This window comes from Pinus tabuliformis, chromosome X (assembly GCF_031772625.1).
Source record: "Pinus tabuliformis cultivar Carrire ecotype Pingquan chromosome X, CPIR1, whole genome shotgun sequence".
Classification (NCBI taxonomy): Eukaryota; Viridiplantae; Streptophyta; class Pinopsida; order Pinales; family Pinaceae; genus Pinus; species Pinus tabuliformis.
The window spans coordinates 869,728,464-869,800,552 of NC_142308.1; the positions used below are offsets into that span (position 1 = coordinate 869,728,464).

Below are 72,089 nucleotides of genomic sequence, written 5' to 3' on the forward strand. Positions count from 1 at the left end.
AGCCAGGCAAAAAACCCAAGATGGGGAAAAAGCTTGATCGAATCTTCTTATTTTTAAAATCAAATGTTCAGCAAAGAGAGAGAAAGTACAATGATTTAGAGTCATAATGACTTGCGAATATTAAGATCCGATAACATTTCTCTTGGACCTAATCAATCCTGAGGTTAGGGCAACTGCAAATCACTAAAGAAAGTGGATCTAATTAGGGCAACAACTGATCATAGTAATCAAGGTTCAAAATTAACTATATCTTTTGGGGCCTTCCTTATTCTTCATGATGATGTCCTTCGTTGGCTCTAGTAGCTGGTCTATGAACATATTAAAGCAATTGATTACTTTATCATGATGAATTTTGGATAGGACTTCAGAGGCATGTTGCTTTAACCCTGCATTAGTACAATAAGGCCTTCAAACAATGTGTCTTGCATTCTGCTTAGTTGTTGTTGTTCTGGCCTGCTTTAAGGTATCCAAATCACCTCCAACAATCACTAGATTACTAGAAGATTATCACTGTGGTTTGCTACAGTAGCTCGGTCATCTAAACAGGTGATTCTAGGCCTGCGGCCCAAGTCTAGGAGAGTCTCCTAGCTGTGGCCTTCTTGATGAGAGAGAAACCCACACAAAATGTGCCATAACCCTTCACAAGCATGCCCTAAACCATACGTAGTTCTGCACCTTAACTCAGACTTGTTGAGGCCAAAACCCAAACAAAAATAGTCCCATTCATACTCAAATCCGTCCTCCTTAATCCTTGTTGCCTCAAAGATATCCTTAGCCAAGGTGCACATAAGATAAATGATGGAGGACCTCTATATATATACAAAATGGCGAGGGCAAGATACATGACATTTGGGTTTTATGAGCCTACATTAAAATGAGGCTAACCTTGACAATTTACATTTAAAAGGTCATAAATTCAAAAACACATTTTTCCTTAACCAAATTTGATGATCTTTAGGTCGATTTTAGTCCTCTTCAAAAGAGGAATTCAATGCCACAATTATCTTTCTCAAAGGAGTTGTTGAAAGTGGAATTTGGCCCTAGTTTCCAATTTTAACAATCCTTCTCAACTAGGGAGAATTCCACCTGCCAATCATCATTAATCATCATAACATCCTATCACCATGAACCATCTCTGAGTCTCACCTCATTTCTTCTCTATTGAGCAATGATATGAGTAATGAAGAAGAATCAATCGAGAGTGAGTCACAAGACCTTACCACTTTTAGTCCAAAGGTAAAACCTCAATCATACTTGATCCCAAATCAAGTTGTTGAACAACATGCATCCTAGACATAGGGAGTACGACAGTACACAATGCATCCATCGGTAGTGCTATGGTCCCTATCCACTTTTCCCAAACTCATTGGCTAGATGAGAGGTACTTTCCATGTGTCTCGGACTACATTGGTGGGATGATGCAAGAACATCATCAGGGAAAGAATACATCACACCATGCTCACAACCACTCGTAGGGAAAGGAGAAACCACATCCTACAAACACATGTCATAATCACCCGTAGGGAAAGGATGAACGAAATCCTACAAATACATGCCATAATCACACGCAGGGAAAGGATGAACGACATCCTACAAACACATGTCACAATCACGCGGCGTAGGAAAGGGATGAACCACATCGTATGCACATACAAAACATCCAGAGTAGGGGAAGGATGAACCACGTCCTACATGCATGCAAACCAACAATTGTAGGAAGGATCCTACACATGGGGAAAGGACGAACCACATCCCACTGACATGTCTGCCACATATTGTAGCAAATGAGCATCCTACATGTGGGTAAAGGATGAACCACATCCCACGGACATTTTCGTAGATGCCTATATGCATCTCTCACTGGGGTATCCACAGGAGAAGGTGTATTGGAAAATCAAAAAGGCAGTAAAGATTTTCTTGATCTTGATAATTACTTGTGATGTTTCTTATTATTAAGATTCTTTATATCTTTCTCTCTTTGTTGCTTTCCGTTTCGCTTTACCAAGATGTTATGTCAACTATGCTTCATGTTACAAGATTACTTCCAAGTAGATCATTGTAAGACTACAACCTAAGTTTAATCTCAGGTCACAATTTACTAGGTCACTACCTTTATCAACAATGTCACTTGCATTGTTAGGAAGGTCTGACTATAGAGCACATAAGGTATGCAGGCGCATTGTCTCACTAACCATAAGCATCACTGGAATATTGTTCAGATATATTATTATTATCCTTCTTCAAAAACCGTTGACATGAATACAGTCCAGTTACATGATTTCAACCATCTTTGATCGTGATTACAGTGTAGATCACCACTTGCAACAACAGAATTGAAAAACAAGGTTTGTCATGGTTACAACAATTCAACAGAAGGTTCAGCAGGGTCATTGTCATACAAATGATAACCATGCCTTCAGGGCACTTTCATGATCTACAAGGTCAAACTCAATACACAAGTATATAAATGCTTCATGCTTCGCATTAGTTGAAAGGGATGAGGTGGATAAGTGGATGAACATTCTCTCATGGAATAATGCTAAGAAGTTAAATGCCCTTCAAACATTGCCACGGCCAAAACAATCATATATAAATCAAACTCAGTTTACTTGACCTGAGCTAAAGTGAGAACCCAACAACACCCTACATAAATATTTAGAAAACAGGAGGGATTGTCTAATAGCATCCAGATTTAGGTTTTACCATTTTCAAAGCCACGCTCTATTTCTGCATTTCAGCCTCCATAAAGGAGTATTTTACAACAAGGCAACTTCTAAAAGAGTCCATCTCCAGATGTCTTACAGCTACTAGAGTGTGAAGGAAGAAGTCACCCCAAAGATTAAATTCAAGTGGTATTAGTGCCTTTAAGCAACAAACCTACCTCTCAAAGTTGTATAGAGAGGCTTTTCAGATCAGGTTCTTTTGATTGAGACTGAAAGTTCAGATTTAAGTTTCTGAAGCAAATTTTAGGCCCATTATTAACAACAAGTGGCACTTGATTTCTAATGTCATACATTCATAAATCTCGATTTCCGAACATTGAATATATTCCAGCCATTTGTATTTATCTTGCGTCATCCAGATTTAAATTGATAAACCACTATTTTCCCTCAGCTGAATAGCTGAGCTACCTCTCAATTCAACTCGGTCGAAGACCAAATTGGGCTAGGTAAAAATTTGCAGTACATAAGTGAGAAGTATTCACTGCGTATGATTATGAAAACATGTTGAGAGTTGCGAGTATTTATCCTCGAAAATAACAATGAGAAAACATACTCAGATTGTTTATGCACTACTTTAGTGATGGCCGCCTCCATCTGAGTATCCTTGCTAGCCATGTCTTTTTCTTTGCTCTTTGTTGATTTCAATGCCCACTCCAACTATGTTATGTCTTCCAGCCTCTTTCGATCGTTCAAAAGTATAGAAGTGCACACTGAAAATGGATGCCCATAACAGTTCTTATATAGACAGAATATGCCATGAATCAAGAAAGATAACTTGACTGGTCTTTTACCCCTTTGTTGATTTGAAACAGTTGCCCAACTAAACCAAAAAAAACTTTTGTATCTTGCCATAAATTGTGCCGCAAAGGATTGGTATTCAATGTCACAGAGATGGGGATTTAAGCCTTGATCTAGATGTGGTCATGCTTCAGAAGAATATCAAGCTTGCTGGATTTATCCCAAACAAATCCATACAATGTACCTACAATCCCTTGCTCATCAACGAATAACGCAATCTAAAAATCACAAAGTTTATTCACTTTAAAATACTTATGTCTTATCAAATATTAACTGATCCTCAGAATTAGAGCCGAAACTTGAGATGGAGGAAGACAAGCTGCTTGGAGATTGTGTTCTTTCTGACTTGGGCTTGTCCTCACCTAGCTCTAATACCATGTTGATTTTCAGTTAACATGTTCTTAACTTAGGTCAGTTACTTCAGTGAGACATATTAGCCCAATTCACCATTTTATTGCAATCATATAAACCATTATTATGTTGACAGTAATTGAGGAAAGAAGATAAAACATAATCACAGAGGACAAGCCAAGACAAGAGAACACAAATTTGGCTCAAGCCAAGGAAAAACCCCAAGATGGGGAAACCCTTGATCGAATCTTCTTATTATTAAAATCAAATGTTCAATAGAGAGAGAGAGAGTACAATGACTTAGTCAGAATGACTTGCGAATATCAAGATCCGATAACACTACTCTTGGACCCAATCAATCCTAAGGTTAGGGCAACTGCAGATCACTAAAGAAAGTGGACCTGATTATGGAAACAGTTGATCACACTAATCAAGGTTCAAAATTCATTCTATCTTCTGCGACCTTCCTTATTCTTCATGATGTTTTCCTTTGCTAGCTCTAGTAGATGGTCTATGATCATATTAAAGAAATTGGTTGCTTTATCATGGTGAATTTTGGATAGGGCTTCAGAGGCATGCTGCTGCAACCTTGCTTTAGTTCAAGAAGGCCTTCAAAAAATGCGGATTGCATTCCTCTTCTTTGATGTTGTTTTGGCCTCATTTAAGGTATCCAAATCACCTCCAACAGTCAGTCACCAGATTACTAGAAGATTATGGCTGCAGTTTGCTACAACAACTCGATCATCTGAACAGGTGATTCTAGGCCTGCATCCCAACTCTAGGAGTCTCCTAGCTGCGGCCTTCTTTCTGAGAGAGAAACCCACACAAAACGAGCCATAACCCTTCACAAACATGCCCTAAACCATAGCGCAGTTTTGCACCTGAATTCGGACCTGTTGAGACCAGAACCCAAACCAAAACAATCCCATAAGATATCCTTAAGCCTCGTTGCCTCAGAGATATCCTTTGCCAAGGTGCACATAAGATAAATGGAGGACACCTCTATATATATACAAAAACGTGAAGGCAAGAGACACAATGTTTGGGTGTTATGAGCCTACATTAAAATGAGGTCAACCTTGACAATTTACATATAAAAGGTCATAAATTCAAAAACACATTTTTACTTAACCAAATTTGATGATCTGTAGGTCGATTTGACTTAACTCAAATTCATCCTCCTTAAGCCCCGTTGCCTCAGAGATATCCTTTGCCAAGGTGCACATAATATAAATGATGGAGGACACCTCTATATATATACAAAAACGTGAGGGAAAGAGACACAATGTTTGGGTTTTATGAGCCTACATTAAAATGAGGTCGACCTTGACAATTTACATATAAAAGGTCATAAATTCAAAAACACATTTTTACTTAACCAAACTTGATGATCTTTAGGTCGATTTTACTTAACTCAAATTCGTCCTCCTTAAGCCTCGTTGCCTCAAAGATATCCTTTGCCAAGGTGCACATAAGATAAATGATGGAGGACACCTCTATATATATACAAAAACGTGAGGGCAAGAGACACAATGTTTGGGTTTTATGAGCCTACATTAAAATGAGGTCGACCTTGACAATTTACATATAAAAGGTCATAAATTCAAAAACACATTTTTTGCTCTTATACCAAATTATCCATAAATTGTCATGGATATTCCACTGGACACTTCGTCACAACATATCTGATAATAATTTATTTAAATACTGAATTTTTTACACTATTGAAGGTTTATTAAACTTTTGGATCTGTAAATTTAATTATAATTAGTGCATGCATGTGAATGGAAATTATGCAAAAAATTAGAGAACAATAAAATAAGCTCACACACACACACATAAGACACAAGATATGCTCTAGGAAACCCTTTCAGGAGAAAACCCAGCTGGAAGATGAGGCCGCTTCGCTATATTTCTCTGTCTGGAAAATATACAAAGAAGTAATATTTGTGACCCGTGGGCTGCTAGAGTGCACAGACCTTCTCTGTGTGCTCTACCTTCTATCTCCCCTGGCTATCTTTGCTCATCTATGGAGCAAAATTCTCTCGAAAAAATGGAATGCCTCTTCCTCCTAGTGGTCTAGTTATAACACAACCTGATAGCCTACTATTGATTAAGTTTGACTACATCAACTCTTAACTAGAGTTACAATATAGACTCTTCTAGAGTCTTTTACATCAAAAACACATGGCTAGGCCTTTTTCCATGAATAATGTGGGTTGACGCGACATTCTCCCGAATTATAGGTGTGAAAACAAAAAGATCAACTTCTGAGTGGCATAACTTTTTCATATAGACTCTGATTGACTTGCTTCTTGCTTCGTTGGAAAGATCTTTGTGTGTAGAACATCATGAAAAGGTGTCGTGTTAAAGCAACAATTTTTTACCCCAAAAAAACATCATTTGATGCCTCAAAATGCTTCTAGAAGGTTTCAGACCTCGTTTCACAAAATTGGGTCTCACCGGTAAAAATGGTCCCATGAGCTGATTCCTCCACTTTTTCCACTCTGAATGCATCAAGATGGATGAAAAAAAAATATAATGATCCAATCCGGATCATTCATGTATCTTCAACATGTCATCAAGTAGTTCATGAAACATCTTAAGGAGCCAAACTTCTTCACAGTTGATTGCACAAGCCTTCACATCTTCTTCCTTTGTAACAGAATTCTTCTTTCACGCTATTCCAAGAAATTATATCAACTTCCAATCATCTATCAATATCAGTACTATCAACTAATGTGTTCTTGGATAGAATCGATCAGTTTTCGGTACAACGATATACTTTATGTCAAAGGATCTTATCATTGATCTGTAATCTTCTCTTTTGATCATAAACTTCTTCGGATTTTCTACCAACCTTAAATTAGCATTGCATCCATTTCGGGATCTAACATATTGATCTTTCTAGATGAGATAGGTAAACTTCTTCAAGCTTCTTTCTAATTGTCTACATGTTTTCCTATGTTCTTCCAAATCTTCCTTTTGTTAGTCAAGCATAGATAGATCTTGTCTTGACCTACAACCTTTGTTAAAAGATTATGAAAGAAGAAAAGGAAAAGTGCATAACAATAGTAGTAATTAAAGAGAGTAGGTATATAATACTTATCCTTTTGAAGAGATTTAGCTCTCCCTTAATCCTGGATCTTTTCATCAACCTTGTCCTCACATCAGCATGATGTCATTCTTATCAATCTCAAGAACTAGGTTTTTCTTTTTATATTGGAAATAATTAGTTAGGGTTTCTATTCTAGGGTTTTCTAGCTTCACACTTTTGCTAGGGGTTTACAAACCATAATTCTGCCATTTTTGGAAATGCAAATATTACAAGCATGTTAAAACCTAGAGACGTTATTCACATGCTTTCTATACAAAATATTGCATTCCTTATCATAAAATCTAGTCTACACATGTAAGGATGGAATCTAAATGTTATCATGCCAATTAATGCATCTATGTAGAGCTAGTCACTATTTTATTAAAGGAAAATTAGCTTACTCTGACCCATTGTTTTAAAAAACGATCGAGTCGACTCCAATTCGGCTGAGTCAGACCGAGCCAACGCCTAGCCAGGTCGACTCGGTGGCTGAAACGGAATGGTTGGCCGAGTTATTATCGAGCCAGTCATTAACTCAGTCGACTTAGTAACAACTCGGTCGACTCGGTAATGACTCGGCCGGCTCGGTAACAACTCGGCCGACGAGGCTCTTTAACAAAAATCTTGAAGCACATTTGTCAAAAGTTGTTCCACCTCCTATATATCAATGGTTGGGTTGTTGTTTATTGCATATTTATAGCCCTAAAGTAATCTATCACTATGAGAAAGTTTTGAAAATTACATGGCCAAAGTATGGTTATCCTAGTGGCATGAATTAGAAAACTGAAACAATGCATTGAGCCATACAATGTTTTTAAAAAGGAAAATGTTTTGGCAATGGACTAATAAATACATATTTACCTCTGATTGTTCTGGAGCTTGACCAGAATTAAATCAAGGGTTTTGAGACTTCATTAGGGGTAAAGAATTGGTATTATTGTTGTTGTAGTCTAGTGATTGTCCTTAGGCTGAGGCAGAAAAGAATCCTGGCATTGGTGGCTAAGTATGAACTTTGTATTGGACAATGCACTGGGTGCCATTTTGATATAATGGATATATTCATGAGCCTACTTTGATCATATGTTGTCTTCTCTCTATATTCTAAAGCTTTGTGTTTGGAAACGTGAATGAAAATCTTTAAAATTCTGTTTTTATAAAAAAATATATATTTAATGTATTTTTTACAATGACCGAGTCATTGAAATCAAACCGGTCGAGTCGATACCGAGTCGGAGTCAACCCTCGGCCGTTTCCGAGTCGAAGTCAGAGTTTTAAAACACTGCTTTGACCTAGAAACCTTGGTGTTATGTCCAATATCCTTGACATAGATTCTTAGATGCAAATGAACAAAATTTATGTGTACCTCTTTGATTTTCCCTATCCCTCTTTGCAGAGATCTTATCTTATTCCTCTAGTTGACATGTATTGACTTCGTTCGAAAGAGACTGCTTCTCATATTCGTGTCGCAAAGATGAACTTCATCAACCTTCAGATATAGTTTTTCCACAGTTGACAAAGTCTTCACCTTTAGACAATTTACATAGTTTTCTTTCTCTTTCATAAGAACTTTGTTTTAATCCTTTAAATTATTTCTTTCAGACTTCAGGTCGGCTTCATTGATGTCACTCATTATTTTATTATGTATAGGAAGGAGATCTGGGTAGTGTGATTGCTTCATGTACAGGTGTCACAGAGATAAACTTTAAATCACAATTCATCCATAGAGCTCCAACGTTTCGGTCTTCAAACTAGGATATGAACCAAGGAGATGAATTTTGTAAGGTTTCGTTCTTAAAGAGAGTTGTCTTATGTATTTTTATAGATACAAGTTGTCAAACTTCTTTCCTCTAGATATCTCATCCACTATGGTAGCAATGGTGTCATAACAAACTCATACATGTTGCCATGAATGTCACACAAAGATGTTGCTTTGTATGTCTTCATCATTTGTACATTTACATGCCTTAGAGATGATCCATATAGTTTTGGTCCCTTTAACTAGAACACATTTTTGTCCTTCATGAAGATTTGTAACGAGGTCAACTTCATCATCAATTGTGAGTCTTAGAATCCTGATGACAAACTTTTGTTCTTGTACCGAATCTCCAGATCAAACCTTAGGACTTCACACTAATGAAATTATTTCGGATCACATAATGATAAACTTATATTGTCCCTTGTATAGAGTGCCTTCTAATTCACATTCTGTACAAAAGAGAGTTGTTGTAGAGTTGTGAAAGAGCTCAGATGTTATGTATAGTAAATTGTGTAGTTTGATATTATCATGAATACTTGTTCCTTTAAAATGTATAACGAAATGCCTTAGAGATTTGCATCTTTATCTCAGAGGTAGGTGCTTTAATCTGCTTGTATTCCATACTGAAATGTGCCTTAACTTGTTTGCATATTGCTTCAGACATTTGTTATCGAATCATAGTCACAATGTTTTGTCTCGTTCTTTTCTTCTTGGATGTCATGGCATAAATTGTCATAGGTGACTCTTATGAGAATTAGCATGCTCCTATAAAAAAATTGGATGCTAAACTTCAAAGAACTTGGATTGCATTGGATGTCTTAGATGAGAGCCATATAATTTTTTATATTGAGCAAAACCTGTATATGTTGTTAATTGGATTTGTCAAAGAGTTTGGATGTCTCATATATGGCTTAGATATATCTTTTTCACCACATTCTCGACCTTCCTTTGTTCACTATAGATCATTTCGATTGTATTGTTCCTCACAAAAATCATCACATAATTCAAATTATTCACAGGTGGATCTATTGTCTAGGGTTACCGCAGATTCTCCTCATGTCATAATGTTGTAGGGACTTCGCATATGACAAAATTTTGAATACTTTGCATACCATAGGAACAGATATGGCCATGCTTGAGCGAGTGCATATAAACTTACTATTGAGACTTGGTCTTGAATTACATATCATTGCACAGAGTAAAGACCTTTAAGCAATAGAGTTCTCATGCTGCTTCATTTTAGGATGCCATAATAATAAACTTCATGTACCTTTAATAAGCTCTAATCTTTTGGATGGATGCCATCTGATGAGGATGTCTTCAAGCTTCGAGGAATGTTCTTGAGCTTCTTCAAGAATGATGATCTTTTGTTGCTTCAAAATCTTCTCCTTCTACCTTGCAACAACTGCAATGATGTCTTCAAGGAGTCTTCAACTAAGCCAACAGGGTGTGATCTTCAATATGCCTTTCCCTTACCTTTGCTCTGATACCATGTTGAGAAATCATAACGCATGTAGATTAGGGTAGATTTCTCTTTCTTGATAATTACTTGTGAATGTTTGTTGGATGCATATTAAATTTTGTGTTCTTCTTCATCAAGCAATTACCAAAATATAAAACATGAAAATCACAAGAAACAGAGAACACAAGAAATTAGGCTCCAAGCCAGGGAAAAACTCCACACGAGGGAAACCCCAAGAAAATTCTCTTATAGAATCAGATTAAAGTGAGAAATCCAAGACCCAAGACCAAGGCCAAGGCAACCACAAAGAACCCAATTCAACCCTCCTCCAAGTCTCTTCCACCAAATCAAAGTCATCAAAGTCAACATTGGTCAAATTTATGAATTTTGGTCATACCCTAAAAATTTGGCCCCTGAAATTTCGGGCCCTGAAATTTCGTCCTTGTAACAACTCTGAAAAACCGCAGAGAATACTCACATGTGTGAACAAATTAGAGCAGAAAGCAAGACTTTCTTTCTCCTTAGACTTCGCTCTCTTTCTCCTTTTAACTTCATTGATTTTCTTCTTCTTACTTGCACAAAAATCGAATCGGTTGCCAAAATGTGGAGCACAGTTGTCAATATATAGTTGTTCGGCCATATGAAGAGTTACAAGTTATGGGTTGGCCGACTTGTCCATCTGGAGGGTCGGCTTGGTCTTGTGGTGACAAAAATGACTCTTTTAACTCAGAATTATAAAAAAAATAAAAAAATCTTACAAATAGTCCAAATGGGACTTTGACTCATGACAGATTTTCTTATTGACTCAATAAACCCTAGAAGCATGAAGAGCATGCTTTGACTTGAAAATAATACTAATAATAATAAATCATTTTTTTTTTTTTTTTTTTTTTTTTACATGAAATGATACAAGTACAATGAATATTATGAAGAACGAACCTAGTTACATATCTCAACACTTAATGCCTTAAATAGCACAAGCATTATAGAAAATGACAATGCACCCTTTAAGATGGAAGGAGGTGAAGGAATACAAAATAAGTTATGGACTCATGTAGAAAGATGCATTCCTTAAAGAGTAAGATAATGGTCCAACAATTTACCCCTTTTCTTATTTTCCCCATTTCCAATATTTGATGAAATTCAGCATCAAATTCATTAATTGCAAACTCCAAATGTACAAATAAATTCAGCAACCTCAAAATCTCCTATCCCTGGATTATGCAATTTATGGATCTAATATATACAATTTCACCAACTACATAGATATAACACATCAAAAATTGTTGGTTTGGCCTTACATTATTTTTCATTGGATAAAAAAAATAAAAAAAAATAGGAAAATGATGGTTCATGATCCTACTCCTATACCTTAGTGTAACTAGGTCTTCCCATACACATTTTCGTGTATTTATATGTAGTTTTTCATGACATTTTCAATGTTTAGACGAAGAAAATGGAGATAGAAACCACGCTCCAATGAAAGAGGATGTAGCAATATCTTTACTGGAATGCTTTTAAGCTCAATCATGGAGAATGTTCATGTAAAGAACAACTAATTGATTTATTTAGATTAGTTGTTTCTCATATATATATTGATTCATTGGAGTTTAAACGTTGAAGTTAATATGTTAGTTGTATGTGCTTATGTTGAGTGAGAAGGTGGTAATATATTAATCGTACTTGCTTATATATTGGGTGAGTAAGTACTTATTTTGGACGTCTTACTTATTATATTGGATGAAGGAGCATATAAAAATTTTGCTTAGTATAATTTATAAATGAATTGGTTTTTTCCCCTGGTAATATAATTTCGAGCAAGATTGTTATTTTTTGTTGTTTAAAATATATTTTTGAATGCATAAATGGAGTTAGTGCCGTAAAAAACCCTAGGGCACTCAAATTCTACAGATTAAAAAACTTAAACTCAAGTTTTAAAAAATTTCCATTAGATTTTGGTTAAAATTAACTAGAAAAAATGCCCTGAAAAAATATCATTTTGTCTATTAGTTAGACTACTTGTAAAAATTTAGATGTTTTACTCTTTCTTATGATGTGCGCTCTTATACTATTAACATGATGAAGAATGCATCTTTTAAACACAAAAAAATAACTTTTATCTTTGCAAAATGAGAAGCTTCTAGTAATAGAATGGCGAGCTACCTATCCTACGTAATGGTGATTGCAGCTGACATCATAGTATTTCATTGAAGTTTGCATACCGACGTCAAGAAGTGAAGTAGATGGCAATTGGTATAACAGTTAGTACGAAGCTATTGACATTGGGAATCCAAAACCTTGTTGCGACAATGGAGAAGCACTAAAACATGCAAATGGAAATAGCTGCCATGAGATCTCCTCCTCAAGTGTACTGAAAAAAGTGGTGGTAAAGAAAGATAAATTTAAGAATGCTTCAAAAATTGTCTGAAGATTCCAAAGTGGCCAAAGAGGAAGATTTCTTTCAATTGGCTATTATAGTATTCTAACATGTGTTCTTTGGTTATAAACCAACATTTTGTACATAGTTTGTAACCTAAGTCACATGACACGAAGATACAAGACACAATGGACACGTACATATGAGTATTCGACGCGAGACATAGCGACTCTGGAAACAGGACATGAGGGACATGTTATATATATATATATATATATATATATATTAAAAAAGTACTAAAATATAGTGTCTAATCCATATTTTTTAGAATTAGAACATCTACATATATGAATCATGATGATATCTATTTAGTATCTAGTATCTAGTATTTACTACGAAGATATGCATTCATCTAGAAGAAAAGTTAAAACATATCTTTTGGTTGACAAGCTCTAACATTTAGTAGCTTATTCTTTCCGTAGACAACTTCAATAATCTACTCTCTTGAATTGTTTCCTTATAAACAACTATTAATAATGTACTCTCTTGAACTTGTTGCATTATGATGACATCATGTTGGTTGAGATTATTTTCCGTTGTTTTTTTCATAAATCATTTTGCTTGTTTTCCTGAAACAATAGTAATGGCACACTAAATAGTGGTCCCGGTTTTACAAGTAGCAAAATCTAGAAAAATATTAGCATCTCTTTGTTTCAGGTAAGAGAGTGAAAATTTCATGAAAATGAGTAAGTAGGTAGAAGTACATCAATAGCATAATGGATAGACAGTAAAATGGTGAATTTGTTAGATACAAGTAGATTCATCACATGATGTATGGTGATTCTTTTGAAATTGATCTCTTGCTATTCCAAGGGTTTCTTCTTATGCAGCGATTTGAAATTAGAGATGCAATTTTCATGAGGATATACAAATCACATACAAGTAGTATTCTGAACAATTATCTTTCTTGTGGAGTCCAAATGTATCTTCCAGGGCAATGTTACTTGGGAGCGGGAGCGGAAGCGGGGAGCGGAAGCGGGGAGCGGGAGCAGAAGCGGAAGCGGGAGCGGGAGCGACCATTTTCAGAAGCTCCCGGTTTGGGAGCGAATCCCGGAGCGATTTTTTAAAAATATATATATTTTTTATATTTTTTAATTTTTGATACATATATGTCAACAAAAACATGTAGAATGATGAATTAGATATAAAAAACATAAAAAAGCATAGATTGAACCATATAACAACAATCATCTAGAAGTTATAATCTTCATCAACCACGTCCGCAAGTTAGTAACATAGTAACATACAACATATTGAGTCTCATGATTCATCAATCTTAAAGTTTCAAGCTTTCAAAATTCAATATATAACATTTATCATCATTGATCACCAAAGTTGTACTTGTAAGCTAAGTGTAACCATTACAACAAATAATATCTAACATGAAATGAAATGTTATAAAATGAAATGAAATGAAACAACTTTCAACTTTCATGAAGCATCATATTCATAATTCATTACTAATGAGTTATAATTGCCAACTTCAAACTTAAATTGTCATATATTGTTTAAAAAAATATCATAATAAATATGAAAGAGTCAATAGTTATAAAAGCTACTAGAAACTAGAAAAGAGAAGTAAATCTATTATCTATTTCTTATGCTTGGGCCTCTTGCCACCACGAGAAATGTCTAATTTTTTAGTCTTGTTGCAAAATCAGGATCTTTGTCATTAATATCACCCTCCAAGCATTAATATCCAGAGGTATCTTTGTCATTACCTTTGTATCTGTATAGGGATCTTTGTCATTAATATCACCCTCTAAGCATTAACATAAGATAGAAAAAGCATAGCATGTCAAGTCAAGATTTTGTTTGAGTGATGCGTACATTTTTAGAAGGGTCATGATAGAGGAGTTCGACAACCAATGTCACTAACATCAAGGTACATAGAGGGATTGGTACTCTTGATTAAATATGAGTTCCATACCCTAATACATGACAAAATTCAATGGAAACATTGCAATCCCCCAATCCTGAAATCCTGAAAAACTGATAAGTCTGCTGGATTTTGAATGAAATCTAAAATTCTACTTTCTCCATATGAAATCCAATGAGGACGAAACCACTCTCAAACATCCTGAGTCATTTCATGGTAATGTTAAAAATTTAAGTAAAAGGATGAAAATGAAAATTAAAGAAAATGTCACTTTTACTTTAAGAATTTAACATTACCATGTATAGCATATCAATACTAGGGCCTAGACTTGATCATTAAGTTGCCCCACTCAAAAACTATTTGTTTCTTTAAAAAAAAATTGCATTTCGAACATTACTACAAAAAAAAAATGCAAAAAAGGCAAAACGCTCCCGAAAAGGCAGGGAGCGAAATTTTTTTTAGGGAGCGCGCTCCCGAAATCGCTCCCTTTTCGCGATTTCGGGAGCGCGCTCCCAACCCGCTCCCGATCCGCGCTCCGGGCCCGCTCCCGAGTCGCTCCCGCCCGGAGCGCGGATCGGGAGCGGGAGCGAGGGGGGGGGGGCGCTCCCCCGCAACACTGTTCCAGGGTCACTATCAAGAAACCACTGATTTATCCCACTTTTTAATTTCTGAAGAACTCAAGAGTGCTTTACATCTACAAACACATATGTAGATACACATTCAGACATATGCTTATGCATATGTATTCAGATATGAACATCAAATATAAATATGAGTATGCATATGTATTCAGATATGAACATAAAATCTATATGTATTCTACTATATAAATAAAACAAAGACACATGATGACATCAACAAAATCTTGTATATTGAACCTTCATATTAAAGGAAATTATAAAAAATAATAAAGGAAATACAAAACTGTATCAAATTCTATTACAAAATAATGATCCAAGACATGACAACGAACAACTCAGTCATGCTGGAAAGTAAGAATATGACATGGACTTGACAAGAAGTTGGCAAAAACATGGTCGATCTCATTAGTCATCTGGCGGAATTCCTCACACTGCACATCAAATTCGATTTCGGTGGCGGGCAAACTTGACTTCGGCGATGAATAATGACAAAAAAAGCCCAAAAATAAACCATGTCATGGCTTTAAATGTCACTTTTTGTGGGACACGTGTCCTAAGAGCCAAAAACATTAGGGCATGTTTTTGCCACGCCCAAAACATGTGTCTTGATTGGAGGACACGAAAAAAACGTTTTTGACACATTTTAGGGCACGTTTCGTGTCTAACACGTGAAATACAGGACAGAAGACCCTAAGGGATGTGACCTGTGACTTAAGATATATAGGCTGCCAAATTGTCAGAAAAAAGCAAAAGCTTAGATGCTTTAGAATTCTCATTGTGAGTAAGTTTCATTAAAATAATGTAAACAAATCAGGTGTTCGAATTTATAACTAGCAGTCATCTATGCAAAATTACTCCAATAGAAAAGAAGTGAATGATGGCATCAGTTAACTAATCTTCAAGTAATAGGAGGCATATTGATATAAAACCCTCTTGTTTTTTGAGGAAACCAAAATACTATCACACTCATCTGATCCTATCTTAATTCTTAATCCAAACTGGCACTCTTAATCTTTCTAGAGAGGGGGAACGTATGCGGCTTCCCTTTGGCTCCCTAATGTTTCCTTATTGATGCGTAATTTTTATTGTTTAGTAATGTAACATCAGATGCATATCAGCCCAAAGGGTTAGCTTAATTGGTCGAGTCCTCGTTGTTAAGCATCGTTGTTATTGAGAGGTCACGAGTTCAATTCTCTCAACACTCTCAAGGTCAATATTTGTGGTTGAGCCGGCAGGGGGTGATCCCTTCGGGTGGATCTGCCTAGTACAAATATTGTGTGCACATAACAGTGACCGATCTCTGGGATCCATGAACCACATATATTAAAAAACAAAAAATACAAAAACAAACATTGGCTGCATATCTATTATATTAAAACCAAAAAAAAACTGCTTCCAGATACTTGATATATTCATGTTTAATTGATTCATTATATCAAAATTGTTGTATATAAAAACAAATTTTTCCTGTTAACCCTCCACAGAGATAACATGATTAAATTGTTATGCAATGCATGGGCTATAATACTTACACACAAATACCAAGAGATTAAAGCTCAACATAATTTACCTACTCGAGATGGATCATTTAATGCCAGAAAACTTTGAACACAAACTAAAAATAAAAAAATAAAAAGATGAAATATAATGGTTCGTATAAATTGAAAATAATTTAGCAATTGTGATTGAGGGGCATAAAACAAAGCCATAGTGTAGAATTTTCCTGTTATAAGATAATTTACAGAAGTGCACAAGGGGAGAGTGGATCTAAGTAATCCATTGCTGAAATTGGCTGTTTAAGTGTACACAGCTATTGTGCCAGTTATTTGCCATAGTTCCATGCTTCTGTATAGACGAGTGCCCACACATAGTAAATGAATAACAAAGAGTGAAAATTTGGGGTACAAAGCATTAGAATGACTGAAGTATTCCATAATAAACCCCAAAAACCTCAAACTACAGTAGATAGCTTGACAATGTAAAAAAGCCTCAGAATTTCATGCTTTTGTCTATTACAAGAAAATTTGTTGTAAAGATAACAACTTACATGTAACCGTCTTTAAGCACTTGGCTATGTTAAATGCCCTCTTTTGCTTACAATAGGAAATTATTGTTCTGGTTGCAAATTCATCGCTTTCTTTTCTAAGGACTTTGTTGTGAATCATCAAAGTCAAGTTTATCTTACAATGGAAAAGGATGAAATTAATAAACTGCACAAGAATCGGAGCAAGGGGTTTGCTCTGCATCCTAAATTAACTCTACTTTGAATTCGAGTTAACATTCTAATCAACTTTTGAAGCAGACTCTCAATTTGAGACATCCAACATTTCAAGGGAAGTACAAGGGATGTTACAGTTACAATACAGTTACCTGAATCTTAAGGCATGACAGTTGACTCAGAGACATCACATTGCAGCTGAAGACACGATTATTTGGAGCATTACTAAGGTTGCTTTTCTGTACTTACACTCGCAACAGCTACTTATAACTTGTGCAATATCTGCTGATGGAGAAGCCTCTTAGACAATGCACAAATGAATTATGTGAACTGGTAATCTAACAAAATGCCAAGGGTGTACAAAACTGCTTGAACTTGTATGTCTAGGAACTCTATTACTGTACATGGTTAGAATTCGAGCCAATCCTCAAACAAGTACACTATAATGTGAGGGAGGCTGGGAGCACATGCACCTGCCAAAGTGTCACAAACCAGCATCAGTTTAGACTGCAGCATAATCTCCAAATTCACACATGAATTTATCTGGACAGCTAGATAGGCAAAAGCTTTACTGCCTTTGATATGCTATACATTTTCTTTAGAATAAAAGTAGTTTATAAGAGAAAAAACAACAGAACTGAGTCAAAATTATCAGATGAAAAAAAAGGGTTTGAAACACAAAGAAAGAACCTAAGGTTCAAAAGAACTTACGTTGTCCTGAAACTCATAGGGCTTGCTTACAGTTTAACCAACTAGGGAGAAATGCTATCAGTGCAGTTGATTGAATCACTGAAGCAACATGTACTGCACTCAATGTTTCGCCAGGCAGTTGAGAGAGCATGAGACACTGGACTTTCAGCTGAATGCTCAAATGCTTGAGAACGCCAAGTCCAATGGCTATGCAGTAGAGGTGAGCTTAGATTCAAAAAATTCAGCCACTGCTCTATAAAGTTGCTCCTCTTCAAATGGTTTTGACACATAACCATCCATTCCACATTTAGAGCATTCCTCATGTGTTGCCTGGATAACATCAGCAGTCATTGCCAATATTGGCACATGCCATTTACTGATGTTCCCATCTATTTCTTTAGAAATTGCTCCAGAATCAATTTGCTCATTAACTGTACGTTCTAGATCGCGGACTTGTCGAGTAGCCTCAAACCTGAAAAGAGTGCAAACTCAGTCTTCGTGATAGGGGATGAAGCATATGTGTCTTCCACATATAACATGACTGCTTTTAATAAATAATTATACTGACAACAAACTTCTATACTGGTTAAGATTAAGCCACAATAGAAATCAAGTATAGAATCCACATACCCATCCATTTCTGGCATTTGTACATCCATGAAGCATGCATCAAACTTATGAGGTGGCTTAAGCATTTCCACTGCAGATTTTCCACTTTCGGCACACTCCACATTGGCCCCATATTTCTTCAGAGCACCAGCAGCAACTCTAAGATTAACTTTATTGTCATCTACTACCAAAATCTGCTTGCCAAATAGAAGACTTTGCAGAGGAGGAGGTGACCCCTTTCCTTGCTTCCGTTTATTTCCTACACCCAATGCCTGCTGAAGGCATGCTGCAACCATGCTTGCTCTCAAAGGCTTCATGATTACTGTCTCCACAAACCCAGCTGCCTTGGCTGTATCTGTCTTGTCGTCACCGATTGAGGTGGCCAGAAGTATCATCTTTGGTAACTCTGAAGAATATCTTGTTCTGCCATTTTGCCTCAATTCTTTCAAAAGTTTGGGGAATGTGAGGCCTGATCCTTGACCCCAAGCATCCTTATCAACAAGTATCATGTTTATATTTCTTGCTTCACTGAAGTATTGGATGAACAAGGATTAGAATTGAAATCTGGCTCAATTACCAAAACTCCACAGATACATAATCTCTCCCAAGTTTCAACCTAATCAATGGAAGACATGACTGACTAGAAGTAAAGGTTAACATCTAAAAATACATTAAGTTTGCTGAATTATGACCATCTGCATGTGCAGGAACCTTACCTGGATCTTATATCACCATTTCGCCCTCCACCCACTGCTGCAATTGCTGACTTGAGATTGGTCACTATTTCAACTTGCACACCAAGTCTCTTCAAGTGATATTCAGTAACTGAAGCTCGGATAGGTCTTCCATCGACCACCAGTGCTCTCATGCCTTTAAAAACAGTAGTTAAGGCCTCAGACTGTCGCAACTTCATATCTTGTAGTTGTGAGCATGTATGCCCTTTCTTAAAGACAGCAGTGAATACAAATGTGCTTCCAATAGCTGGCTTGCTTACAAAGTCCATTCTCCCATTCATGAGTTCCACCAGAAATCTGCTGATGCTTAAACCTATACCTGTTCCTCCATATGTGCGGGAAGTGGAACTATCAGCTTGCATAAAGGGAACAAATACACGTTCCTGTGCATTTAAAGGAATTCCAACCCCTGTATCTTCAATACTGACACACAAATTTACAGTCTGTGATGTCTCTGGAGATGAACAGTCCTTCAAGGTGTTAGGAAGCTTGTATGTTCCATTAGAATGCAGCAACTTAAAATTCTCCCAATTGTTTCTTACATCAAATGCCTCACAGCCACTTAAAGTGTTGCATGAGCTACTTGAACCGTTTTTCACCTCTGTGAACCTCTTTGATGTTTCAGAATTGACTTCCACAGATTGGAGTTCTTCCACGAGATGTACAGAGACAAAGATATGACCGTGTTCTGTGAACTGCAAAAGTAACATATTTCAGTGCCCAGCGTCAGCAAACTAAATCAAGAAAAACAACCTATGACCATTTCCTTGACTCCCTGTCAAAATGTAATATGTATCACTCTCCTATCTATATCTCTTTTGATTCCCGAGGAACCATGTCTAGCACTACAGCAAACATATAACACTTATTTTGTGACAAACAGAACTGGAGAGAAAACTGACCTTGATCGAATTTCCAACCAGATTTATAACAATTTGTCGAAATCGCCCTGGATCACCAATAACAGTCTCTGGTACCTTATCGGAGATATATACTGCAAGCTTTTTTTTATTGACAATCAGCATGTACCAGTGGACACGCAAGAAACAGGTAATTAGAAATAGAAGAGACTAAAAATGAGTCTTCGGTGAACTTCACATACAAATTGAGGGGTGAATGCATAAATGACCTATTTGTTCAATCAAAAGATAATGTTCATTGTTAACAATTATCCAATAGGCATTTAAAATTATATCTACTCAACCTAACATATACCATTAGGAGTCAATCACAACACTCCCTAACCCTAGTCCAATTTAAACACGAGAGACTGCTTTCTGTAATGCTCGTTAAAAGCATCAGACTACATAATCTATGGTTAAAGTACAACTGTTAGAAAACTTCAATGTGCCATCTTTCTTCATTCTTTTGCATACTGGGATTTAAGAGAGAACATTCCAGTGTCTCCTTTGTCTCTTTAACTTTTCCTGTCTATGCTTTTTAAGTCTTAATGATATCTCTATATACAAAATCAAGCCCATAGTCATATTTAGGACTTGATTATGGTCATTAGCTCTTCATCATTGTCAAATGGAAAGCTGGAACCTACTATAGTATCCCATTACTTGAGAGAGTGGGTAATCAAGCTATAATTTTCTCCTTTTCGATATAACCATTGCTCTCAATGACTGAGCTGTCAATTTTGAACACAACCTATTTGCAATTTAAACATCTACTCCTTCAAGATCACTGTCAATTTCACAAATTGGAAGATTTATGAAAAAGTTTAAGTTAAGCTAACCAGTTCAACAGGCTCAAAAGCTGACAAACCACCACAAAAAAAATTTGCTGTTGTACACATTTCACTTAAAACAACAAAACCACATGACCTCTTTGTTTTTGAGTTGGTGAAGCTCAGGGTAAACAAACTTAAGTCCAAGCTTATTAGCCACCCATGTACTCACCATGGCTCGGGAAGTCTGCTCCATCTCCTCATGGTAAATCAACCATCATGATCTTGATAACCCAAGGCACTCTGCTAATCACCCTCTCTTAAAAAAGTCATTCTGGCTCTGCTTTGGGCCTGGGTTGTTGCTAAGTACAATGTCCCTCCTTGTCTCTCTTTATTGGAAAGGAGTGTGTTTTGGGAGCAACAAGCAGGCACGAGTATTTGGGATGTGATTTGAATCACAAGCATATCTTGCTTATGGAAACAGCGTTGTTGAGCAACTTTTTAATGAGGTAGATACTCTGTTTAACAGATCTGGGCCCTGGCTATTCAGATTTCTACCAGAAATGCCATTTTTAGTAATGGTATAGATACTCTACAAGTTGGATCCAAAGAAGAAATGCTAAATCTCATTGCTTATGTAGGGTGGGGCATCTTGTGTGATATTTATTTGGCTCTTGGATGTGATAATCTTGATGTACATGTATATTGATTTACAATGTAATATACATTTTCAACCAAAACAAAGTTGCTCTAGTCAGCTTGAAAGGGAGGTTGAAGAGTAAAAGCCCATTTTGACCTCCACATCGCCTTAAAGAGAGGGAAGGCCTTACTCATGCAAAGCATTTACTCAAGAAATTCTTACATGTATTAGCATAAAGACCATTGTATGAACAATGTCCTTTGTCAATCCTTTTAACCAAGTGTATGAGATATTTGTGTGCTGTCCATGATTTCATACACAGTAATTATAATATTCAAGCATAACAAGCTAGACATTTCTTTATATAGGAAACTTGTACTTGTGGATCATAGACAAGCACAAAACACAAAACGATCTATCTGGAATATGATATTATCAAGCATTCAAACTACTCGTGATAAAAACAATTTGGAAAAAATAAATGAAGCTCGAGGCAACTTGGGACTACATAGTACCTAATTTGTTGAAGATTTATAAAGAAACCATTAGATTGCAAACAGTTAGAAAACTTAGCAACATGAGTAACATTACAGCCATGCCCACAAGAATGAATGCTAAAATTTTCCCACCCAAAATCTAGCACCCTTCTGAACTCTCCCACGAGACCATGGTTAAAGCATTGGTTTCAACCATTACAAATCTACTATCAGACATCATGAGGCCACAAAAAACAAGGCAATATACCTTGGGTAACCTTATAACTGTTTGGGAATTTATGGAACAACCAAGACTCAAAAATTAAGACAGACACCATCTCTCTTAGGATTGTCTTTGACGAGGCCTTTTCATAGAATTAAATGAGGCCTTCGTCATTTCCATCTGAGAGCTCAAGGTTGACAAGAACACTTCATTGGGATGACTGAAATCAAAGTCGTTATAAGTGTGGCTATAGAAACAGTTTGATATCCAGGTTTTCAGTATGTTACAGATATAAATCAATTATGTGATAGAAATTGGTTTCATCGGCTTCCAAAAGAATCTTTTCGGGTCTATTTATAGTTAGTAACTTTAAATCTTATTTCCATGTGTTATTTTGCTAGTTTGCATTTCCTTCAAATCCACAGAGTGGGATCTGTTATACATAGAAGTGATAAGATCCATCATGGGATTCAACCTGGATACATCTACTTCATATGATCCATTCATACTTGTATCTAACAAGACTAGTCTCTCAACTCCTAGGCAACCCTTCTATTTTCATGATGCCTCCTCTTAACTTGTAACAATACATGCTACACAAAGAAGAAACCAGGATCACACTATGATTTTTGAAGACCATGTTTTTGAAATCAAGGTGTTAAGTTGCTAACCATCCTTCATGTTTTACTTTTACTAGATGTTCACTGAAGCAACTCTTGACAAACCTATGAGAATACACCAGACTTTCCTACAGGGCGGTTTGTAAAGTAAAAAATAATTCCATAGGATCAAATGAAGGATTTGGTACTCTTCAGAAGCCACTAAAGAGCTTAGAATCATTGACACTCACAAGCACACCAATGTTCGATGTGTTGAGTAGATAAACCAGGACTCAGAAGGTAAAGCAGCATGGGCAATCATTATATATAATATTCTCAATTTCCCCCCTTGGAAAGAGGCAGTGTAAAGAGAATTTGTCACTCCAGTCGCTTATCCTTGACCAACACTTGATAAAATTAGGGATCTTTTATTTGCCAAATCCATATTGAATGGCAGAGGAACCCTGCAAATATCAAGTTCTTTCTCCTAGAACCTTGGTAAGGATGGTATCATCCCTTCAACAGTCCCCATAGTGTCCCCCATTCTCATCCCAGAAGGGAAGTCTTGGGTAACTGAAATTAATAAATGCTTGAGGAAAGGATTCAACTGTCAATGCATTGTTGGATCACAACAGCTTTCAAAGCATTTTGATGCCATTCTTAGCAAAGAATTTTCCTGTCAAAAAATCCTGAGATAACACTCTAATAAAAAAAGGCAAAAGCTACTCTGAGAATAATTTCCGCGACTTTTGTGGATCCACCTTATAAAGAAAAGATATGACATTGCATTTTTGTAAAGGATGATGACAGGGCTACATGTTAGTTATCTATATTGGGATATATCAGTAATTTAGTTACTTGGTAGCAGTTTTGGATACAGATAGACAAAAACAAAATGAAAAACAATAAATAATGATTTTATAGGCAAGCCTCAAGAAAAATGTTACATGACGTTTAGTTGTTTTTCTGAAGGAATATTTTCAGTGTGGTAAAGTAAATTAGAGCATGAATACTTCAATAATGCATATAAAAAACTGAATACATATGCCATGTCAGAGTCTGTAAGTATACTCTGTTAATATCCACTGCAACAAAAGAGGGGGTACCAGATAGAGAACAAGGATGTGTAAACATAACTTTCACATATAACATGTACAATATCCCTATCCTAATCAAGTGCCAATGGAATCTCCATGCTAAGAAAGGCAGAAAAATCCATGTGACAAAATACCGATGAAGTAACCTAGAACTGCATAAAGAAGAGGTTTTATGAAAATGCAACTATATAAACTATCCGTCATCATCAAATACCTTAAATGCTCTCGTAACTTGCCCAAAGAATGATAATGGGGCATATTGTGTAGTCCTTAGAGGAAGTCAATTACTTCTTAATATTTTGACAATGAGACCCAACTCTAACTGATCCTAGAGGATATGGCAAGTCATGACACTATTATTGCTGAAGATACCTAGAAAGGATACCATTCTAAATGTGGAGGAAATGGCAACTCATGAGACTATTATTGCAGAAGATACCTCAAAAGGATAATATATCCATCGTCTATGTGGAGGAAATGCTCATAAAATGATGGAACAGAAATCAGGGTCCTAGGTAGTAAAAGGAATAAACAGTAAACCCTATAATATAGGCTATCTCCTACAAAATACACTCTTGAATACTTGCCAATGTATATGATTACTTTGAATACTCTTGAATTTTGAGAGTCGGGGGTAAATTCTTGAGAGAGTCTTGGGTAAAGTGCTTTGGGCCTAGTTATTAGGGGTGGACCCTGAATGATTTCTCAGAAAAGTAACATACTTGAAATAAGCACCAGAATTAATAAATTGTGCTTGTTGAAATGAGCACAAGCACAATCTAGATTATGGCATGCTTTTGAGTAAAATGTGTGATATTTTTCTTATTGATATCTGTCACTTGTAATGTCCTCTTCTAATTAGCTGGCCAAGGGAGGACGAAGTAGCCTATCCAACCCTCTAGGCTATGGTCAATGATAAAGGGGGAAACCCATCATCCAATGTTTTTGGGGCAACATTGAGTAAATTGAGGTATTTGGGGCAAAACTTGTGAAAAAAGCCAGAATTGGGGCTAAGTGGAAACTTGTAACCCCCTCACATTAAAATAAGGAGAAGAGACCCCAAAAGGAATCTATAAATAAGAGAGGAGCATGGTTGAATTGGACATTTATGTTTTTGTGAGCTTGGGCTCTGAGGGTATTAAGACCCCCTTTAGCTGTGATTGGTTTTAGTAGTGAAATATTCTACCCTAGCCAATCCCTCTTTCTATCTAACATAATTGTTCTAAAGGTAATCTTTCATCTGGTCTTTTGGCAAGCAAAAAGGGGTTTTTTTTCTGTGGACGAATTAGCGAAGGGGTTTGATGAGATATTTCTTCCTTTACCCCGAGTTTTCAGAGGCTAACGTCAACGCCAGTGAGGTTCTGAGGAGCAATAAACCATTATTAGAGACAGAGAAGGGCCCTCTAGGATAGTGTCTGAGGCTAGCTTTATTTCATGAAGCTAATTTAGGGCAACAACATAGCATCAGGGATTTTCCTGTGGCAGTGGATACCTCTTTAAAATTGTCTGGGTTAATGCAGGGCCTTTGAAGGCCATTCTTTGACAGCACAGGCTTGAAATAGGGTAGCAGAGCACCCAAGAAGCTCTCCAAGGTACCAGCATCTCCTTGAGACAGCAGTTAGACCAGCACAACAAGGGCTGAGGATACCATTCTAACAGCAAGGACAATCTTGGATAGGGAAGGGTCTGTCATAAACTCTCCTTGGCAACACAGTGAGTCTTTGGAAGCAAGGAAAATTCGAACTGATATTAGCAAGATAGATTTAGGGAGCCTAGAGGATTTGCAGCTGACAAGAGAGTGAGTTGCTGAGTTAAAGTAGTAACAGCAGAATTGAATTTGGTTAGTTGTTAAAGTGTTTAACACAATTCTGTTACTAAATTGTTAGGGCTTTACAGTAAATCTTACTGATTGCCACAGCCTTAGGCTGGACATTGTAACTTGATATGTACTATTGAACGTTGTTTATTTGTTTACATCACTGTATTTCCACTATCATATTATTGAATGGAAAAGTTATTGCGATCCAGGAACAAACCTTGTCATATGTTCTTAATCCTAGGGAAAAAAATTCCCTAGGGATTTTACATCACTAGTGAGAAGTAACAAAGGAATAGTACTGGTAAAAGTTGTATGATACTATGAAATCATTGAAGTCACTATCCTACTTCTCTGTAATGTGTATGAGAAGTTAGAACGTTTTAACTCAGAACATATATTTAAGCTTTTCATATGACAAAGTCATACCAACCCAGAAGTCAGATGTAGCTTTGGGACACAAGTTGGTAAGATTCATGTGTTTGAAATTTAAATCCTCTCTCTATTTCTTTTTGTGATCCATTTGATTTTATGGTTAGTTATCTTGTGGTGGTGAGTGTGTGTGAGTATCAATTCCCATCCTAGTATGTTCTTCTGTGGAATGCTAGGATATATGCAACCACCTTAAAATTATTCATCTCTGACTCCATTCTATATGCAGTGCTATTTTTTCATATTTTTTGGATTGGTGAGATGGGAAACACTACATCTTCTTCTGAAACAAATAAAAGTAGAAATTGCAGTACAAATCAAAAGCAAAAACAGCTCTTTGCTTCTTTAGAAATGTCAAGCACCTTTCCATTATTGAGGTCAAAGGAATTCAGCTGTACCTCAATTTGCTTATTTCGGGATTTTCCTGAGAATAAAGAGAGAACATCATCCAAAATAGCTCGCAAATCGAAGGGAACTGCCTCAAGCTCAAACCTGCCTGACTCAATCTTGGCCTGATCAAGCACTTCATTTATCAGTGTTATCAGGGCTTTTCCACTAGCTTGAGCTGTTCGTGCAAAATCCTGTTGAGTTGCATCCAATCCAGTGTCCATGAGCATCTGCAACATTCCTGTAGTCAAATTTGGAAAAGTGAGTTGGCATCATTGTCTTCCTAGGTCCGAGGCTTGAAAAATTTCACAGCTATACAGTATATGACAAAGACCGCCATATTAGTCCAAATCAATAAATCATGATAAGCAGGTAGACATTCTTGATAAGTGAATCTTACGAACGCCAATATAAGACAGTATAAAAATTTATCAAGGTCCTGAAGTAGATTCAAATAAATGTGACATTATATTTCTTTCTTACCTAGAACCCCATTCATGGGGGTTCTGATCTCATGCGAAACAGTAGCAAGAAACTGTGAAATCATGGAAAAAAGACCAATGTCATAATTCAAATTATGATGACAGTGAAAGTCAGAAGCAGGTTGGCAACTTACTGAAGCTTTAACAAATTTCAACAAGATCAGAAAAATTACTAAGTTGGAAATTTCTGTGTTGTCCTTAAAATCAGGCAAAGACCTTCATTTCATAAATCCAACCACAATACTTAACCTGTGATTTGGCAATGTCTGCTGCTTCAGCCTTCAGTTTCAGTTCCGCCATTTTACGGAAGTCTTCTTCAACTTTAGCGATGCGATTTAGGGCTGCGTAGAATATGTGCCCAACTAACAGAGCAATTACAAGTATTCCAAGTGACGTTGTGATTGCTGACCATGGGAGAGGAGGCTCCTGGGTAAACCTGTAAAGATGGCACTAGTCAGCTGAGTAAAAGATTTGTTTTTTTCCTGTGGGATGATAAGCATCATTTTCTAATCTCAGAATGAAGTAATGACTAACCATAAATGTGGATGGTTTAATAGCTGACTGCTACTAATCAATTCCAATACCTGCAAAGCATCTGATGCTTCCGGAATGGATCTCCAAAATCAAGTGCACTGACATGTGACAATCCATTATTTGTAACTGGAGGTCCATACATTATCACAGGCTTTGAACTGTTTGTAATATCAAATACATTCACCGTAATAGCATGCTTTCCAGCAAGTTGTTGTAGTAAGTTTTCCACTAGTGACTCTACATCAAAAGATCCACCTAAATATCTGCTCAAGAGGCATAGTAACAATGTTTGAGATTCTGTTAAGAAATCTTGATAATATATGACAAGAATACAAGGACTTTCACCACTTACAAAAAAAAAATCCCTGCATCCAATAACATTTAGTTCCTGCTAAGACAACTTGATGAAAAATGAGAGTATTCTTATATTCTTCAGATTTCAAACATTGATGTCCTGTCCTACATAGGAGTTTTAATCACTTTAAGGCTTGCTGAAATGTAAACGATCGTTAATGGAAGACAGCAAACAATAACTCCTTTCTATTTCCTATCAACAAAAATTATCCAGATTCCAAACATCACATGAAAGGATGGCTTACACAATAGTTATTACCTACATAACAGATTTTTTAGATGTCAGAATATGTAAAACAGAGGAATTCCATATAATCTTAAATTGCCCAAAATGACCCTGATAGCTTGAACTTAAAAGATAGCTGAATCCTGATTCTGCATTACGGGTAGAATTTGCCCCAATGGGAACTATCATGTGATGCATTGAAAATTTGCATCAGCTAGCATTTAGAACAAAGATAAATTACAAGGATCCACCTGAGTCTGATCCAGGATCCATGTTTCAGCAGAGCAGATCTATCCCAGGTCTGGCAAGGATCCTGTTGCACACTTTTTGTCAAAGTTCAAGGAAGCAGATATGCCAAAGATTTTTTCAAAGGATCGGATCAACTTTCAGCAATTTATGTGTGTCACTGTAAACCCATTCTACAAATTTATGATGTAAATGATGCTAGTAAAACCATGAATGCATGTAACAACCTAGGTAAACCTATTATTTTGGTAATAATATCATTCTATGAGGTTTTTCGTCTTACTGACTCATCCGTTTTTCTAAACATGGATGGTCAGCAGAGTTTGACCTCTAGCCTCACCCCAAAGTTAGGGTGGAATTCTTCATCAAGTCTTAGATGAGTCCTAGTGTTCTAGTCGAGTTCTATGGAGAAGTGATTTGGGAATAATTTAAGCTAACTGGCTAAATTATTTTATTACAAATCATTTGGTCTACTAGATCATATTGTGTCGCAGAATTGGGTATGTAATTTGAGAGTCTAAGCCAAATGAGTGTCCCCCTTTGAGGGTTGAAAATATAATAATCTTATGTAAAAAAAAAAAAAATTAATTCATGGTCCCTCGCAATCAAAAACCATGGGTAAAATATTTGAGGGTGGATAAAATATTAATCCCCAAGTGTCGATTAATTACTTTTACTGGCAAAAATAAAATTAAATCCTAGGCCAAAAAATTAATTAATGAGAGTCAAATTAAAATGTCTTAGAGAAATTAAATTCTCCAAGTGAAAAAAATCGTAGGTCTTGAAAGAATTAAATTTTGGAGGTCTTCCACCAAGGGGATAATGGATATTTCAAGAAAAATTGGACCCTTGGACCTTGATGGTTAAGTCAAAGTCAATTTTTTGAGGAAATTGGCTCAAAATAATTAATTTTGAGCTCATACAAAATGGATCAAAAGAAATTTTCGAAAATTCCTCAAAAATAATAAATTCAATGGCTAAGATTAAAAGATGATCAAGGATTTTTATACAACCGAGATTATTTTGACAAGGATCAAGCAAACTAGTCATTATTTTTCCACTTTAAGGATTTATCTATATATAGAGAGTCATTTGTGTGTCAAATCCACCCGATGTTTGGCTAAGAAATTGCTACAGAAACATTAATGTAACACTATTGTCCCGCTGAGGAACGTTTATTTGAATCATAATAAAGACTTTGAAGTGCAGTTCAAGGTGTTCAGTGTTAGTTGATTTGTGGTATGTGTTGGATACGAGCTTTCTTATATTGTGTTGATTAATGTTAAAATTTGTTTTTCATTAAATGGGGATAAAGTCATTCTATTGATAGATTTTGGGCTTATCTTAAATGATTTAATTCGCCAAATATCTAACAAATTTTCTTGAGAAATATATATATAGTGTTTGCAGGTTTCCCAGTCTTTAGTCTCCAAGTTCACAAACTGTGGGCATGAACCGACTTTGTTTGGACTCCAAATATTTATGTGGTTGATTTAACTTCGCTAAGGCCGTAGTGTGCAATAATTTTCCGAAGTATTATTAGCCATCCATCAAGAAAATTCTAAAAAAAATATTTCTCAAAATTTATTTTAAAACCGTTGTATATTTGTAAATTATTTTTCCTAATTGGGGTTTTGAGATTTTGTATATATTTGGGGTTTTGGGTATTTGTAAATCTATACGTGCAGGTGAGATCAAATGGAGAAGATTGGAATAGAGCTAGATCTAGGCCCTTGAGGGTAAGATCTAGTCTCTAATTTTTTTTCCAGGGCCAACCATTGAAGAAATAGAGCCAAATCACAGATCTGAAAGAATTAAATTTTTATGAAGTTGGGGTTTTGTTTTTTAGCCTTCCGGGGCCCAAATCTGGCCTCCTTGGCCTCTATCCCCCTTGCGTCAACCTTAAAGCCCTCTACGTCAGCAATTTTAGGCTCTTTAGGGCAAGTCGTAAGCCTTAGAGGCCTCAGCCTCCCTCCTTAGCCCCATCGTTAGGGGTTTTAGGCCTTCTAAGGCCTAGCTGTGGGCCCTAGGCCACTCGGATCCCATCTTAAGCCCATGATGGTTGCCTTAATGTCTAGTCATGGCCCTCTCAAGCCCTAATTTTCCCTATTCCCCCAACGTCAAGCCCTTTAGGGTTTCCTCTGCCTCCTTTTCCCTTCGCTCTCCCTTCCTCTGCCTTTTTTCACCCCTTTTTAGTCCCCTCTAGCTTCTTTTCCCTAGCCGCTAATTTTTTTTAGCCTTTAGCCCTCTCCTAGCCCTTATTTGACCCTTAGCCATTTCTGAAGTTTTCAAGACTGAATACTTGGCGGTTTTTGCAGAAATTTCGCTCAAAAAGTTTGATTTGCGGGTGGAAACTTCATTGCAAAATTTTGACAAGTTTGGGCAAAGTGATCTTCAAGGCCTTGGGCCTACGGTTTGCTTTCTAAACCCTAATTTCTCATTATTTTATTACAGCTGTAAATTCTGATTCATAACAGTAATATAAGTGCCCTAAAAATACATCTAATTGGTCAAAATACTCCTAAATTGCAAACTAATTTTTTTCTTAAATTTTGACCACTTGGGCATTGCATATCTAGCCTAGATCTAAATTTTAGCTTGTTGGAATTTCTCTGCATAACTGAATAATCAGATCTGATATTTTCTTAATATCATATCTAAAAGGGCTCAAAAACTAATTTTTTCAGTTTTGACAAAATTTTCCAAGTTTTGGGTCAGATTTGGCAGTTATTCTAGCATTAATAACTCACTGTTTTTCTGATCTATTTACTGTTGTAACAATTTTTCAGATTTGATATTTTCTGAATATCATACTTTAAGGTCCTAAAAATCCAGAATTTTCATTATGGCAAGCTAATTTTAAGTTTTGGGCACATTTTGGTACTTGTTGTACCATTGATATATCACTACTCACGCATTTTCTTACTGCGGAAATAAGTAAATCAGATCTGAAATTTTCTAAATACTGCATCTTAAAGTGGGTTGCACTCATAATTTATATTAAGCAAAGTGTTGGGCATCTCATTCAGCATATCTAATCATCATAGGCTTGTTGTTTCTTGGGTCTACATTGATTTGCTTGTTGTTGTTATATCATATAATCATTCACTTCTTGTGCATTGGAACATAACTTGCATAAGTACTTTCATAGTTTTACATTCTATTGTTCCTTGTTGCTATTATAAACATTGTCAAAGTAGCTAACATTGTGTTTTCCTTGTGAGTTTATATGCTATAAAGTTCACACTTCACATATAATAAGCTCCCTCACTAAAGCACTCTAATCATAACTTTCCTTGGCTTCAATTCATTGCATAGTTGCGGGGGAGCGACCCCCCCCCCCTCCCCCTCCAACCCGCTCCCGAATCGCGCTCCGGGTGGGAGCGGCTCCGGAGCGTGCTCCCGAAAAAAAATTTGCGCTCCCTACCATTTTCGGGATCGCTTTAGGGAGGCGTCGCTCCCGAAGCGAAATTTTAAGCCCGGGAGCGATCGGGGAGCGATCGCTCCCGGGCATTAAAAAATCGCTCCGGGAGCGTTTTGGGCGGCGCCGGGAGCAATCCAGCAGAAAAAAAATTCTGCGGACCTCAAAAAAATTAAATTTAAAAAAAAATTAAAAAATTGTTTTAAAAGCCCAATGGGCCTAAAAAAACTTCATTATCACTTCATTGAGTTGAGTTTGTTCGAGAGCAAGAGCAAAGGAGCAAGAAGCGAGGAGCAAGCCTGCAGAGGTAAGTAACTTAGTAATTTAGTTAGTTTAGTTAGTTTAATTTAGTTAGGTAGTAATTAGCTAATTTAATTTAGTTTATTTAGTTTAAAAATCGTGAATTTAAATTAAATTAAATTAATTAATCCCAATAAATTAAATTAATTTGCATATTCAAAACCCTACAAACATCAAACACCATGGACCTGGCTATATTTCTTGGCATTTTCCTCTTCTTGGTCCCTTTTATGGTTATTATGGTGCTGGAGAGTAAGAAACGGAGGGGCCAAACTGAAGAGGGGGATGAAGAAGCTGGAGAAAGTCGAATTGGTGAAAACCCCGGTGAGGAGGCGCTGGAGGAGGGTGAACATGACCCTCAAAAAACTAAACAAGACCAAACCCCATTGTGGAAATATGTTAACAGGGCTGAAACAGGGAGAGGGGGTGGAACCACTAAATTTCATTGCCCCCATTGCAACACTGATTACACAGGTTCATACACCCGTGCTAGAAGACACCTCTGCGGGAAAAGGCCATGGGATGGAGACAAACAAATAGGAATCAAAACTTGTACAGCGGTGTCAGCAGCGGATAGAGCCAAATACATAAGGGAAGAGGAGGAAGCCCAATACAAATCACAAAAATCAAGGGGTTTCTTTGAACCAAGCTCACAATCACAAAGAACTCCTTCAGAATCCTCCCAAGGCAGTGGATATGGAGGCACAGGGTCATCATCTTTAAGGCTTAGAACCATATCAGATTTCCTTGATGAGGGGTGTAGGAATGATGTGGATTCAAAGGTTTACAGGTTTCTCTATGCGTGTGGGATACCATTCAATGTTCTTCGCTCACCTTATTGGCACGAAATGGTTTCTGCCATAAATGATGCCCCTAAAGGATACAAGAGCCCTGGGTATGACAAGGCAAGAACCGTTGGCCTTGATCATGAAAAAGCAAAAATATCACATTCTTTGAATAGAATGACAAGTTCTTGGACTGACCATGGGGTGTCCATTGTATCTGATGGATGGACAAATGTAAAACGCAAGCCATTGATAAGTGTTCTTGCTGTGTCTGTTAATGGTCCCATCTTTCTAATTGCACATGATTACTCAGACAAGTTCAAGACCGCCATCAACATTGTAGAAGCATTACTTGAAAAAATTGACCGCATTGGGCTATACAATGTCATCCAAGTCATCACTAATAATGCTCCTAATTGTAAGGCAGTGGGAGCAATTATTGAGGATAAATACCCCAACATATTTTGGTTTGGATGTTTGGTTCACACATTGAACCTTCTGTTGCATGATATTGTCAAGAACAAAAATGAACAATACCAATGGATTGGTGATTTGTACAAGAAAGGCAAACAAATGATAAAATTTATTACAAATCATAGCAATACCCATGGCCTTTTCTGCAGTAACTCGAGATTGGAGTTGTTGAAGATTGCGAAGACCAGATTTGGTAGCTATTACCTCACCTTCAGGCGCCTTTTGAAGGTAAGAGAGTCATTGGCTAGCATGGTATCAAGTCCACATTGGCAGGGATTAAAGTAAAGGGCTACAAATGCAGTTGACAGGGGAGGTTTTGAAATGGTGGAGGAGGCCGCTCTTGATGGTCAGTTTTGGACAAGTGTGAGGCAAGTATTGGATTTCACCAAGCCCATTTATCACATGATTCGGTTTGCAGATACAGACAAACCAGTGATTAGCGAGGTGTATGAGCAGATGGATACCATGTTGGGGGAAATAAAAGATATTGTTCATAACAGAGATCTCGACTTGTACAAACTGATTCACGATTGTGTGTGTAAACGGTGGAATAGACTTAATCTTCCACTACATTGCTTGGCATATATCCTTACGCCAAAATACTACTCTACATCTTGGTTGGGCCAACCTGCAGCAGGGGGTGGGGTTAGGACCAAACCCCATTTAGATCCAGAGGTAACTAGAGGATATTTGGAAGCATTAGAAAAGTTGGTACCTGACAAGGAGGAATGTGCAGCTGTGTGCTTTGAAATAGGCAGATACTTCAGTGGCACTGATTTGTATGGTAACTTCCATGCAATGGACGACAGAGATAGATTTGATACTCTCACATGGTGGGAAACATATGGCGGCCAGGGACTTTTGCCAAAATTGGCAAAAAAAGTTCTTTCACAGGTTGTAAATACTTCTTCTGCAGAGAGGTGTTGGAGCACCTACAGCTACATACATAATGTGAAAAGAAACAGACTCAATGAAAACCGAGCAAAAAGCTTGGTTTATGTGCACTACAACTTGAGGTTGTTGAGTCATTACTATGATCGGACTTATGAGGATCCCACATATAAAATTTGGGACAATCACCCAGAGGATGACAATTTGGAGGATGGCATTGTACATATTGAAGCACTGGAAGAGGAACTTGTAAGGGATGAAGATGAAGCAGCTGCAGCAGCCATGCCACCTCCAGCATCCAATAGCAGTACTCGAGGTCCGAGTCTTGTTCCTTTGCTGTCGCCACCTCCATCTACACCCTCACGTGGAGGTTCTAGTTCTGGTCGTCGGTCTGTGCGGGAGACTCCTAGAAGACCACCACGACCTGCTTATACTCCTGGAGACTCTCGTGGCAAGGGCCACATGTAGATTTACAGTTTACTTGTCTTGTTTAGTTTCTATTAGACTTTAGTTTTCATAACTGTTGAGTTTTGAGTCCTTGACTCTTGACTCTTGACTCTTTCATATCATAATGATATTTTTTGTAAACAATATATCACTGTGACAATGAAAATTTGAAGTTTGAAGTTTGAAGTTGGGCCTTGGCAATTATAACTCATTGGTAATGATTGTGAATTATGAATATGATGCTTCATGAAAGACTAAAGTTGTTTCATTTCATTTCATTATTCATGTTTCATTTTATAAATTTATAACATTTCATATCATGTTAACAGTTAGAAGTTAGGACTTAGAAATATCTAAGATATTACTTCTTGTAATGGTTAAACTTAGCTTACAAGTACAACTTTGGTGATCAATGATGATAAATGTTATTGAATTTTCAATTTTGAAAGCTTGAAGTTGAAACTTTAAGATTGAATTTGATGAATCATGATTCATGAGACTCAATATGTTGCAGTTGTAATATGTATTTTACTAACTTGTGGACATGGTTGATGACGATTATAATTTCTAGATGATTGATGTGATATGGTTCAATGATCAATCTATGTTTTTTTTTTTCTGTTTTTTATGTCTAATTCATCATTCTACATGTTTTTGTTGACATATATGTATCAAAAATTAAAAAATATAAAATATATATATATTTTTAAAAAATCGCTCCCGGATTCGCTCCCAAACCAGGAGCTTCTGAAAATGGTCACTCCCGCTCCCGTTTTCGCTCCCGCTCCCAAGCAAGATGGGTTCATTGGTAATCTTCATTGGAATATCTTGAGTAATTGTGTTTGGCATCTTGAAATGATTGGCTAATTGATAAGTGGATAATTTTCTAAGTTCTCGTTATCAAGTGGTGTTGAACATTGACATGTGTATTCTTAAGCACTTGTCTTGTTTTAAGATTGTTTTTCAATTATTGTTAAGTACTCTTGTCATTAAAGGCTAATCACAAATATAAGTACTTAAAGACTTAACCAATTTTAACTAAAGTGACTTCACTCATAATCATTACATAAGCATTCTAGGCTTAGCTTGCATTAAAAATTTACCTCCAAGTAGAAGTTTGGCTGATAGACTCCTAGGACAATCCTTTTTCATTTAGCTTGAGGGATTCAACCCTTCTTAGTGGTTAACACAATGACCTTGCAGTCGTCAAAGCCACAGTCTCTGCAACGCCGGAGGCACTAGGTGGTTGGAACACAGGGGGAGGTATCGATAATCAAGTCTTTGTTTGCTTCTCATTGGCTTTCATCTCACAACCTACTATGAAGACAATTTCTCAAAATAGTTAAGAGAAAGGTTCCATCTAGATTAGGCATATAATCTAAAATTAACCAAGATCCTTGCATCCCACTTAGGTCTTAGGAGTTGCATCTCATATAGGTTAGTCAATCATATAAGCAGTGGTGTCCATTTATGGGAGGTGACATTTCTAAACGTACCCGTTTTGGAAACTCCGAAACGTTTCGGCGCTTCGTGCAACTTAGCTATATATATGCACTTCACTACCTCAAACAGATCGAGTTTCTTGCTTGGGAAGGAGGTTATGGTACACATATATATATATGGCCATTCAACCTCCTTCACAAGCAAGAAACTCGATCTATATATATATATGTGTGTGTGGGTGTGTGTGTGTGCCATTCAACCTCCTTCCCAAGCAAGAAACTCGATCTGTGTGAGGTAGTGAAGAGCATATATATATATACATATATATATATATATATAGCTAAGTTGCACGAAGCGCTGAAACGTTTCGGAGTTTCCGAAATGGGTACGTTTAGAAACGTCACCTCCCATAAATGGAAAAGTTGGCTGAAACGCCGACCGAAACATCATATATGTTTATATATGTAAACACAAATTTATAAATAAGTGAATAACACATTATTTTGCGAGAAAAAAGGGAATAAGACCCATAGATGACAATTTAGAAGGAAAACCAAGTCTATATTAACTCTCATTGATGATTACATGATGGTTGAGTTTTGATCGAGTTTCGATTGAGTTTCGGAGTTTCGGGTACAGGTATGTCCCAAAACGTCGGGTTCCTAGAAGTTTCGTGCAACATAGATATATAGTGATCATGCTTTCCGAATGGGTGCCTCTACAATAAAGCCGACTTGACAAGGATGAGGGCCGACTTGGCTTCTTTGGAGCCAAAACTTAATTTTTCGAAAATTCAAATTTTTCCTCTTTTAAAAGGAGATGAGGAACATGCTTTAGAATTTTATCTTTTGGCAATAGCATGAAGAATATGCTTTACAAATACATCAATGACTAAAATAATAATTATGAAGATTGACCATGGCTACAAAAATTCAATGCTCCCTCTTAGTGACGCAGGTATTCATAATGACTATCTAGATGCTCTCGTGTTGACAAATTTCTCTAAGAAAAGGTTATAACAAATCCAATTACCATAATCGGGTCAACAATTGTGACACATAGTAAAACAAGTTACCATAATTTGGGTAAGTCCTAAGACTTATGGTATATCCTCACCATAATCTTGTTCAGTACTTTAGACACATGGTACATCATTTAGCATCAACTAGTCACCATAATTCGGGTCGGTACCTAACACATGGTATCCAGACTAGTCTTGGTTCACCATCATTCGGGTCAATATCTTTGACACATGGTGAATCTCCAAAGGCCACACTCTAATCGAGTAATTCGAGGCCTGATGCAAAACAAAATTGATGCTCTATGACCATTCTTCCTCATTCAGGTCAACATACTAGACACAAGAAGAATGATTGTCCTCTAACGAACCATTCTCCCCAATTCAGGTCAATATACTTGACATAGGGAGAATGTCAATCCATGATGTTATCTCATCAGCACTCCCTCTCACTAAGAGAGGCATTCTCAAAAAGCCCAAGCTTTTCCCTAAAGTATACAAACTTCGCTCTGGGACAAAGGATTTGTCAGCAATCTGCTTGGCTATAGAATAATACTAAAGCCATATTGCTTCCTTTTGTACCATGTCTTGGTGCTAGATCTTATTGTGCTTTGACCTGTCATCATGGTCATCACCTGCACCTGATCAAGGCAATCCATCAAGTAGACTCTGAAGCCATACTGATTCTCAAATTGCCAATCCAGATGTAATATACTCGGCCTCTATGATACTGAGTGTGGACAAAAGTTTATTTCATGCTCATCCAAGAAATTATAACGGAGCCCAAACTAAAGCGATATCTTGATGAACTCTTTCTGTCTCTAGCACTCTCTGCTCAATCTGAATCTATAGTTGTACTGCACTATTTGAGACCAATCTCGAATCATAACTGACTTTGTCATGACCAATTGTACCATGCTGGCACTCCATCCCATGTTGAGCAACATGCCTTGGCTTATAAAACTGATCAACTTCCTTTCACTAGGTCCATCACCACAATTGCTTTCCTGTCATCCTGACTAGGTGCTCCCTCTCGCACTAAAACATATCTAGTTGTAGTAATTTTGGCTACTCTCTCTGCCATTGTTGCCTTTCAACATGCTAGCTATCTAGCCTCACAATGTCAATGACAGTCCATCATCTCAAAATCTGAGATCTACTTCGTCTGAAGCTAAAACAAAGCTCTATGATTGCTCCCTCTATTACAGAGGCAATTCTTTATGCCACAACTATTGCCTCTAACACACAAGTCCTTTTGCTTTCGTCAAAGACAAATCAAATACGATCAACCAAGCCCAACGTGGTGTCTGCTTGTTATCATACAAAGCCTTCTTTAATCATGAGAGTTCTTATTCAAAGCCTTTTATGTACACTTCTTTCTCTTCATTGAGAAAAACGATTTATGCATCCACCTAGTACAATTTCAAAGCAATGATAATAGTTCTAACAGAAGTGTACCTCACAACTAGAGCAAACATTTTGTCATGATCCTCTCCCTCTCACTGGGAGAACCTTCTATTCTCAATTTTCGCAATTGCCAGATGTTAGATCTTGTAGATACCATTGACTTCTCTTTGGCACAATTAAAGTATGCTTCAAACTTGTTGATTTGTCCACTCCCTCTAAGTTATAAATCACGATTATGGGAAAGTCCTCTTGCCACACACTTTGCTTTGTTCTCCCATTGCTTCCATTTGCTACCAAAGCTTTGGTAGCCTTTACGATGTACCCTGCAATCCTCACTAGGAGGCCATGGAAGAAAAATATCAACCAAGCAAAGGATACAAAGATAAGAGACTAATAATAAAATAACAACAATTATAATCAAAGAGGAGAGATAAACAATACTTATCTTTTCAAAATTATAGCGAAATGTCAGCTCCCTTTAGCCTTCTTGCATCCATGTTGCAACTTTATCATCCTTGTCCTCATCATCAGCTTGATGTCATTCCTTCCTTGCTAGAGTTAGGGTTTCTTCTTTCAGCAGAAATGTTAACCTCCAATACTTAAGGTCTAGTTCTAGGGTTTTGTACAAACCCTAGAAGTTTCTTAATCATTTTTTTTCAAGACTTACCTAGGGTTTTCTTCCTTTTAGGGAAAACATCTAGCCAGGTTTTTATCTACAAACCCTAGGGCTTCATTATCCTTCAAGATTAATCTAGGGTTTACAAACCCTAACTTTTCAAAACTCCTTTTGCAAGACCAACAGTCTTTATAATGTGCCAATTCACCTTTCCATATCTCACCAAATAATCATGGATATACCAGACTTATGTGAGATATCTTTCTTAGGAGAGTGTATCTGGTTACTGCTTCGTGATAATACTTTTTGCAAATATGTATCTTCAGCTGGTCATTGATTTTTGACTTCTTCAACCCAAGTGGCTATCACAGAAATAATAAGGGTAAATTAAACTCATCTTACTTTTGGGTTTTTAGGCTTGAAAAGAGGACTCAGCCTCTTTGTCATATTCAACGTACTATCTTCATCAAGGCGTGCTTTCTTTAAATCTAGGGCTGAGCATCCATATTTTCAAAATAGGTATCACCCTTTAATACCCAAACACTCTGGCAAGGTGTCAAAATCTATGTAGCTTCAAAAATGATTGTCCTGCTTCAGAAGAACACAGATCAGTTATGCCATACTTCATATAGTTCAAATATCTCTCTTGTAACTTTGTTTTGCCAGAATTTGAATTGTGATACTGTCATTACCCTCTTAAAATATTAATATGACTTTCATGCTTCTGATCGCTTGTGTATCTTATCACTGAACTTGTAGTAGAAGGTAATCATAGCTAATTTCTTCATGACTGATGTAGGACATCAGATCTGATCTTCGTTACGGACCTATAATTATTCCAATGTCCATATCATCACTTGAACACATCTAGTTCATTGTTAGTCACATTTTCCAATACAGAGGTGACTTACATGCTACAAATTCACAATGTCTTTTCATCCTTCAGGGAATACTGAGATTAGCCCCTTTTTTATCAATCTAGTGATCAAAACAGAATCTGGCCTTCATCGACAAAGGTATTGGAGTCTAAGTATGTTGTCAAGGAAAACTTTGAACGAAGAAGATAATGATACATACCTCACATTCCAAGGAGGCATCCAGCATTATAGTGAGCTTTGTATGAAAACCTTTTCAAGCTAGGAACCAATCAATATGACTTGTTGAACTACTTCGGTTTCAGCAACTGTGTGAGAGAGAGAGAGAGAGGCTTCTTTCTTAGGTCAAAAATCCATAGTCTTATCCCCAATGAATCTTGGTAGAGTTTAAGCAGAAGTAACATATTTCAGACTTGTGAGAGAGAGAGAGGCTTCTTTCTTAGGTCAAAAATACATAGTCTTATCCCCAATGAATTTTGGTAGAGTTTAAGCAGAAGTAACATATTTCAGACTTCTTCTAGTATTCGGCCTTGCAACAAAATTTAGTAAACCATTTGAAGCTTTTCGATCTTCCACAGTGAGTTGAATTTGCACAAATCAGAACTTGCTTGTCTAGAGAATTTATGTGGTTCCTCCTCACAAACTTTGCTTTGAGGTAAGTAAACAGTGGATTTTAATCATCAGAAAACTTTGATGAAGCATCTTCGTTTTTCAGAGATGGACTAAGGCCATGTCTGACACTGCGATTTCCATTATACCCGTTTACATACTTCATGACTTCTTCTTTGTTAAACAGGGTATGTCCCAATGATTCTGCCTTTCTGTTGACAGTCTTATGAAGCATTAGTCAAAAACACAAAAGGATCACACACCAAACAAAAAATAATCTGGCCTTTTTATTGACTGTGATGTTTCGAATTTTCTAAGGTTATTTGTGAAGCCAGTCAGTCCTCTATCATTTGTCCTGAGGCCTTCTCTGCCTACCTTAGATTAGCCCTAAGGCCTTTCGGCCTTCTGCAACCCAACTGAGGTATTTTCGGCCTTTTGAAACAATTGTCCTGAGGCTCTCGGTTCTCCTGAGGCTTCTCAGCCTCTGAAACAGCCCAAGGCTCGGACTAAGGCTTGAACTGAAGCTCGGTCTAAGGTTAGGTCTGAGGTCTAGAAATTTAGGGTTTCAGTCTTCTTCAAAAAATTTCTACCAGCAGACTTCGGATTCAACAAAACTTCAGTCTCTCTTAAGATCATTGTTGACTTTTTCTTGTTGATCTAGGATCACAGTTCAAGGTTTCTCTTGTACCATAGCTTTGATACCATGTTAAATTTTATAGGTTCTTCTTATCTAATAATTACTTCTTATGATATCTTACATTAATCCTTTCTTGCGTTCAAATTCATCATAAAGTAATTACACAGAGGATCTTCAACAATAGAAATTAAGATCATAAAGAGACAGCCAAAAACAAGAACACAAGCATTTACTCTGGGAAAACCCACATGGAGGAAAAACCCAACAACCTTTTCCTTAGAGAAATTCGTTAGTTCAACAGGAGACACACCTAGATCATCTAGTCACTAAGAATGCTTGGTCAAACCTAGTCCACGGCCTCTTCGTCAAGTCAAAAACTTCAGATGAAAGCTTCCTCAGAAAATTATGTCAAACAGATTGGAGAAAGAGAGGGGATTGGCTAGGGTGGAATCTTTCACCACCAAAACCCTCAAAGGAAAAAGGGGCCTTAAAACTCTCAGCACCTCAGCTCACAAAACAGAAACATCCAACAACAATGATGAGAAAATTGATTCTCCTCACTCTTATTTACAGAACTCTGTTTGGGTTCTCTTCTCCTAATTTTGATGAGGAGCTACAAGTTTCCCTCCACTTAGCCCCAGTTGTGGCTTCCTTCACAAGTTTTCCTCCAATTACCCCAATTTACCCAATGTTGCCCCAAAAACATTGAATAAATGGGTTTCCCCCTTTACAATTGACTATTGCCTACAGGGTTGGAAAGGCTACTGCGTCCTTCCTTGGGCAATTAATTAGAAAGGGGCATTACATTTTGTTAGCTGCACTGTAAAATTAATTAGCTTTATGACAGGTTAACTTAAGCAGATTATAAGACAACTATATAAAACCTTTAACCTTGAAAATTTATGGTTTAATACATTCATTGATTTTGTGAGCAGCAACAGCACTTTTCAACTTTTCTGGAAAAGCAATGTACATATTTATTGTGGTTATCATGAAAATGTTGATGAGCAAGTTCATTTCCTAGTCCACAAATAAACCTCCATATCAAGTGATGTCTTCAAGGATAGGAAGAGATCTCAAGTTACAATAGTACAATGTGAGCTAATCTCTTTTTCTTCCATTTCACCACTATATATTATACAGCTTCTCCATGCCACTCAGGAGTGTGAAACTAGAAACTCAACAAGTATACCAGTCCCCTGAATTGATATTTTATCCTTCATATACTGTTTCCTTGGAGAACAGCTCTGAAGACTCATTTCATGGTTCTGTTGTTATTGTTGTTGTTTTTTGAAGGCTAGGCAGTGGGACTACCCATGGGGTTTTGAACCTGTGACCATCACACAAGGAGTGCTTTAACAATGCACCCATTCACCAACTGTTCTATGCCCTGTGGGCTTCATTTCATTGTTCGGTTGCAATAAATGCTTAATTTCATTTTTTACATTTCACTGAGGTTCTAAACTTATTATATAAAAGGAGGTCCTAAACCTATTATTGAAGAGCTTGATTAAATTTTCTATGTTGTGTGCACCTAATTGACAGGTAATCGTAAGAGAATAATATCACCCAATTAGAAGGTCTAACTGTAAAAAGTAAGAAAATAATATTTACAATTTGGTCAAACATATAACCTTGACTATATATGAGATTTGACCATACCAATATTGATGTAACATTCAGTTGTTCTGAAGGGACCAATATCAGGACTTTACAAAAAACAAATAAGTTTACAGATACAAATAATTCAGCCAAATCCATTTTAATTGGCATTATGTACAATGTAATCAAGAAGACGAACAAGTCTCCATTATGCAGAAGGAACTAACCCTGCAGTTGCTTCAATGCGCTCCTCAGGTGTAGCATCTGTAGGGAGATCAGTTTTGTAAACCGTAAATGACAAAACGACTCCAAGGTGATTAGACTCCAAGGTGAAAGGACTGGTTAGCACTCCCTTCCCACTTGCCCTAGCTCGCAAGACATTTTCACGATCCTCCTGCATTGATGCAAATATATGTATTTATATTAATACAACTGTGAGAAATAAGAAACAAGGGGAAGTTAATGCTTCAGTCAGATTGGAGATATAACTACATAGAGACCAAAATCTAGACCCAATGGCCATTTGAAAATTAAAATACAATCAAGCCATGCCACTTGGCACTAACATTTTATAGAGCATAAATAACCTAGCTTAACATGTACAACCTAAAGAGTCTACTAAAACAGTTACACAGTAAAAAGCATCCAAGGGAATAGCATAAAAAAACCACAACACAATAGATCAAATAGATATTCTACAAACTCAACTCCTGTCTTAAAAAGTAAATATGGCAATCAATATACCAGACACTTCACCTAAAAAACACACACAGATGCCCTTTGATGTGTTAGTATTGAAATTTCAAGATGGATAAGCCCTTTTAAGTTTTTCCTTTGCAAGATTGCTATAAGGGCATTTCTGTGCATATGGAGACTCAAACAAGTAATGATTGTGCATTTCCTTCACTGTGTAGAAGTTGCCTTCAAAATCAGGTGTCCCTCTGCCATATTTATCAAGTTTAAATGTTACACTTTAACAGCTGAGAATATGGAAAAAAAATCTTTTACCAGCTTAGCCCGTTGCAGAAGCATATATAAGGTTAAAGGTTTTTTTTTGAATTACTTCTTATATTTTTCAAAAAATTAATTACATCAGAGAGAAAGCAATATACATCAGAATGTATGCCGGTAAAAGTTTTTTAACAAGCTATATGTTATTAATGCTTACATGCAGAAAGCTTTTGGAAACGAATGCCAGAAATATAGTGTGCATCCTCTAACGCTCTTCACATACCCTGCCCTTCAAGCTGTGATTGAAATCAAGGGCATGTTCTTCTCTTAGCTAGATATTTAGCTTTTAGCTAAACACTCAGTATTTTATCTTTCCCTGCATTGAGTATTGATCTAAGAGTTACTTTCACACTCTTACTTTGTACCTACTCTTGATGAATTATTTTATACCATTGACCTACTTTTGTGGTCATTTGTAGGACATTAATAAAATTTATTCACCCTATCTACTACAGATACTGTAGTTGGCATGTAATTTCATTCCCTCGTCACTAATTCCTGTATAAAAAGGAACATTGGGCAGAGATGCACTACATGCATGATTTAAAAAACTGTTGGCCATGCAACTGGGTGCACTTAGCTTGCAACATGCATCCCACCACAGCATGGCAATGGCAGTATAGCTTGGAATGCAACCTTCTCTAGGGCAGATGATTCAGATTACCATGATACTACATGTTTTATGCAAACAAGGTCGATTACCTGTGTGTGGAAAACTGTTAAGCATGCAACTGATTGCAGTTAGTTGGAACATGGAACATACAACCCTTGACAGTGCAGTGATTCAGATTATCATATTACTGTAGGTTTTGTGCACAAAACAGGCTTTATTTTGGTATTTAAATTAGCACATTCAGATTTTCAGCTACCAATAGACACTAATTTTACAAATTTTATATTCTATCTCAGCTATCCATACATAAATTTAGGGCTGGAAGAATACCAAACAAACTTTCATTATATTTCATGTCAATGACTTATTTCCAATCTTCCAATAAATGTTTTCAGATTTAATGATTTGAATTTTTCTTATAACACCTCAATCTTGGACAATTTTGCAGAGCATCTCATACATCTCATCAAATTGTACACAATACATACATCTAAACATCTCCATAGGTTTAGAAAACCTTTCCCTCTGGTCCACTTTCTAGATTTTGATAGAAATATTCATCAGAACATTGTCTATATAATATAAATATATAAATATCTTAATGATGAGAATCCAGATATAAAGATCAGCTGCACTCTCACCACTAAAATTGCATCCTGGATGTCTTGTCTTCAGCAAGGTTGTACAACTTTTCATGACAGTTCTATAGGGAGGTCCAATCCTGATGAAGATATTCTAAGGTTTACGAGGTAGAATATCAGCTGACCTGAATTTTCAACAAGCCCTGGTTGATAGCAATCACTGTATGAAATTATCACATCTGAACTGTCTGTCAAGCTAAAGTACTCTTCCATTTGAGTCATACATTCTTCATCTATAGATGGACACTAAAAGCAATCAATCTAAACTAAATCATATGAACTTTTAGGGCTAATGTCAATGGACAAGGAATGTAGATTGATGAATCTTATCTAACTAGGAGATCAACAAGATCTATCCTGTTATTACCTTCTTCTCTAACTCAGAATAGAAACATAGTGTCTAACATTACGGATTTGTTAATGGGATAAAGAGAAGTAACATTCCCTCTTAAGAAGGAGCACCAAATTCGAAAAGATGAAAGGATTGATATCAAAGAGATGGCTGCTTGCTTGCAAATGTATACTTAACTTAAAATGAGGTAAAACCTTCATATGTTAGATGAACGGTTTACGGTCTAAGGAAAGAAGCCATGGCATAGATCACAGTGATCCAAGATTGTGAATCCGCATCTCGGATGAACTTCACATCAGTCTAAGTGAGTAGTTTATGGCCTTAGATAAACAATGCAACAACAACTGACTATTCCAAGTGGTAAATGAATGATGTGTATGGCACATACCCACTGCTTTCAGAAGTAAAGGGGGGAAACGTGGTTGTTAACTAAAGGAGCAAATAAAATAAAATGCAATAAGGAATTATTAAAACATTCACAACTCTTTAAAGGGTCTTATCAACAAAAAATTATGAAAGTGCTACTTTATCATAACAAGTTCAAGGAAAATCAATTTAATTGTATATGGAATTAGCATTGCAATACATAGCCTTCACCATGTGAAACATAGGCATGAACTCCTCACTTGGTCAAGTAGTTCTCAGGAATGATCACGATACCTATTCTTTGTGTTGCAATTTCAAGACCAACAATTAGCAGACAGATTTGGACTGTTCAAACAATTTTAAATTCAAATTGAAAGTGTAGATGTTTCTTAGCACCTTGTGGAATTCTGGAACTATGCAAATTGCGTGGTCGGTAGAATTCCATCACAGGATTTCCGTTGAACATTACATTGCAGCTTGCTTTGAATGCCAATTCACTCCCTTGTGATTTCCATGGTTGGCTTACCAATATGTATATTTTGTATACATCTCTTCTTATAATTTATTGAGTGTTTACTCTTGAATTTATAGAATTTTTCTTGCATTAAATTCTTTATACAGTGGGCTTGTTAGTTCCATGGAAATCTCATCCACACTTGTATATGCATTATCAAATTCCTTATGGTGCTGTATTACATCTTTGATTCAAATTTCAAATTAATGTCCACTAATCAATTTCAACTTTAAGGATTTTTTGAGGTAATTAGATTTCAATAATAGAAAATGAAAAGGTAAATTACACGAATTTTTTTTATGTAGAAACTTACCATATTTAGTCTTTTATATAATTGTCTTTAATTTAATTTTCTTTTAATGAATTTAATTTAAACATCTACATATTATAAGCGGCCTAACTTCTCTTGGAAGCACTGCCGCCTACTGTCAGAGAGTTGAACCATGCCAAGAGTGAACTGCAAAAGTTGTTCGCTGGCAAATAGTCCCCTTCATTTGCATGTTGAATGTTTGAGAATAATTTTATCTTTCTCTAAAGACAAATAAGTCAAGGGTCTGTATTTATCACTTAGGCCAAAGTCCACGTCGACTAAGATTGCATAAAATAATAAAAGAATTCAGAGTAATGAACAAATCACAGGATCAAGAGAATAACTTGCTATTGCAATGTTTACGGAAAACCTGGGACACAAGCTTGCCCTGAGACAGTGAATTCACTCTTGAGGCTCAATAGAGGTTCCATTAGCCAGCCAAGCCTGAAGTCATTTGCATTTTCTCCTCCTTTTAGCGTATGTCGTACAGATCATGAAAGCTTATGCACACATGCCCCTTCTACGCACACATTTACCATCACCCCTCCTAACCATCTCCTTTACCTTTCTTAGTTGCCATCAGACTTGAAATGATCACTTCTCATGAAGGTAACTCCAGAGTGTGCAACTAAGGACATTGGTTGTTTTATGCCTTAACCTTTAACTCTTACATAAAGTTTGTAATTTGGTTGCATCCCATCATTTTGGTGCCTTGATGATTATATGATTTATTTGTTCGAAAATATTGCATTTATTTTTTAACTTTAGTCATACAAAACAAGGTTTGCATTTCATGGAGAGATTTGATGACCAGCTAACTTCTGCACTTCATTTACTAGACAACAGACAATAGATAAAAGATCCAGCAAACCTCAATTAGTGTCTCCTCAAAGACATCTGCGGGCAGTTACACTCGTAAGAGTCAAATAATGTTATTGTTTGAGAGAGAGAAATTTAAACTTTTAGTTTGGAGGATGCATTCCTTCATGTACTTTCAATCTAGATGAAAATATTTTTTTGTCCATTGGACTATGGTCTAGTGGTAAGTGGGAGGAACTGTGGTCATGATGAAAAAGGTTCAAATCCTGGTGGGTGTGCCCCGGCCCCCACCCGATAAAAGGTTTGTGTTGAAGCTGTGAAAAGGATCACCCTTGTGCAGTTGCTGTACTAGGTTGTTTCTATTGTACATGAAAATGGAGTTTTCTAATCCTCTTTAATGGCAATCCAATACCACATGCCCACAAAGCTCTAAAGATGTAAGCAAGGTACGTCTGCTCTCTAGCATACATGCAAACATATGAACGGCTATACTAAGGAGATGTTTTAATAGAAACAACTACCTTTGTCAGATGTGGATTCTAGTTTGAGAGATAATATCCACATGCTTGAGAAACGAATCAGTAGAGTAAGATCAATGTGCATACCTTCCCGGACATCATATCAAGCGATCGGATGTATGAAACAGTATCCTGCGAGAATATAACTGGTGCATATTCATCCTGTACAGGTGATATTTCCTTAGTTTTCATCATTTTTATTTCCCACCCTTGCTGCCTCTCAAACTCCTCTCTCTGCGAGTGAAGAACTTTTTGGGCATATGAAACACCACTTGTCAGTGGTCTCTCAAAAGCAGTTCGTTTAGCATATTCTGCAAATGTCTTCTGCAAAACCCAACATAAGATAAAGTTAAACAGCAGACAAATTACTATATTGCCTTTCTACACAAACAAAAGGCTATGTCTTAAATTTTGAAAAAATATTTAGCCAAATTTCTTCTGCAAGACCCAACATAAGATAAAGGTGAATAGCAGGCAAGCTACCATATTGCCTCTCTAAGGAAATAAAAGGTGATGTTTTAAATTTGGAAACAACATATAAGCAAGATTGCTATTACTTTCACAGGTCAAACACAACCTCTGAAGAATATGTAAAAGCCTCAGCACAAAATTCAGCGCACAACTTTAACCTACATCTTGTAGGTTTCAATCTTGTGGCTGGGTAAAAAGTTGAAAACACACTAATTAATAATAAGTTATAACTTTAGTAAGCCTGCTGACTACTGGCGAAGAAACAGTTGGAGACTAGACACAAAACTGCAAAATCCAACCATGACTCAGAAACAATCATTTTGAAAACACACTAATTAGTAATAAGTTATAACTGAAGTAAGCCTGCTGACTACTGTCGAAGAAACAATTGGACGTTAAGGAAAAAAATAAAATTCAACCATGACAGGAACAATCATGAGCTAAAATGCATGTTTAAACTACTTTAGCTAAAACAACTGTTCAAGCAAAACCAACGTATCTAATGGTCCAAGACTGAAATATAAATCCAACCATGACTTACGAACAATCATGTGCTAAAATACATGTTTAAACTACTTCAGCTAAAACAACTGTTCAAGCATAACCAACGTATTTAATGGTCCAGCGCTGGAAAAAGAACTTGATGCTGATTGCTAGTACCATTGTGCTGACATTGTCATAAGAGGAGCTAATTATGTCTGCCACTACTAAGTTAGCCTTGATCATTGATATCATTTGCGAGGAAAAGTTCTCATTAGCAAATTACAAGAACAATATAGTTCCAGATATGATTTAAGATGGGATAAGTTTCGATCAGCAAATGAAATGTAGCACAAACCCATCTAAATCCGAGACTGATATGCACCTTGAGATTGCAGAGCTCGAGGTAGCAAAGCTTGATTTCCAATTTTGATACATTGGGCATTTGTGTGGACTTGAGACTCGCATCATCGAGTTTAACGACATCAAGGTGCATCTGAGATCCAGATTTAGATGGGTGTGTGCTAATGCCCTTAGTCTGTTCGCCCTATCCTCTGTCTAGATTCAATGACAATTACGTGGTCACAGTAAGAATTTATGGATTACCCCACCTCCATCCAGGTTGTAGAATGCACCTTCTTCTCTCTGTGCAACTATCAATTTAACAAATCTGGTATATAAGAGAGAACACTGGTTATAGTCAGCAAATTATGGTATATAAGAGAGAACACTGGTTATAATCAGCAAATTACAAGCACCAAAGTTCTTCCGGTAAAAAGAAATATTTCATAAACTTCCACATGGACTTGAAGTCTTGGCAACTGGCTGTTAAAGTGAGGTTAACCCAAATCAGAAAAGTGCTAAAACTGATTTCAACCCTAGAGGAAGAAAACACTAAGTTAAAATCCAGAAATGTTTCCTGGAAAGAACAAGTCCTGTGATAAAAAGAGCCCAAATGCAATGATCAAAATCAGAATTGGGTTTCCACAAACTCTAACAGAATCCAAGATTCCATATATTTGGAAGCAACTACCGTCTCCAGTCGGGCTTGTGTTTCTTCTAAGTCCCAACTCAGTGAACATTTGGTCTGGACCTCTTCAAGGAAACAGAAATAAGACGAGATCTGTTCACAAAACCCGAACCGAGTCTATACCAACCTGATCAATTGCCGAGGGCTGTTTCCCAATATGGAAAGTGGACACCAACAGTGCCAAAGCATGCACGTGATTCATACTCACTGCAAACTGGTCCTGCAGCATCCTCGCGCGTTCATCACACATGCTTGTCAGCAAGTCCTTCCGACGTTCAACCATGGCAGTATTCATACAATAGAAAGCCCACAGGGATCCCACGAATCCTCCGAGCACCCACAGAATCAACAGCTTCCAACGCCATGTCCCTCCACCTTTGGGACCCTCTGTTGGATTCTGTTTCTTGGAATTAGTGGAATTAGGAGATCTTCCTGACCAACTAGGAGTCAATCTGCCTGTACCAGCGCCGGGGGGATGATGGTTGATACTCCTGTTCACAGACCCATCAAGCAGACCAGCGTTTAGACCAGTATTCTGAGCTATTCTGGAGCAATTCATGGTGCTGTTACTATTATGCCACGCCCACCCACATGCCTGGTACATGCCTATGGCTGACGATAGTGTACTAAGTATGGAAGCTAAACTCATTAACCAGGCCTTTGATTATCTATTTTATCTCCCAGTATTAAAATTACAGAGATTCGGCTTATGCAAGCAGAAGAGCAGTTTTTGCTACTTTGTCTGGCTGCTGCTATTCAGTACAAGTACAAACAATCATTGTTCCTTCTTATGTGTCCTAAAACTGCACTTGTGTTGACTAAATAATAGCTAATTACCTACATATACTTTCCCACATAGGCTGCACTGCAGCCCTGTGTTATTGAGATCAAACTGACATTCATTGAGTTCTGAGCCAATCCCAATCACCGCACTCAACTGGGTTTCCTTCCGAGCCAATCCCAATCACCCAACTCAACTGGGAACTTCTCCCCTGGTTTCCTCACCTATAATCATAATCCTGGGCCTGTCAAATTGAATCTGAATCTCAATTGAGTTCGAGTGGAATTCAATGCATAAGTAGATTTTTCTGGCTGGTTACTCCAAATGAATCTATTCCCCTGCTGGCCTTACATATTAGGATAATGAAACCGTGAGGTAGATATCCCCTACATTGAAGAATGTATTCCTATCGCCCCCTCTTCTTTTCTGTTTTTAACTCTTTTTAAATTTGCCAGGATTGGCGTGTTAATCAGTCATTTGCGGACTCAAATCCATCCCCACCAACTCGAGACGTGAGAGCAGCCCAACACCATCACCAAAGTATCTGCATCCAAACAAAAAAAAACACAGCCCAACACATTATCTTTATCGCCTCGTCATCCTCATCCATTATGAAGTGAAAGTGCACTATAGAGACATGAAAGCGACCCTCACCCTCATTCCCCTCTTTCTGTCCCGTGAGCAGCTAGGGGAGCTTCGGTCTTATGCCCCCGGCCTTCTCTACTTCAAACTAAAGAGAATGGGGACCATCCTAGATATATGTTGCCTTGGGCCTTCTCTGCTTCAAACTAAAGAGAATGGGGACCATCCTAGATATATGTTGCCTTGGGCCTTCTCTACTTCAAACTAAACTAAAAAGAATGATACCATTATGGATGTATGTTGGTTCAGGTGGGGAGGATGGGTTGGGAGGATGTGTGAACTTGATTTGAAGTAGTATCATTCATTAGTGAGTCTAGGAATGTGATTAGAGAAAGAATCTTTTTTTTTGGGTCTTCTCTACTTCAAATTAAACTAAAAAGAATGATACCATTATGGATGTATGTTGGTTCAGTTTGGGAGGATGTGTGAACTTGATTTTAAGTAGTATCATTTATAAGTGATCCTAGGAATGTGATTAGAAAAAGAATCTTTTTTTTTCTATGAATAATATTCATAGAGGAGTGAGGAGTTTTATGTTATGTCCCCGAGTTTTTCTATTCCAGACTAAACATATAGGGAACCATCATAAATTAGAGAAAGAATTTTCTTTTTTGTCCTATAAATAATAGAAGAGGTTCATGTTATGTCCCCAAGGTTTTTCTATTCCAAACTAAAAATATTGGGGACCATCATGAATGTATGTTGGTCGAGTTTGGAGAGGTCATGTGAATTTGATTCTAAAGAGTATTATTCATGAGTGATGCAAGGGATGCAATTAGAAAAAGAGACAATGTATTGGGAATGATTTAAAGTGTAAAATTTGGATTTGATATTTTTGAAAAAAATAACATAATAAAATTTGTCATAATTTATTGGTAATTGAATGTTATGATAGTTATTATTTAGATAATCTTCGGCAAAATCACATAACCAATCTTTTGTGACGCGTTATGATAGTTATTATTCTTTGTTATTTGTGATTGTAATTTGATTTATCATTATTATTTAAGAAAAAACACATCATCTAAAATTATTTATTGATGGTTTGTAAAAGGGTAGACTTTCACTCTTACCAAATATCCTTGGACATTAGCTCATTAACTTATTTGGAAGATAAACTCTTAACCAAGTAAAGAAAATTTAGGTTTTCTTTTAAAATCAAAGACAATTTCAACCTAAAGGATACTTACAAAAAAACAAATATATTTTGTGATAAGTTTTGATGGATATGTAAAAATGTGAATTTTTATTTCATATTAATATATTGTGATATGGAATAAAGATTTGAACTTTAGATTTCTTCTTTATCCTAATGAATGAAATAATCTTAATGGAATAATCTTATATGTATGTTTGAATCATAGATGAGAGTTTTTATTATTTGTTTTTAATGTTTTATCATACTCTAGTTGTTGGATTTAGGAAAAAATCCTTTGCAAAAGGGGTATCATCTATTTCTTTGTCTCATATCAAATGTAAAATTGCAATTATTTGTTTTAACAAGAATAATAGGAACTTCCTTCTTATATTCTTAAACCTTTAAATTCTAATATTACAATAGTATATCTCATAATTAAGAGTTAAACCTTTTCTAAGATGAAAAAAGAAAGAAATATATATATATAATTAAAATTTAAACATCCTCTAAAATAAATAAATATATATATATATATATATATATATATATATATTATTTAAACATTTTATTAATGAAATTATACAATGTTGTAATAGAAAAATAATTTTTTCACACTTATTTGTAAAATTTATACTCATTAAAAAAAAGTATTTTGAAAATATGTTATTAATATAATATCAATAAATATTAACATGATAATGATACATATAAACAAATAATTTAATATTTTTTTTGACTTCACCATCCATTTATTCCAACCCCCTCTCTTCATATATTCTTAAACCTTTAAATTTCTTTAAATTATAATATTACAATAGTATATCTTATAATTAAAAGTTTAACTTTTTCTGAGATGAAAATATAATTTAAATATTTTATTTAATTAAATTATACAATGTTGTAATAAAAAAAAAATATTTAAACTTATACTCATGCAAAAATAATTGTGTTAATATATATATATATATATAAAATTTAAATATTTTATTTAATTAAATTATACAATGTTGTAAAAGAAAAAAATATATATATTTAAACTTGTACTTATGAAAAATAATTGTGTTAAAAATTAAATTTTCACACATAACTATAATATTTATAGTCACTCTTAAAAAATAACTATTTTAGAAATATGTTATTAATATAATATCAATAAAGGATATTTTAGATTTTTATAATTAATAATGCATATAAACAAATAATTTAATATTTTTTTTTCACTTCACCATCCATTTATTCCAACCCCCTCTCCCTATAACGTCCTTGTCTATAAAACAATATTGTTAACAACCCACGTCTATAAAACAATATTGTTAACAACGCACGTTCCTCTTATATTATTTGTCATTATGAATAAACGTTCCCCTTCGTACACGCCAAAATCAATCGAAATTTTAGGTAATGATGCCAAATTCAAAATTTAAGGCGTACATGGAATACAAAGGTGACCCTAAACGGTTTAGAAACAGTGATGGAAATTAGTGTCACTCCATTTCCATTTGAGCCAAAACTTCAATAAAAATATAAGTTGAAAAAAAGGTTAAAAAAATATTAATTATCATAAAAAGGATTCAAGTTATAGTGGGTCATTGGGAGTGTCAAAAGTTGTAGGCAGATGGGTGTTTTTTATATATTTATTTTATATTCCTCTATAAATGAGTCTCCTTGTCCAATCATAAAAGTAAGAAGGAAAAATGAAAAAGCATATACTCACATTTGGACATGGAAAGGGAAAGAGCCTGGCCTTATATTTGGACAGAGAAAGAGAGGCAGAGGTTGAAGCTAAAGCTAAAGGTCTGCTTTATCTTTCACATTCATTGTGAATGTGAAAGGTGGGTCCATGACAACTCATTTGCAGCAGGAAAACACTATCATCACATTTATTAAACATAGAAACATCATTTTCTTAATAAGAGAGTGTTCTTGCTTTCATAGTGAGTTTGGGGCCCTCAAACTTATTCAAATTCAATCCATGCTTAATCATTTTTGCCTTTTTCTATATCTATCTACACTATAATATTAAATTAATAGTTTTTAAAATAAAAGATAAATATTCTACTTTTGAATATAAAGAACAAATTTTTAAATTCAAAATAATATGGTTATATGGCATCCAGTGTTCTTTTGCCTAGTTGATCTTTCCTTTTGATGACTTTGTATTCCCTAAAAAAAATTATTTATTTTAGATTCCTTTGCAGGTCTCCTTCCAAAAAGAAACAAGTGTAGATGCTCACATGGTTATATAAAGTCCCCACATAAACCCCATTTTGGGTTTTTTTTCCAGGTCAATGACACTTGTCATGCTTATGTGCAAAAACTCAATCACATAGGGGGAGAAAGTATCTCCATGTTGAATAATATAAAGTGAAGCATACTCGATAATTTAAATATATTTTAAAAAAAACAAAAGAGAGAATGAATCTCAAACCTCATGCATGTGCCTTGAGTGCAGGCAATTATTTTCCAAAGGAAAGCACTATATACTTTTATTAAAGAATTTAAGTGGAGAGTGAGGTAAGGGTGATGTAGCCCTCCTTCTATAGATACCAACCTTGTAACTACCATTTCTTCTAGAATTAACGTTGCAAATTCATAGATATTAAAGAGATGATGGAGGTTAGTAGGATAATATTTTTTATTAATGATAGTTAATTAAAGTTTATTTATTTTTTATTAAAATGTGATTTTGGAGGTCCGTAGGATGGGTTTTAAATGATAATTAATTAAAATTTGATTATTATTAATTAAAATGTGATTTTTTAAATAGTTATAAGATTTTAATGTTATTATGATTATTAAGGTTTATTAATATTACAATGGATTATATTTTAGGAAAATAAGTGATTATATAATTTAAATTTATTTATTTTTATGTATTTTAAAAGAATTAAGAGAAATATTATTCAATAATTTTAATTTTGTTGGGTTAGAAAATTAGGAAGTTTGATAGTGCGATATTTTTTTTTTAAATTGAGATCTAAGTTGAGTGTATGTTGAATATTTTAAGAAAAATGTATTTTTATTTTCAATTTTTATTTTCATTTCTCAAAGATTTGAATATATGTTAACCGTTTAAGAAAAAAGTGTATTTTATTTTCAACCTTCTTTGTGTGATAGTAGATTCTTACATATCCCATGATGTTTTGGGAATTATCTATTTCACTAGAATAGAATTGTCCCTTCCCTAATTTCCCCTAATTATACTATGAAATTAATGATGATGATAATGATGATTAACTTTCACTAAGACTAATATGGTCTATCGACCCTCAAGAAAGTAAGAGATTAGTTGAGATTTTTTATTATTTTATATCTATGATCGAAAAGAAGGGAGAGAAGTGTTCCCTGTTCACCATAGTTTTGTTGACTTAACAAGTCAAGAAGGTTGGTAGTGTGGCAAAGATTTTGAAAATTAGACCGGGTGTGAGCAACCCAAAAGAAAGTGTTTTTCATCTTCAACCCTCTTAGTATCACAAAGGTGATAGCCTATTTCATCCCAAAGTGTTTTGGGAATCAACCAACCCCTCATTCACTTTGAAGCTCATGAAGATTAGTTCTTATCTTGGCAATATTTATGTTCTTCTTAGCATTGGTCAAGACAAAAATATAATTTTGGTTATCAAGATTGAGGTTGATCACCTTCTTATAATATCTTAGCTTCATTTTTCCCTCTAATCTTTATCATTCTACAATTTATCCTTAAATTTGGAAATAAGAATATTTTTAGTATTATCCTTATTCTCGAATATGATCTTTATTAAACAATGTCTAATTCCTAATTTTACTATAAAATTAATAAAAAATTATTTTTCTTTTAGTTCTTTCTTTACACTAATAACTAATTAAATAAAAAAATATTTTTAATTTTACGAATTAAGATATCTCATCCTCATAATATTTTATTTGTAATGTTTTTATTTTGTATTTTACTATAGATTTTTAATTTATCTAAATAATATTCTGAATATCATTTTTGTAATCTACCGAAATAGGCATTATCATTCAAAAATTAATACATTTTTTTTTTTAAGAGCTTCTTAGGAATATAAAAAGATGGGGAGAATAGCTTATTATTTAAAAAAAAATGTTAAGAATCTCATTTTGCTTTGGCACGCACTGCAATATTCTAAAACTCGTGTGACTCGCACCTGATGTTGTTTGTCGAGGCAGTGGCAGTTTTAAAGTTTGAGTAATGCAATATCAAAATGTTTAAGTAATTAAATATGTGGCGGTTTCCATATTTTTCTCGATGATTAAATTTATATATCACGAGTTAGGTGTACACAAGTCTAACGTGAAATTCGTTAAGTCCATTACCGAAAAAGTAGGTTAATTACACTTTAATTAATTAAACATTTCAACGACAAGAAAGTCAAGGATACCGTGCTGGTCTTCTTATAAAAAAAATTAGAAAGTTAGTGGTTAAATATAAATTTAATGTTTTTCTTAATCAAATCTATATTTTAGGGAATCACGTGAAATGTCATGTATTTATTTTGTTGTGAAATCAATATTTTAGGAAAACCTCTGAAACACGATTTCTTTGTTTAAGGAGATAAACAATTTTCATATTAGTTTAGATTTTATATATCTTTAGGAAATTTGTTATAAATTTTAATCTTATCTTTTAGAGGTGGTTAAAATAAAAATATATATTTTTGTTTTGATTTTATTAAAAAAATAATATTATTAAATTTAAAATAAATGTTTATAAATTTTAAAATTTATTAGGTTATTAAATTATATTTAAAATATTTTGAGTTGAAGAAATGATCATCATTATAATATTAAGGGGTTAATTTAAACATTTTTGAAAATGGCTTTGCAATTTATTTTTCTGTAGTCATTGTAGGTATTATTAAATTTAAAATAAATGTTTATAAATTTTAAATTTTATTAGGTTATTAAATTATATTTAAAATATTTTGAGTTGAAGAAATGATCATCATTATAATATTAAGGGGTTAATTTAAACATTTTTGAAAATGGCTTTCATTATAATATTAAGGGGTTAATTTAAACATTTTTGAAAATGGCTTTGCAATTTATTTTTCTGTAGCCATTGTAGGTATTATTAAATTTAAAATAAATGTTTATAAATTCTAAAATTTATTAGGTTATTAAATTATATTTAAAATATTTTGAGTTGAAGAAATGATCATCATTATAGTATTAAGGGGTTAATTTAAACATTTTTGAAAATGGCTTTCATTATAATATTAAGGGGTTAATTTAAACATTTTTTAAAATGGCTTTGCAATTTATTTTTCTGTAGGCATTGTAGGTATTATTAAATTTAAAATAAATGTTTATAAATTTTAAAATTTATTAGGTTATTAAATTATATTTAAAATATTTTGAGTTGAAGAAATGATCATCATTAAAGGGGTTAATTTAAACATTTTTGAAAATGGTTTTCATTATAATATTAAGGGGTTAATTTAAACATTTTTGAAAATGGCTTTGCAATTTATTTTTAGCCATTGTAGGTATTATTAAATTTAAAATAAATGTTTATAAATTTTAAAATTTATTAGGTTATTAAATTATATTTAAAATATTTTGAGTTGAAGAAATGATTATCATTATAATATTAAGGGGTTAATTTAAACATTTTTGAAAATGGCTTTCATTATAATATTAAGGGGTTAATTTAAACATTTTTGAAAATGGCTTTGCAATTTATTTTTCTGTAGCCATTATAGGTATTATTAAATTTAAAATAAATGTTTATAAATTTTAAAATTTATTAGGTTATTAAATTATATTTAAAATATTTTGAGTTGAAGAAATGATCATCATTATAATATTAAGGGGTTAATTTAAACATTTTTGAAAATGGCTTTCATTATAATATTAAGGGGTTAATTTAAACATTTTTGAAAATGGCTTTGCAATTTATTTTTCTGTAGCCATTGTAGGTATTATTAAATTTAAAATAAATGTTTATAAATTTTAAAATTTATTAGGTTATTAAATTATATTTAAAATATTTTGAGTTGAAGAAATGATCATCATTATAATATTAAGGGGTTAATTTAAACATTTTTGAAAATGGCTTTCATTATAATATTAAGGGGTTAATTTAAACATTTTTGAAAATGGCTTTGCAATTTATTTTTCTGTAGCCATTGTAGGGTTTTTGTTTTGTTTGTTTTTTTTTTTTGTTTGTTTGTTTTTTGTTTTTTTTGTTTTGTTTTGTTTCTGTTTCTGTTTCTGTTTCTGTTTCTGTTTCTGTTTCTGTTTCTGTTTCTGTTTCTGTTTCTGTTTCTGTTTCTGTTTCTGTTTCTGTTTTTGTTTTTGTTTTTGTTTTTGTTTTTTTTGTTTTTTTTGTTTTTTGTTTTTTTTTTTTTTTTGCGAGGGTTTATTGTTAGATTTGGTGAGCTTGCTTTTCACAGTTATCACCTCACCTCTAGTCTTCGCCTACTCTCGTGAAGCATTGTTACCTTGTCTATTTTACTGGTTGATGCATAGCTTTGCTTCTTGTCAAACAACGATTGTTTCTTTGTAGGACTTTGGGGATCCAATTGGATCGACTCTAGTTACATGAGGATGAATGTTGGTGTTGAGATGGACGAGGATATCGTGGGGTATTTTATTGACCCACTTGACGGGGTGCCCATTTGTAAAGAATCACCACATCAGACCTTGGGAATGGATCAACCTCTGCCATCTGACTCTCCGGACACAGGGCTTTATACAACATTATCTAATCTTGCAGGCAACTTTCAGTGCATGTCTCTTTGGGTTCTGCTTTATCGTGTTTTGATTACGATTTTCAACATAATGTTGGGGTTTCAACGTCAGGGATTTCAAAATGGCTAGGGTTGAAGGAATTAGGGGTAAGTATTGCTGGTATTTCTTTGGATGCTCTGCGATTCACTGATAATTGTATTTGCCCTAGCAACCCTATTGCTCCCTTGCCGCATGCAGAGACCTACCCTGGTTCGTTTGCAGTTCTAGGGCTTTCTCATGTTGGGGATGTTGGGGAAATTGCTAGTTTTTAGCCTCAAGAGGTTTCTGGTGGGTTGAATGGTGTTGGGTTTTCTTTTGTTTTAAGTTCTCACACAATGATTAGGGTCTTCACAGCGTGTGGGTGTCCCTGTGAGTACACAAAATAGAAGGGCAACATATGAAGTGGGGGGTGCCCACATTGGGGCTTCGGTGGGTTTTACTTCTTCCTCTGCAAGAGAGCCCTCCTTTGGGAAAGTTGATGGAGTTGTCTCACAGAAAAAGGGTAAAACGTCGAAGTGCACCAAGGCTAAAGAGAAAAACAAAGTTATGATTCCTTGGTTATTTCGGAGATCTAGGGCGAACATGCCCATGTCGATTCTCTCTCTGATTTTTCCACTCAAATGATTGACAAATACAATTTTGTAGATAATGACATGGCCAAGATCTTACCCACCTGGCGGAATAGGTGCGTTGGTGCCGCTATGATAGCCCAAAGACTTGATTGTTTTTTGGTTAAGGAATCTCTGACCCAAGCCATTCCTCTTTTCAAACAATGGGTGGGGATGGGTGGCTTATCAAACCATCATCCCAATTTTTTAGAAATGTCTTGAATTTCAACAAGCCAAGAGCTCCTTTTAAGTTTAATGTGAGTTGGCTTATGGAGGAGGAACTTTGAGTCCTGGTTAGGAATACCTGGCGACCATGCATCGTTGAAGGGGATCTCTCTATGGCCAGGAAATTCGCTAACAATCTTCGCAATCTAAAGAGAGAGACTATAGTATGGGCTAGGAATAAAAAGATTCGAGATGAGGGAACCCTGAAACTCATTGAATCTAAATTAGAGTTATTAGAACAACCTGATGGTGGTGGTTATGATTCTGTTGATTCCAAAGCGTGGGTCATCCAACTGGAAGCAAATAGAAGAAGGTTGTTAGAATCCAGAGAGGAAGCCCAGAGACTTAGAAGTAGAGCTATATGGCTACATTCAGGCGATGATAATATGAAACTCTTTTAACAATATGCCAAAGGTAGGAAGGCCATCAACACCATCTGGTCGTTGGAAGATGATAATGGTGTGAAGAAATCTAATTTTAGGGATCTTGCTAGTATGGGAACTCGGCATTTTAGATCACTTTTTACGGCCCCTAGAAATTCTACCTTAGTAGAAATCATACAAATTGCTAGACTCTTTCCCCGATTTGTTGACGAAGATAATAACAGGGATATCATGACCTCGATTACATCTGGTGAACTGGAAGGGACCCTTCGATGGCTCAAGAAAGATAAAAGTCACAGGTCAGATGGTTTGTTGGTTGAATTGTTTTGGGGTTTCTATGGATTGATTGGATTGGATCTTCTTAAAGTTGTGGAGGAATGTAGATCTTCTGGTAAAATGTATGATGCATTCAATACAACCTTCATTGCTCTTATCCCTAAGATCAACGACCCGAAAACTTTTAATGATTTCAGACCCATTTTGTTGTGTAATTATATTTACAAAATCATTGCCAATAGGATCCGACCCATTCTATCTCAACATATCTCAAGTGAGAAATTTTCCTTCTTGGATAACAGACAGATTCATGAGGCTATTGGTGTTGCTCAAGAAGGATTACATAGCCTGAAAATAAAAAAAATGGAAAGGTATGATTCTGAAGATTGATTTATCAAAGGCTTTTGACAAGGCGAATTGGTTGTACATCTGTATGTTGCTTACTCATTTGGGATTCAATATCAATTTTATTAATTAGATTGTGTGTTGCATCACATTTGCATCCTTTGTGGTATTAATCAATAGCGTTCCTTCGAACGTCTTCCATGCTAAGCGGGGTTTGCGTTAGAGATGTCCTATTCTTCCACTTCTCTTTCTCTTGATTATGGAAGGTCTCAGTAGAATGGTTAGGGAGGAAAATAGGAGGGGGAATATAATTGGTGCTCCGATGGCCAATAACATCAACTTGACACATCTGCTCTTTGTTGACGATGTCTTGATATTTTTGAATGGCTCTCGTCATGACATTGACTCTTTTAAAGGTATCCTTAATTTATTTTGTAGAGCTACAAGAATGGATGCTAACCATTTGAAATCTACTCTATCTTCTTCAGGATGCTCTCAGGCAAAGATCTCTTATGTGCTTGAGAAGTTCCCGTTCCAACACACCAACTTTGAAGAGGGACTCAAATATTTGGGTTTTCTATTGAGCCCAATGACTACAGGAAGGTCTACTAGATGTGGCTAATTGCTAGGATTGAAAAAAGGCTAACCTCATGGAGTCACAGGTGGTTATCTAGAGCTGGTAGACTTGTCCTAATCAAGTCTATTTTAGAAGCCATCTATGTGTTCTGGATGTCTTTGGCATGGATCCCCAAAGGCATCTTGAACAAAATCCAAAAATGTTGTTGTGGTTTCTTATGGAGAGGGACAAAGGATGGCAGGACTTTTGCATGGGTTAGATGGGATAGGATTGCTTTGCCCAAAAAATGGGGTGGATGGGGTATCAAGAATCTCTTTCGTTTCTCTCAGGCCCTTACTGCAAAGAGTGGATGGTGATTGTTGTCTACAAACAACTTATGGACTCAGGTGGTCACACAAAAATATATTCATCCGCTTTCTTTGACACAATGGATTCGTCTTCAGAATAAGAACATGAACAACATCTCCATGATATGGAAAGCCATTCTGGACACTTTTCATATCATTGGTTCTAGTCTTTCTTGGAAAATCAGCTCTAGTAAACAGGTTCGTATTGGTATTGACCCAGGGTCTGGCAGCAACGGTCAACATATACTCCCCCCGAACCTAGTGAATTTCTTAGTTGATCGAGGCAAGTCCACCATCAATCAGATTGTTGATATGGAGAACTCCTCTATATGGGGACAAGAATGGATGTCGGCACAAGACTTAAATATTCCCACTTAATGGCATCAGGCTTGGAGAGCCTACACCAGAGCCCTCACCTCTACTCACATTAGACTATAAGACACAAGGATGAGCTCTGGGATGGTTAGTGGAATGTGGCCTCCCTTGACAAATTGAAAAACCCTTCCTCTTTTGGTTTGTTGGGGCATATGGCTTGGGCAGAATCACAAGATCTTTTCTGATATTAATTATCATCTTGAACATGTTGGTGCATAGATCTTTGCAATCTACAATCTTCTACCTGCTAAGGAGGTCAGATCGAGTTCTTGCTTTGTCCTCCTTGAGATCATTAATCATAATGCTCCTTGGGCTTATTTTGATGGATCAACACAAAATGGTAGATGCAGTGGAGGGGTAGTTTTATATCTCAATAACCAACATTACTTCAAATTACAATATGGTTTGGGCATGAGCACGGGTACAAATAATTTCTCTGAATTATTCAGCCTCAAATTACTTATGTTATTTTCACATGAGAAGGGATGTTGACAACTACAAGTTTTTGGTGACTCACAGGTTGTCATTGATTGGTTTAACCTACGTTCTACATGTCACGTGCACACACTCAGGACATTACTAGAGGAAGTTATTCTGATTAAATCACAATTTGATTATATTTCTTGTCAACACATTTATAGGGAAAGGAATTCTCTTTCTGATCATCTTTCGAAGGTGGGCACGCAACGAGTTCATGGGACATGGCTAATCACAAAACATAATGGAAATGAACATTACCATTATTACCATCACCCTTTCATAGGTCTACAATAGTCAGATCCAGACACAAAATGACTTTACAGCACTTTTTGATATGTCTATAATGGAAATGAACATTACCAATATTACCATCACCCTTCCATAGATCTACAACAATTAGATCTAGACACAAAATGACTTTACAACACTTTTTGATATGTCTCGGTTGCAGTAGATAATCTCTTTGTTACTATCTTGTTATTTTTTGTTACATATGTGTATTTATCATGGACAACTTCATCATATCAACAGTTTTGGACTTATAATCCATCATGGTTATGACTTTTATTATATATTATGACTGAACTATATGTGGTTGTTAACACTCAAATGTTTGTTGAATGCTATTAACAACCAATTTTGATATGCCTTTTGCACATATAACATGTAATTTTCGCTATTTTATATAATGCAAATTATGATTTTTCCTGGAAAAAGAGAGGGTTGGAAATTAAAAACATCTTTTCTTTTAAAATATAAGGTTTATATCCGTGTTAGATCACAATTTTAAAATATTTGTTAACCTTTCTAATTTTTTAACTCATCAAAATTATGGTAATTTAAGAGTGTGCTCTTATCTCATTTTTTTTAAGCATAAAAAAAAAAAAAATTAGTAAACAAAGTAAATCCTTATTACCAGCCTAGATCCATCTTAACTCCAAATATACCAAGCATCGAGAGGGATCAAATCTCTTTCATAGTGAAAAAATCTTATTTAAGTTTTTTCTTATAGCGGATAACTCATGTCAAGGTCATGGTTGTAATACTATTTTGATGGGCCATTTGCGGGCACTTTGGTTTAATCCTTGCAATTGTGGAATTTTTGTTTCTTCTCCTTATTGAATGGAATGGACAATTTTTTATTTTATGGAAGAAAAGAGATTTGATCCCTCTCGTCGTTGGGTAGATCCAGAGTTAAGATGAATTTAGGCTCGTTTAATTATTAATTATAACTACAAATGTTAATAATTTATTTTTATTGATATTATTATTATTATTATTAATTACTTTATTTTCTTTTATTTTTATGTAATTTGACCAAGTCAAAATGTATAACATGACAGGACATTACAACATCACTTCCATACTGGGCTGGAGAGCGCCTCTTGGTGCAATCATCCAATATATTTTATAAAAAATCAAAGCTTTATTAATACAAGGCTCAAACATCACTTCCATACTGGGCTGGAGAGTGCCTCTCGGTGCAACCATCCAATATATTTTATAAAAACTCAAAGCGTTATTAATACAAGGCTCAAATTCACTATAACAATATGATCATAAACCTTTGATGGGGTGATTAGGGAAGAGAGTGGGGGTGAGGTTGGTGTAGTCGTCGTCACCTCAAGTACTAGTTGAGGCAGATGTGTCTGCCACCCTCAATTATGAATGAAACATGTAAGAATTTGAGGTACATTTGTCATATGGAATTAATTGATATGGAAGTGGATTGTGTCCCTCTCACATGCGGTAAGAGATTTGCAAGGCTAGCAACAAGACTTAACAAGGTTTGCAAAGGTATTTTGCACTAATTCATGATGGTGTTGACTCTACAGATTAGTAGCTTCCATCCTCTAATGCTATTTTTTTAAACCATGGCGAATTGGTAACATGTTTGAGTAACATCTTTATGATACTATAAGGGTTGAAGGCGAAAGATACTCTCATACAATGCCCTACGCACACCTTGTTGTCGCCTAAGATGTACACCTATGCATGGGAAAAGTTTCCAACCCCACAAGGTATAATATTCATGGTGCAACACTCAAAGTAGTGGTTGTCACCTATTCCCTACTCACTCTATTTTAGCTCTCTCCTAAGTAAGCTAAGGGGGGTAGTCCCTAAAGATATAAAAGCTAAGGAGAAACTTGTTGGAACAAGAAGTCTAGGATATCTAAGGGCAAGGCAATTACTTCTCTTAACAACTTGAATTAAGATTATATGGAAAGCAATATTATTATCATTGAGCAATGCAAGGAAATGATAGATTCAGTTAGATTAATGACTCTCAAGATGAAGCGGAGAGAGATTAGTGCCTTGATAACAATACTCAAATAAATTTAAAGTACTTGCACAATAATAAATGATATTTCAAGCTACAAGATAACCAATATTGTAAGAAGAATGTTAGTATGAGAAATAAATGTATGAAGTTAATCAAATATATGAGCAATAAATTTTTAAAGAACAATTGCAAGGAAAAAAGGCTTGTGCTTCCAAGTAAAAATGATATTCAAAGACAATAAGCTTGAATTACAAGTTCAATAATATAAAACTTCCAATTACAAATTGAGTTCACAATTCCAATTAAAATGATATCAAATGACAATATATGAATGCGGGATCTAGCTAATGTGAAGTGTAATATCTTGGTTAATTTTAATCATATGCCTATACTAAGGGGGAATCTTTCTTCTCAATTGGCATAAACTAGTCTTAAACAATGTTGTAGAAAGAAGTGTTGGGGAAGGAGGTTAAGGCCTCATTAATGATACCTACCCAAGGCTTCTAACGACACAAGTGCCTTTGTTCCTACAAGGGATTTCCCACAAGAGAATTGCAAGGTCACATGTTTTAACCATTGAGTAAGGGTCTAACTCTTGAATTGAAAATAGAGAAGGTTGTCGTAACTTTCTACACAACCAAGCTTATACTTGGAGGTAAATTTTAAAATGCAAGTCTGAATCTAAGATGATAATGTAAATGACAATGACAATGAGATACATTTATGGCAAGATGCTTCAATGTAAGACATGTCAGATCACTTATAACCAAGCTTATGGAATATCACTTAAAACACAAAATTATAAGATTCCAATAGTAAACCAATGAAGCACTTTAAGATTTACTCAATGAAACATTAACAACAATTCAAATGCCTTTAGTTATAGTGCTTATTAGAGTGCTCTTCACTTATATGATATGACAATTGAAAACAAGTGAGAATTACATGATGCAAACATAAGTAAATAATGGCAAATGAGATTGCTAATAAAATAAATAAGGTGCAACTCAAAGACTAGATCTGACTTATGATATCAATGAAATTCCAATCTAATCAAATGAGATTAAAAAACAAAAGATTAGTACCCAAATCCAAGACTAGAAAAAGAGAAACTAACTAAGAAGATGAAGGCTCCTCCCTTTTAAATGATGGGGATACCATGGGATTGAATCCTAAGTTCCATTTAAGAAAGAAGATCAATTTTATTATTAACTTTACAATGAGGAAAAAACCCTTTGGGACAATGAAAAAGGCTCTTCCAAGACCTTGAGGAGATTACAAAGATGAATAACACTTCTACAACAAACACCCACTCCTCAAGTTACAAAATGTCAAAGAGGAGGGAACAAGCCAATAGATTACAAGCTTTAGTGACAAATGACTTGTTCCAAACCCTCAAAAGCCCATGACCTAGCAAGGAAAAGGCTAGAAATTTTTTAATAAAATTTATGTGGTAGATTGTAAGTGTTTTCAAACCTTAAACTCTTTAAATTTAATGTGAAAACCCTCCAAATAAATTTGTTTCATATTATAAGGGCATCCAACCTTCCTTAAGCTCATGACTAGGAGGAAAGAAGCCTCAAGGGCCTTGCAGCTAGTGTCCATAAATGGTCTCAAATGATCAGCTTCAAAGAGGCTAGCTTCTAGCCCAAAAAAATGATGATAAAACCCCTTAAAAATGAAGATATGTTTGAAAAAAATCCAAGGGTTACTCTTTACAATCAAATGCAAATATGAGAAGCCCTAGGGGGCTTGCGGCTACAAGAAACAAGCTCCCAAGGCCTATGGCTAGGCTAGAAATGAGTCAAAAGGCTAGTGGCTAGCCAAAGGAAGACCTATAATAAGAACTTGAGCCCAAAAAATATGTATCGATGTGCAAAATCGAAACCCCAAATTAGATTTTCAATGGAAAAAATTTAAAAATTATTTGAAAATTATTTATAATTTTTTTCAAATAAAAACCCTTGGCAAAAGAAATTATATTTCAATGTGAGAAAGGGTCTCAAACTCTTGCGGCTCCCTAAAAAAAGTCAATGATGAGATAAGGCCACAAAAATTTGAATTTGTCCCTTTGAGAGGCCTAGAAGAGGCCTAGATGCCTGCGACCCTATAGAGAGAGGATGATAGGCTAGACAACCCTAAAAAAGATGAAGCGTTGAGCTAGAAACCCTACCCATCTAAGCCAGGTGAGGGTTAGAGCCTCCAAAAATCAATTCTCCTTGATTCTTGAGATAGATCCAACTGCAAACAAAATCAAAAAAGAAACCCTAGACATCTCTTTAGATATGTTAGAGAAATCCCCAATCGATATATACAAAATATACAAATATCTACAAAGGTTATAAATTATATAGAAGAAACCTATTTACAATTTTATAAAGGCTAGATCAAGGAATGACGGTTCCTTGATCAACAAATAATGGCTCTTATTAGCAAATTTATCCAGTTAATGCACAAATAAATAGAGATAGATCAGTGAAATGAGATTTACGTATGAGTAGTAGCCAAGAATCTCTGTAGAATAAATCATCAGATAAGTCTTTAGAATTTAACAAAATGGGCTCTTAAGCTTTCGTGTCTTGGGAGTTGGCTGCTCCAACTAAATTCTTCCCCTCACGCCCAAGATCTGAATACAAAGAGACCTCAACACACTTAAGATCAAGTTGTTTATTCAAGGTTAGGTAACACAATAAATATCAAGATCTAGAGATACATGTTAGATCAATTGAATTAAAATGCTTCTATAAACCCAATAACTAATGCAAGATACCTGTGCAAATAGTTAATCCACAATCGACTGATGAAATAACAATTTTTAAAATTTAATTTAGTAGAGCATTAAGAACATAATTAAGAAAATATTACCCATAAGAAGCAGAAGAGGAACACCACCATGAATAAACCACAAAGACTTATTTATTATTGTTGGAAATACTGAGGGGGGGGGGTGAATCAATATTTCTTATTAATTTTAATTGTTCTAGTGATTGCCAAAAACATATATAGATATGTATATGTATACACAGAACACATAAATCAACAGCTAGAATTAATGCTTTTATTAAAAAACTCAAGACAATGCAATTAAATAAATACAATATAAGTCTAAATCTTATTGTGAATAGCTGCCAAGCTCCAACTTGGACTTCAGTGAGACTCCAACCTCCAGAGCACCAACTTTGTTTTGCAGTGGTTCTGCACTTAGGAGCACCTACCCCCAATGACTTCAGTCCTGTTCAATTCTGAGGCTCCAACCTCTTGGGCTCCAACCCAACCTTGGTATGAACTGTTCTGTTGTTGTTCTCTACTCACAAGCCTACTGAGCTTTTGCTATTCTCCTGTTCTCTTGCTTCTCTGGCCTCTCCTTTCTCTTGCCTGTTCTTCGGATTCCTTTCTCACTAATTATTCTTTCATCAATCACCATCTCACTTTGTTTTTATGTTTTTATGTATTTCAGATGCCTCTGACTCTTCGTTTCTGCTTTCCACCGCCTCTTTGGCTTCCTCCTCAGTCGCTGTCATTTCCTCTGACTCGCTTGATCTTTCAGCTTCCCTCCTTGGTCGCTGTGGCTTCCTCTGTGCTGGCTTTCCATTCAACTTCTTGGCTTTATGGTTAAAAGCTGTAACACAGGCCCGTTTTTTTCAATGATAACAGGCATCCACTGAGACTGTTTCGTTTAACAGACATGTTATGCTCCAATCGTAATCTCCATCGCCACAGGAAATATGTGTGAAACAGTCGAAAATACTGAAGGGGCGGACTTCAGGAAATATTACACCCGCATTTAAATGACATCGGGTCCGCTCCTCCACAACATTATCGCAATTGGCAATCGCGGCTTCCCAGAGTTCTTTATATAGTGACCTCATAACATCGCCGATGGTCGATGGGCCGATCCTCCTGCGGACGCGATATGGCATTAAACAACAGTTGATATTCCCGTTGGGTCTGCAGCCGTTCATCGCAATCGGGGTTGGCCTTGGTGGAGGTCCGATGCGATATCGCTATCGGCGATCGCAAAGGGGCCACTTGACACACTGTAACGCCCGCTTCCGAAGTGCCAATGCAATGTGTTGGACCTAATAGGATCCCAAATCTCCCTGCATGCATATATATATATATATATATATATATATGGCTCCTCCGTTTGCTCCTCTTGCTCCAATGTGGCTCCTCTGGCTTGGTCTGCTCCTCTTGGCTCCATTTTCTCCTCGAATATTGACATATTGACATCAATGACAATCTGTGTCCAACAATCTCCCCCTTTGTTATTGATGGCAATATTCTTCTGCTCTCCCCCTTTGACATCAATGGCAAAGAAATGCATATGGACTTCGCCTGTCAAACTGCTCCCCCTGTCTTGCTGCATCTTTATGAATGAACTTGAGTGATGATAAAGAAATAACCCCCATCTTTTGACGCAGATGTTTGAATGCTTCTCGAGGAAGAGGTTTTGTGAAAATATCAGCTATCTGCTTTGTTCAGCTACTTGTTCATGGAGGAAATGATACTTGATCGGTATGTGTTTGGTTCTTGAGTGCATCACTGGATTTTTGCTGAGACTGATAGCACTTGTGTTGTCACAATAAATGGTAGTTGGTTGATCTGTACATATGTCGAGATCCTTTAGAGCTTCCTTCATCCATAGTATCTGAGTACAACAGTCTGCTGCAGCAATATACTTGGCTTCGACTGTGGATAATGATATGGATGACTGTTTTTTGTTGAGCCAGGATACCAAACAGTCTCCTAGGAAGAATGCATTTCCACTCGTACTTTTCCGATCATCTATACTTCCAACCCAATCAGCATCAGTGTATGCAGTTACAGCCAGTGTTGAGTTCTTTGGGTACCAAAGACCGAAATCAGAAGTTCCCTTTAGATATCTAAGAATTCTTTTTACAGCTAGTAAGTGGGATTGTTTGGGAGCAGATTGAAATCTTCCCACCATTCCTACTACTTGCATTATGTCTGGTCGTGTAGCTATTAAGTATAGAAGGGCTCCAATCATTGACCTGTAATGAGTTGCATCTATTAGAGGGGAGTCATCATCTTTTCTCAATTTTCAGTTTGTGGTCATAGGTGTGCTCATGGGTGCACAGTCCTCCATTCCATATTTTTTGAGCATGTCTTTTAGATATTTGGTTTGACATATACACAATCCTGCTTTGGTTTGAGATATTTGAAGTCCAAGGAAGTGGGAAAACTCTCCTATCATTGACATCTCAATCTCTTTTGACATGTTTTGAGAAAATTCATGGCTCATTTCATCATTATTACTAGTAAAAATCAGATCATCGACATAAACAAGAGCAGCTTACCTTGATCTGTCTTTATGTATAGATTACTTCCAGCCACTCCCTTTTTGAAGCCTTTTTGTTGTAGATAGTGATCCAGTCTTGCATACCAAGCTCTAGGAGCTTGTTTCAACCCATATAAAACCTTTTTTAACTTACAAACTAAGTCCTTTCCTGCTGTTAGATCAAACCCTTCTGGCTACTCCATGTAGACTTCCTCTTTGAGTTCCCCATTTAGAAATGTTGATTTCACGTCCATTTGATATATTTTGAATCCTTTTGAGCAAGCAAATGCTAAGAACATTCTGATAGCTTCCATACGAGCCATTGGTGCAAATGTTTCTTCAAAGTCAATTCCGTCAATTTGTGAATAGCCTTTGCAGACAAGTCTTGCCTTGTTTCTGATAACCTGTCCTTCCTCATTCATTTTATTTTTGAACACCCATTTGGTTCCTATTATGTTTTTGTCCTTTGGACGAGGTACCAGCTCCCATGTCTTATTCTTCTCAATTTGGGACATTTCTTCTTCCATGGCTTTTACCCAATGAGGATCCTTACTTGCTTCTGCAAATGTTTCTGGTTCTATCATAGATAGGAGCGCAATGTATTTTCTCTTAGGTGTGGTTGTTATCCTTCTTCGGGTCTGCACACCTTCATCTCTATCGCCAATGATCTGTTCTTCTGGATGATATCTTTGGACATACTTCATCTTTGAAGGGGTATTAGGTGGTTCTCTTTCCTCTTCTTCTTCTTCTTCTTCTTCCTCACCTATTTCTTCTTCTTTAGGTTCTTCTTCTTCAATGAGAGAGTCATCTTCATGTTCTTCAATTTCCTTTTCTAGAAGATCTTCGTCAATCTTTACATCACTGCTTTCCATTATTTTCTTCAGTTGATAATTGTAGCACTTGTAAGCCTTGCTCCGTGTAGAGTATCCAAGAAATATCCCTTCATCAACCCGAGAATCAAACTTTTCAGGTGAGCCATCATTTATTTTTATGAAGCACTTGCTTCCAAAGATCTTGAAGTACTTCACCGAAGCATGTCTTCCTTTCCATAGCTCATAAGGAGTTTTATCACAATTTGGTCTTAATTGCGTTCGATTCAGTGTATGGACAGCTGTCCCTACTGCTTCTCTCCAGAATTTAGGTTGTAGGTCTGCTGCTAATAGCATAGTTCTTGCCATTTCTTGGACTGTTCGGTTTCTTCTTTCAACTACCCAATTTTGCTGAGGTGTTCTGGCAGCCAAGAATTCCCTTTTAATTCCATGAATGTTACAGAACTCACTAAACTCGTTTGATGTGAATTTTCCTCCTCTGTCTGTTCTAAGACACTTAATTTTTGAATCTTTTTCATTTTCTACAAGGGCT

General features: G+C 35.7%; 1 protein-coding gene across 2 annotated transcripts; it reads right to left on the reverse strand.

The window, feature by feature from the left end:
- Positions 1–16,744: 16,744 nt before the first annotated feature.
- On the reverse strand, positions 16,745–51,538 carry LOC149142472 (histidine kinase CRE1-like). Of its 2 annotated transcripts, none has more exons than XM_089446820.1 (12): positions 50,357–51,538; positions 48,336–48,572; positions 43,332–43,498; positions 27,804–28,016; positions 27,469–27,655; positions 27,221–27,272; positions 26,749–26,978; positions 20,298–20,396; positions 19,378–20,090; positions 18,683–19,189; positions 18,074–18,524; positions 16,745–17,835 (listed from the first exon to the last, which is right to left on the reverse strand). In XM_089446820.1, exons 1-11 carry the CDS (start codon positions 50,876–50,878, stop codon positions 18,260–18,262), a joined length of 3,192 nt encoding a protein of 1,063 aa, XP_089302946.1. In that variant the 5' UTR covers positions 50,879–51,538; the 3' UTR covers positions 16,745–17,835; positions 18,074–18,259. The 2 variants fall into 2 exon arrangements, with proteins under 2 accessions (XP_089302946.1, XP_089302947.1); XM_089446821.1 differs by lacking the exon at positions 50,357–51,538 and adding an exon at positions 49,585–49,792.
- Positions 51,539–72,089: the final 20,551 nt, after the last annotated feature.

Coding starts and splice junctions, on each gene's coding strand:
- LOC149142472 (XM_089446820.1), bottom strand. CDS start 50,878: ATGAGTTTAGCTTCCATACTTAGTACACTATCGTCAGCCATAGGCATG. Junction 48,573..50,356: donor AGCCCTCGGCAATTGATCAG/GTTGGTATAGAC, acceptor TGGGTTTTGCAG/AAGACATTTGCAGAATATGC. Junction 20,091..20,297: donor TGGTTGGAAATTCGATCAAG/GTCAGTTTTCTC, acceptor TTACTTTTGCAG/TTCACAGAACACGGTCATAT.